Source organism: Dermacentor andersoni, chromosome 6, assembly GCF_023375885.2.
Source record: "Dermacentor andersoni chromosome 6, qqDerAnde1_hic_scaffold, whole genome shotgun sequence".
In the NCBI taxonomy this organism is placed as follows: Eukaryota; Metazoa; Arthropoda; class Arachnida; order Ixodida; family Ixodidae; genus Dermacentor; species Dermacentor andersoni.
In genome coordinates this window covers 93,309,779-93,381,131 of record NC_092819.1, presented here as the reverse complement: position 1 = coordinate 93,381,131, position 71,353 = coordinate 93,309,779, and the positions used below count along the sequence as shown (strand labels likewise).

The following is a 71,353-nucleotide window of genomic DNA, read 5'->3' as shown; positions in this document are numbered from 1 at the left end:
AGTGCCTGAAGAGTTATGCGACGCGTGTCAGCTTCAGAAAAGGCTTCATTGCGAGCAGCTTAATCGCTAGGAGACTACCTGTGCAAATCAAGGCGATCCGACCCTTTTCTAGTGCTGCAGCGAGAGCGCGCAGTGATATATAGTGCCCCAAGAGTTATGCGACGCGTGTCAGTTTCAGAAAAGTCTTTATTGCGAGCAGCGTAATCGTCAGGAGACTGCCTGTGCAAATCAAGACGATTCATCCATATTGTAGTGCTGCAGCTAGAGCGCGCAGAGATATATCGCGCCCCAAATGTTATGCGACACGTGTCAGTTTCAGAAATGGCTTTATTGCGAGCAGCTTAATCGCTAGGAGACTACCTGTGCGAATCAAGGCGATCCAACCCTTTTCTAGTGCTGCAGCGAGAGCGCGCAGTGATATATAGTGCCCCAAGAGTTATGGGACGCGTGTAAGTTTCAGAAAAGGCTTTATAGCGAGCAGCGTAATTGTAAGGAGGCTGCCTGTGCAAATCAAGGCGATCAAACCCTTTTCTTTTGCTGCAGCGAGAGCGCGCAGGGATATATAGTGCCCCAAGTGTTATGCGACGCGTGTAAGTTTCAGAAAAGGCTTTATTGCGAGCAGCGTAAACGTCGGGAGACTGCCTGTGCAAATCAAGGCGATCCAACCCTTTTCTAGTGCTGCAGCGAGAGCGCGCAGCGATATATAGTGCCCCAAGAGTTATGAGACGCGTGTCAGTTTCAGGAAAGCCTTTATTGCGAGCAGCTTAATTGCTAGGAGACTGCCTGGGCAAATCGAGGCGATCGAACCCTTTATAATGCTGCAGCGAGAGCGCGTAGCCATATGTAGTGCCCCAAGAGTTATGCGACACGTGTCAGCTTCAGAAAAGGCTTTATTGCGAGCACCGTAAACGTCAGGAGACTGCCTGTGCAAATCAAGGCGATTCAACCCTTTTCTAGTGCTGCAGCGAGAGTGCGCAGTGATATATTGTGCCCCAAGACTTATGCAACGTGTGTAAGTTTCAGAAAACGCTTTATTGCGAGCAGCGTAAACGTCGGGAGACTGCCTGTGCAAATCAAGGCGATCCAACCCTTTTCTAGTGCTGCAGCGAGAGCGCGCAGCGATATATAGTGCCCCAAGAGGTATGAGACGCGTGTCAGTTTCACAAAAGTTTTTATTGCTAGCAGCGTAATTGTTAGGAGGCTGCCTGTGCAAATCGAGGTGATCCAACCCTTTTCTAACGTTGTAGCGAGAGCGAGCAGCGATATATCGCGCCCCAAATGTTATGCGAGCACGTGTCAGTTTCAGAAAAGTCTTTACTAAGAGCAGCGTAATCGTCAGGAGACTGCCTGTGCAAATAAAGGCGATCCAACCTCTTTCTAGTGCTGCAGCGAGAGCGCGCAGCCATATATAGCCCCCCGAGTGTTATGCGACGCGTGTCAGTTTCAGAAAAGTTTTTATTGCGAGAACCGTAATCGTCAGGAGACTACGTGTGCAAATCGAGGCGATCAAACCCTTTTCTTTTGCTGCAGCGAGAGCGCGCAGGGATATATAGTGCCCCTAGAGTTATGTGACGCGTGTAAGTTTCAGAAAAGGCTTTATTGCGAACAGCGTAAACGTCGGTAGACTGCCTGTGCAAATCAAGGCGATCCAACCCTTTTCTAGTGCTGCAGCGAGAGCGCGCAGCGATATATAGTGCCCCAAGAGTTATGAGACGCGTGTCAGTTTCAGAAAAGGCTTTATTGCGAGCAGCTTAATTGCTAGGAGACTGCCTGTGCAAATCGAGGCGATCGAACCCTTTTATAATGCTGCAGCGAGAGCGCGTAGCCATATGTAGTGCCCCAAGAGTTATGCGACGCGTGTCAGTTTCAGAAAAGTCTTTATTGCGAGCACCGTAATCGTCAAGAGACTGCCTGTGCAAATGAAGCGATCGAACACTTTTCTACTGCTGCAACGAGAGCGCGCAGCGATATATAGTGCCCCATAAGTTATGCTACGCGTGTCAGTTTCAGAAAAGGCTTTATTGCTAGCAGCTTAATCGCTAGGAGACTACTTGTGCAAATCAAGGCGATCCAACCCTTTTCTAGTGCTGCAGCGAGAGCGCGCAGTGATATATAGTGCCCCAAGAATTATGCGACGCGTGTCAGTTTCAGAAAAGTCTTTATTGCGAGCAGCGTAATCGTCAGGAGACTGCCTGTGCAAATCAAGGCGATCCAACCATTTTCTAGTGCTCCAGCTAGAGCGCGCAGAGATATATCGCGCCCCAAGAGTTATGTGACGCGTGTCAGTTTCAGAAAAGTCTTTACTAAGAACAGCGTAATCGTCAGGAGACGGCGTGTGCAAATAAAAGCGATCCAGCCTCTTTCTAGTGCTGCAGTGAGAGCGCGCAGCGATATATAGTGCCCCAAGAGTTATGTGACGCGTGTCAGTTTCAGAAAAGGCTTTATTGCGAGCAGCGTCAGCGCCAGGAGACTGCCTGTGCAAATCTAGGCGATCCAACCCTTTTCCAGTGCTGCAGCGAGAGCGCGCAGCGATATATAGTGCCCCAAGAGTTATGCGACGCGTGTCAGTTTCAGAAAACTCTTTATTGCGAGCAGCATAATCGTCAAGCGACTGCCTGTGCAAATCAAGGCGATCCAACCCTTTTCTAGTGCTGCAGCGAGAGCGCGCAGCGATATATAGTGCCCCAAGAGTTATGCGACGCGTGTAAGTTTCAGAAAAGGCTTTATAGCGAGCAGTGTAAACGTCAGGACACTGCCTGTGCAAATCAAGGCCATCGAACCCTTTTCTAGTGCTGCATCGAGAGCGCGCAGCGATATATAGTGCCCCAAGAGTTATGCGACGCGTGTAAGTTTCAGAAAAGGCTTTATTGCGAGCAGCGTAAACGTCAGGAGACTGCCTGTGCAAATCAAGGCGATCCAACCCTTTTCTAGTGCTGCAGCGAGAGCGCGCAGCGATATATAGTGCCCCAAGAGTTATGCGACGCGTGTCACCTTCAGAAAAGGCTTCATTGCGAGCAGCGTAATCGTCAGGAGACTGCCTGTGCAAATCGAGGCGATCGAACCCTTTTATAATGCTGCAGCGAGAGCGCGTAGCGATATATAGTGCCCCAGGAGTTATGCGACGCGTGTCAGCTTCAGAAAAGGCTTTATTGCGAGCACCGTAATCGTCAAGAGACTGCCTGTGCAAATGAAGCGATCTAACACTTTTCTACTGCTGCAACGAGAGCGCGCAGCGATATATAGTGCCCCATAAGTTATGCGACGCGTGTAAGTTTCAGAAAAGGCTTTATAGCGAGCAGCGTAAACGTCAGGACACTGCCTGTGCAAATCAAGGCGATCGAACCCTTTTATAATGCTGCAGCGAGAGCGCGTAGCGATATATAGTGCCCCAAGAGTTATGCGACGTGTGTCAGCTTCAGAAAAGGCTTTTTGCGAGCAGCGTAAACGTCAGGAGACTGCCTGTGCAAATCAAGGCGATCCAACCCTTTTCTTGTGCTGCAGCGAGAGCGCGCAGCAATATATAGTGCCCCATAAGTTATGCGACGCGTGTCAGTTTCAGAAAAGGCTTTATTGCGAGCAGCTTAATCGCTAGGACACTACCTGTGCAAATCAAGGCGATCCAACCCTTTTCTAGTGCTGCAGCTAGAGCGCGCAGAGATATATCGCGCCCCAAATGTTATGCGACGCGTTTCAGTTTCAGAAAAGGCTTTATTGCTAGCAGCGTATTCGCCAGGAGACTGCGTGTGCAAATCATGGCGATCCAACACTTTTCTAGTCCTGAAGTGAGAGCGCGCAGCGATATATTGTGCCCCAAGACTTATGCGACGCGTGTCAGTTTCAGAAAATGCTTCATTGCGAGCAGCGTAATCGCCAGGAGACTGTGCAAATCTTGGCGATCCAACCCTTTTCCAGCGCTGCAGCGAGAGCGCGCAGCGATATATAGCGCCCCAAGAGTTATGCAACGCGTGTCAATTTCAGAAAACTGTTTATTGCGAGCAGCATAATCGTCAGGAGACTGCCTGTGGAAATCAAGGCGATCCAACCCTTTTCTAGTGCTGCAGTGATATATAGTGCCCCAAGAGGTATGCGACGCGTGTAAGTTTCAGAAAAGGCTTTATTGCGAGCACCGTAAACGTCAGGAGACTGCCTGTGCAAATCAAGGCGATCCAACCCTTTTCTAGTGCTGCAGCGAGAGCGCGCAGCGATATATAGTGCCCCAAGATGTATGTGACGCGTGTCAGCTTCAGAAAAGGCTTTATTGCGAGCAGCGTAAACGTCAGCAGACTGCCTGTGCAAATCAAGGGGATCCAACCCTCTTCTAGTGATGCAGCGAGAGCGCGCAGTGATATATAGTGCCCCAAGAGTTATGCGACACGTGTCAGCTTCAGAAAAGGCTTTATTGCGAGCACCGTAAACGTCAGGAGACTGCCTGTGCAAATCAAGGCGATTCAACCCTTTTCTAGTGCTGCAGCGAGAGTGCGCAGTGATATATTGTGCCCCAAGACTTATGCAACGTGTGTAAGTTTCAGAAAACGCTTTATTGCGAGCAGCGTAAACGTCAGGAGACTGCCTGTGCAAATCAAGGCGATCCAACCCTTTTCTAGTGCTGCAGCGAGAGCGCGCAGCGATATATAGTGCCCCAAGAGGTATGAGACGCGTGTCAGTTTCAGAAAAGTTTTTATTGCTAGCAGCGTAATTGTTAGGAGGCTGCCTGTGCAAATCGAGGTGATCCAACCCTTTTCTAACGTTGTAGCGAGAGGGAGCAGCGATATATCGCGCCCCAAATGTTATGCGAGCGCGTGTCAGTTTCAGAAAAGTCTTTACTAAGAGCAGCGTAATCGTCAGGAGACTGCCTGTGCAAATAAAGGCGATCCAACCTCTTTCTAGTGCTGCAGCGAGAGCGCGCAGCCATATATAGCCCCCCGAGTGTTATGCGACGCGTGTCAGTTTCAGAAAAGTTTTTATTGCGAGAACCGTAATCGTCAGGAGACTACCTGTGCAAGTCGAGGCGATCGAACCCTTTTTTAATGCTGCAGCGAGAGCGCGTCGCGATATATAGTGCCCCAAGACTTATGCGACGCGTGTCAGTTTCAGAAAAGTTTTTACTGCGAGCAGCGTAATCGTCAGGAGACTGCCTTTCCAAATCGAGGTGATTGAACCCTTTTATAATGCTGCAGCGAGAGCGAGTAGCGATATATAGTGCCCCAAGAGCTATGCGACGCGTGTCAGTTTCAAAAAAGTCTTTATTGCGAGCAGCGTAATCGCCAGGAGAATGCCTGTGCAAATCTAGGCGATCCAACCATTTTCCAGTGCTGCAGCGAGAGCGCGCAGCGATATATAGTGCCCCAAGAGTTATGCGACGCGTGTCAATTTCAGAAAACTCTTTATTGCGAGCAGCATAATCGTCAGGAGACTGCCTGTCCAAATCAAGGCGATCCAACCCTTTTCTGGCGCTGCAGCGAGAGCGCGCAGCGATATATAGTGCCCCAAGGGTTATGCGACGCGTGTCAGCTTCAGAAAAGGCGTTATTGCGAGCAGCAATCGCCAGGAGACTGCCTGTGCAAATCTAGGAGATCCAACCCTTTTCCAGTGCTGCAGCGAAAGCGCGCAGCGATATATAGTGCCTCAAGAGTTATGCCACGCGTGTGAGTTTCAGAAAACTCTTTATTGCGAGCAGCATAATCGTCAGGAGACTGCCTGTGCAAATCAAGGCGATCCAACCCTTTTCTAGTGCTGCAGCGAGAGCGCGCAGCGATATATAGTGCCTGAAGAGTTATGCGACGCGTGTCAGCTTCAGAAAAGGCTTCATTGCGAGCAGCTTAATCGCTAGGAGACTACCTGTGCAAATCAAGGCGATCCGACCCTTTTCTAGTGCTGCAGCGAGAGCGCGCAGTGATATATAGTGCCCCAAGAGTTATGCGACGCGTGTCAGTTTCAGAAAAGTCTTTATTGCGAGCAGCGTAATCGTCAGGAGACTGCCTGTGCAAATCAAGACGATTCATCCATTTTGTAGTGCTGCAGCTAGAGCGCGCAGAGATATATCGCGCCCCAAATGTTATGCGACCCGTGTCAGTTTCAGAAAAGGCTTTATTGCGAGCAGCTTAATCGCTAGGAGACTACCTGTGCGAACCAAGGCGATCCAACCCTTTTCTAGTGCTGCAGCGAGAGCGCGCAGTGATATATAGTGCCCCAAGAGTTATGCGACGCATGTAAGTTTCAGAAAAGGCTTTATTGCGAGCAGCGTAAACGTCGGCAGACTGCCTGTGCAAATCAAGGCGATCCAACCCTTTTCTAGTGCTGCAGCGAGAGCGCGCAGCGATATATAGTGCCCCAAGAGTTATGAGACGCGTGTCAGTTTCAGAAAAGCCTTTATTGCGAGCAGCTTAATTGCTAGGAGACTGCCTGTGCAAATCAAGGCGATCCAACCCTTTTCTAGTGCTGCAGCGAGAGCGCGCAGCGATATATAGTGCCCCAAGAGTTATGCGACGCGTGTAAGTTTCAGAAAAGGCTTTATAGCGAGCAGTGTAAACGTCAGGACACTGCCTGTGCAAATCAAGGCCATCGAACCCTTTTCTAGTGCTGCATCGAGAGCGCGCAGCGATATATAGTGCCCCAAGAGTTATGCGACGCGTGTAAGTTTCAGAAAAGGCTTTATTGCGAGCAGCGTAAACGTCAGGAGACTGCCTGTGCAAATCAAGGCGATCCAACCCTTTTCTAGTGCTGCAGCGAGAGCGCGCAGCGATATATAGTGCCCCAAGAGTTATGCGACGCGTGTCACCTTCAGAAAAGGCTTCATTGCGAGCAGCGTAATCGTCAGGAGACTGCCTGTGCAAATCGAGGCGATCGAACCCTTTTATAATGCTGCAGCGAGAGCGCGTAGCGATATATAGTGCCCCAGGAGTTATGCGACGCGTGTCAGCTTCAGAAAAGGCTTTATTGCGAGCACCGTAATCGTCAAGAGACTGCCTGTGCAAATGAAGCGATCTAACACTTTTCTACTGCTGCAACGAGAGCGCGCAGCGATATATAGTGCCCCATAAGTTATGCGACGCGTGTAAGTTTCAGAAAAGGCTTTATAGCGAGCAGCGTAAACGTCAGGACACTGCCTGTGCAAATCAAGGCGATCGAACCCTTTTATAATGCTGCAGCGAGAGCGCGTAGCGATATATAGTGCCCCAAGAGTTATGCGACGTGTGTCAGCTTCAGAAAAGGCTTTTTGCGAGCAGCGTAAACGTCAGGAGACTGCCTGTGCAAATCAAGGCGATCCAACCCTTTTCTTGTGCTGCAGCGAGAGCGCGCAGCAATATATAGTGCCCCATAAGTTATGCGACGCGTGTCAGTTTCCGAAAAGGCTTTATTGCGAGCAGCTTAATCGCTAGGACACTACCTGTGCAAATCAAGGCGATCCAACCCTTTTCTAGTGCTGCAGCTAGAGCGCGCAGAGATATATCGCGCCCCAAATGTTATGCGACGCGTTTCAGTTTCAGAAAAGGCTTTATTGCTAGCAGCGTATTCGCCAGGAGACTGCGTGTGCAAATCATGGCGATCCAACACTTTTCTAGTCCTGAAGTGAGAGCGCGCAGCGATATATTGTGCCCCAAGACTTATGCGACGCGTGTCAGTTTCAGAAAATGCTTCATTGCGAGCAGCGTAATCGCCAGGAGACTGTGCAAATCTTGGCGATCCAACCCTTTTCCAGCGCTGCAGCGAGAGCGCGCAGCGATATATAGCGCCCCAAGAGTTATGCAACGCGTGTCAATTTCAGAAAACTGTTTATTGCGAGCAGCATAATCGTCAGGAGACTGCCTGTGGAAATCAAGGCGATCCAACCCTTTTCTAGTGCTGCAGTGATATATAGTGCCCCAAGAGGTATGCGACGCGTGTAAGTTTCAGAAAAGGCTTTATTGCGAGCACCGTAAACGTCAGGAGACTGCCTGTGCAAATCAAGGCGATCCAACCCTTTTCTAGTGCTGCAGCGAGAGCGCGCAGCGATATATAGTGCCCCAAGATGTATGTGACGCGTGTCAGCTTCAGAAAAGGCTTTATTGCGAGCAGCGTAAACGTCAGCAGACTGCCTGTGCAAATCAAGGGGATCCAACCCTCTTCTAGTGATGCAGCGAGAGCGCGCAGTGATATATAGTGCCCCAAGAGTTATGCGACACGTGTCAGCTTCACAAAAGGCTTTATTGCGAGCACCGTAAACGTCAGGAGACTGCCTGTGCAAATCAAGGCGATTCAACCCTTTTCTAGTGCTGCAGCGAGAGTGCGCAGTGATATATTGTGCCCCAAGACTTATGCAACGTGTGTAAGTTTCAGAAAACGCTTTATTGCGAGCAGCGTAAACGTCAGGAGACTGCCTGTGCAAATCAAGGCGATCCAACCCTTTTCTAGTGCTGCAGCGAGAGCGCGCAGCGATATATAGTGCCCCAAGAGGTATGAGACGCGTGTCAGTTTCAGAAAAGTTTTTATTGCTAGCAGCGTAATTGTTAGGAGGCTGCCTGTGCAAATCGAGGTGATCCAACCCTTTTCTAACGTTGTAGCGAGAGGGAGCAGCGATATATCGCGCCCCAAATGTTATGCGAGCGCGTGTCAGTTTCAGAAAAGTCTTTACTAAGAGCAGCGTAATCGTCAGGAGACTGCCTGTGCAAATAAAGGCGATCCAACCTCTTTCTAGTGCTGCAGCGAGAGCGCGCAGCCATATATAGCCCCCCGAGTGTTATGCGACGCGTGTCAGTTTCAGAAAAGTTTTTATTGCGAGAACCGTAATCGTCAGTAGACTACCTGTGCAAGTCGAGGCGATCGAACCCTTTTTTAATGCTGCAGCGAGAGCGCGTCGCGATATATAGTGCCCCAAGAGTTATGCGACGCGTGTCAGTTTCAGAAAAGTTTTTATTGCGAGCAGCGTAATCGTCAGGAGACTGCCTTTCCAAATCGAGGTGATTGAACCCTTTTATAATGCTGCAGCGAGAGCGAGTAGCGATATATAGTGCCCCAAGAGCTATGCGACGCGTGTCAGTTTCAAAAAAGTCTTTATTGCGAGCAGCGTAATCGCCAGGAGAATGCCTGTGCAAATCTAGGCGATCCAACCATTTTCCAGTGCTGCAGCGAGAGCGCGCAGCGATATATAGTGCCCCAAGAGTTATGCGACGCGTGTCAATTTCAGAAAACTCTTTATTGCGAGCAGCATAATCGTCAGGAGACTGCCTGTCCAAATCAAGGCGATCCAACCCTTTTCTGGCGCTGCAGCGAGAGCGCGCAGCGATATATAGTGCCCCAAGGGTTATGCGACGCGTGTCAGCTTCAGAAAAGGCGTTATTGCGAGCAGCAATCGCCAGGAGACTGCCTGTGCAAATCTAGGAGATCCAACCCTTTTCCAGTGCTGCAGCGAAAGCGCGCAGCGATATATAGTGCCTCAAGAGTTATGCCACGCGTGTGAGTTTCAGAAAACTCTTTATTGCGAGCAGCATAATCGTCAGGAGACTGCCTGTGCAAATCAAGGCGATCCAACCCTTTTCTAGTGCTGCAGCGAGAGCGCGCAGCGATATATAGTGCCTGAAGAGTTATGCGACGCGTGTCAGCTTCAGAAAAGGCTTCATTGCGAGCAGCTTAATCGCTAGGAGACTACCTGTGCAAATCAAGGCGATCCGACCCTTTTCTAGTGCTGCAGCGAGAGCGCGCAGTGATATATAGTGCCCCAAGAGTTATGCGACGCGTGTCAGTTTCAGAAAAGTCTTTATTGCGAGCAGCGTAATCGTCAGGAGACTGCCTGTGCAAATCAAGACGATTCATCCATTTTGTAGTGCTGCAGCTAGAGCGCGCAGAGATATATCGCGCCCCAAATGTTATGCGACCCGTGTCAGTTTCAGAAAAGGCTTTATTGCGAGCAGCTTAATCGCTAGGAGACTACCTGTGCGAACCAAGGCGATCCAACCCTTTTCTAGTGCTGCAGCGAGAGCGCGCAGTGATATATAGTGCCCCAAGAGTTATGCGACGCGTGTAAGTTTCAGAAAAGGCTTTATTGCGAGCAGCGTAAACGTCGGCAGACTGCCTGTGCAAATCAAGGCGATCCAACCCTTTTCTAGTGCTGCAGCGAGAGCGCGCAGCGATATATAGTGCCCCAAGAGTTATGAGACGCGTGTCAGTTTCAGAAAAGCCTTTATTGCGAGCAGCTTAATTGCTAGGAGACTGCCTGTGCAAATCAAGGCGATCCAACCCTTTTCTAGTGCTGCAGCGAGAGCGCGCAGCGATATATAGTGCCCCAAGAGTTATGCGACGCGTGTAAGTTTCAGAAAAGGCTTTATAGCGAGCAGTGTAAACGTCAGGACACTGCCTGTGCAAATCAAGGCCATCGAACCCTTTTCTAGTGCTGCATCGAGAGCGCGCAGCGATATATAGTGCCCCAAGAGTTATGCGACGCGTGTAAGTTTCAGAAAAGGCTTTATTGCGAGCAGCGTAAACGTCAGGAGACTGCCTGTGCAAATCAAGGCGATCCAACCCTTTTCTAGTGCTGCAGCGAGAGCGCGCAGCGATATATAGTGCCCCAAGAGTTATGCGACGCGTGTCACCTTCAGAAAAGGCTTCATTGCGAGCAGCGTAATCGTCAGGAGACTGCCTGTGCAAATCGAGGCGATCGAACCCTTTTATAATGCTGCAGCGAGAGCGCGTAGCGATATATAGTGCCCCAGGAGTTATGCGACGCGTGTCAGCTTCAGAAAAGGCTTTATTGCGAGCACCGTAATCGTCAAGAGACTGCCTGTGCAAATGAAGCGATCTAACACTTTTCTACTGCTGCAACGAGAGCGCGCAGCGATATATAGTGCCCCAAGAGGTATGAGACGCGTGTCAGTTTCAGAAAAGTTTTTATTGCTAGCAGCGTAATTGTTAGGAGGCTGCCTGTGCAAATCGAGGTGATCCAACCCTTTTCTAACGTTGTAGCGAGAGGGAGCAGCGATATATCGCGCCCCAAATGTTATGCGAGCGCGTGTCAGTTTCAGAAAAGTCTTTACTAAGAGCAGCGTAATCGTCAGGAGACTGCCTGTGCAAATAAAGGCGATCCAACCTCTTTCTAGTGCTGCAGCGAGAGCGCGCAGCCATATATAGCCCCCCGAGTGTTATGCGACGCGTGTCAGTTTCAGAAAAGTTTTTACTGCGAGAACCGTAATCGTCAGGAGACTACCTGTGCAAGTCGAGGCGATCGAACCCTTTTTTAATGCTGCAGCGAGAGCGCGTCGCGATATATAGTGCCCCAAGAGTTATGCGACGCGTGTCAGTTTCAGAAAAGTTTTTATTGCGAGCAGCGTAATCGTCAGGAGACTGCCTTTCCAAATCGAGGTGATTGAACCCTTTTATAATGCTGCAGCGAGAGCGAGTAGCGATATATAGTGCCCCAAGAGCTATGCGACGCGTGTCAGTTTCAAAAAAGTCTTTATTGCGAGCAGCGTAATCGCCAGGAGAATGCCTGTGCAAATCTAGGCGATCCAACCATTTTCCATAGCTGCAGCGAGAGCGCGCAGCGATATATAGTGCCCCAAGAGTTATGCGACGCGTGTCAATTTCAGAAAACTCTTTATTGCGAGCAGCATAATCGTCAGGAGACTGCCTGTCCAAATCAAGGCGATCCAACCCTTTTCTGGCGCTGCAGCGAGAGCGCGCAGCGATATATAGTGCCCCAAGGGTTATGCGACGCGTGTCAGCTTCAGAAAAGGCGTTATTGCGAGCAGCAATCGCCAGGAGACTGCCTGTGCAAATCTAGGAGATCCAACCCTTTTCCAGTGCTGCAGCGAAAGCGCGCAGCGATATATAGTGCCTCAAGAGTTATGCCACGCGTGTGAGTTTCAGAAAACTCTTTATTGCGAGCAGCATAATCGTCAGGAGACTGCCTGTGCAAATCAAGGCGATCCAACCCTTTTCTAGTGCTGCAGCGAGAGCGCGCAGCGATATATAGTGCCTGAAGAGTTATGCGACGCGTGTCAGCTTCAGAAAAGGCTTCATTGCGAGCAGCTTAATCGCTAGGAGACTACCTGTGCAAATCAAGGCGATCCGACCCTTTTCTAGTGCTGCAGCGAGAGCGCGCAGTGATATATAGTGCCCCAAGAGTTATGCGACGCGTGTCAGTTTCAGAAAAGTCTTTATTGCGAGCAGCGTAATCGTCAGGAGACTGCCTGTGCAAATCAAGACGATTCATCCATTTTGTAGTGCTGCAGCTAGAGCGCGCAGAGATATATCGCGCCCCAAATGTTATGCGACCCGTGTCAGTTTCAGAAAAGGCTTTATTGCGAGCAGCTTAATCGCTAGGAGACTACCTGTGCGAACCAAGGCGATCCAACCCTTTTCTAGTGCTGCAGCGAGAGCGCGCAGTGATATATAGTGCCCCAAGAGTTATGCGACGCGTGTAAGTTTCAGAAAAGGCTTTATTGCGAGCAGCGTAAACGTCGGCAGACTGCCTGTGCAAATCAAGGCGATCCAACCCTTTTCTAGTGCTGCAGCGAGAGCGCGCAGCGATATATAGTGCCCCAAGAGTTATGAGACGCGTGTCAGTTTCAGAAAAGCCTTTATTGCGAGCAGCTTAATTGCTAGGAGACTGCCTGTGCAAATCAAGGCGATCCAACCCTTTTCTAGTGCTGCAGCGAGAGCGCGCAGCGATATATAGTGCCCCAAGAGTTATGCGACGCGTGTAAGTTTCAGAAAAGGCTTTATAGCGAGCAGTGTAAACGTCAGGACACTGCCTGTGCAAATCAAGGCCATCGAACCCTTTTCTAGTGCTGCATCGAGAGCGCGCAGCGATATATAGTGCCCCAAGAGTTATGCGACGCGTGTAAGTTTCAGAAAAGGCTTTATTGCGAGCAGCGTAAACGTCAGGAGACTGCCTGTGCAAATCAAGGCGATCCAACCCTTTTCTAGTGCTGCAGCGAGAGCGCGCAGCGATATATAGTGCCCCAAGAGTTATGCGACGCGTGTCACCTTCAGAAAAGGCTTCATTGCGAGCAGCGTAATCGTCAGGAGACTGCCTGTGCAAATCGAGGCGATCGAACCCTTTTATAATGCTGCAGCGAGAGCGCGTAGCGATATATAGTGCCCCAGGAGTTATGCGACGCGTGTCAGCTTCAGAAAAGGCTTTATTGCGAGCACCGTAATCGTCAAGAGACTGCCTGTGCAAATGAAGCGATCTAACACTTTTCTACTGCTGCAACGAGAGCGCGCAGCGATATATAGTGCCCCAAGAGGTATGAGACGCGTGTCAGTTTCAGAAAAGTTTTTATTGCTAGCAGCGTAATTGTTAGGAGGCTGCCTGTGCAAATCGAGGTGATCCAACCCTTTTCTAACGTTGTAGCGAGAGGGAGCAGCGATATATCGCGCCCCAAATGTTATGCGAGCGCGTGTCAGTTTCAGAAAAGTCTTTACTAAGAGCAGCGTAATCGTCAGGAGACTGCCTGTGCAAATAAAGGCGATCCAACCTCTTTCTAGTGCTGCAGCGAGAGCGCGCAGCCATATATAGCCCCCCGAGTGTTATGCGACGCGTGTCAGTTTCAGAAAAGTTTTTACTGCGAGAACCGTAATCGTCAGGAGACTACCTGTGCAAGTCGAGGCGATCGAACCCTTTTTTAATGCTGCAGCGAGAGCGCGTCGCGATATATAGTGCCCCAAGAGTTATGCGACGCGTGTCAGTTTCAGAAAAGTTTTTATTGCGAGCAGCGTAATCGTCAGGAGACTGCCTTTCCAAATCGAGGTGATTGAACCCTTTTATAATGCTGCAGCGAGAGCGAGTAGCGATATATAGTGCCCCAAGAGCTATGCGACGCGTGTCAGTTTCAAAAAAGTCTTTATTGCGAGCAGCGTAATCGCCAGGAGAATGCCTGTGCAAATCTAGGCGATCCAACCATTTTCCATAGCTGCAGCGAGAGCGCGCAGCGATATATAGTGCCCCAAGAGTTATGCGACGCGTGTCAATTTCAGAAAACTCTTTATTGCGAGCAGCATAATCGTCAGGAGACTGCCTGTCCAAATCAAGGCGATCCAACCCTTTTCTGGCGCTGCAGCGAGAGCGCGCAGCGATATATAGTGCCCCAAGGGTTATGCGACGCGTGTCAGCTTCAGAAAAGGCGTTATTGCGAGCAGCAATCGCCAGGAGACTGCCTGTGCAAATCTAGGAGATCCAACCCTTTTCCAGTGCTGCAGCGAAAGCGCGCAGCGATATATAGTGCCTCAAGAGTTATGCCACGCGTGTGAGTTTCAGAAAACTCTTTATTGCGAGCAGCATAATCGTCAGGAGACTGCCTGTGCAAATCAAGGCGATCCAACCCTTTTCTAGTGCTGCAGCGAGAGCGCGCAGCGATATATAGTGCCTGAAGAGTTATGCGACGCGTGTCAGCTTCAGAAAAGGCTTCATTGCGAGCAGCTTAATCGCTAGGAGACTACCTGTGCAAATCAAGGCGATCCGACCCTTTTCTAGTGCTGCAGCGAGAGTGCGCAGTGATATATAGTGCCCCAAGAGTTATGCGACGCGTGTCAGTTTCAGAAAAGTCTTTATTGCGAGCAGCGTAATCGTCAGGAGACTGCCTGTGCAAATCAAGACGATTCATCCATTTTGTAGTGCTGCAGCTAGAGCGCGCAGAGATATATCGCGCCCCAAATGTTATGCGACCCGTGTCAGTTTCAGAAAAGGCTTTATTGCGAGCAGCTTAATCGCTAGGAGACTACCTGTGCGAACCAAGGCGATCCAACCCTTTTCTAGTGCTGCAGCGAGAGCGCGCAGTGATATATAGTGCCCCAAGAGTTATGCGACGCGTGTAAGTTTCAGAAAAGGCTTTATTGCGAGCAGCGTAAACGTCGGCAGACTGCCTATGCAAATCAAGGCGATCCAACCCTTTTCTAGTGCTGCAGCGAGAGCGCGCAGCGATATATAGTGCCCCAAGAGTTATGAGACGCGTGTCAGTTTCAGAAAAGCCTTTATTGCGAGCAGCTTAATTGCTAGGAGACTGCCTGTGCAAATCGAGGCGATCGAACCCTTTATAATGCTGCAGCGAGAGCGCGTAGCCATATGTAGTGCCCCAAGAGTTATGCGACACGTGTCAGCTTCAGAAAAGGCTTTATTGCGAGCACCGTAAACGTCAGGAGACTGGTTGTGCAAATCAAGGCGATTCAACCCTTTTCTAGTGCTGCAGCGAGAGTGCGCAGTGATATATTGTGCCCCAAGACTTATGCAACGTGTGTAAGTTTCACAAAACGCTTTATTGCGAGCAGCGTAAACGTCAGGAGACTGCCTGTGCAAATCAAGGCGATCCAACCCTTTTCTAGTGCTGCAGCGAGAGCGCGCAGCGATATATAGTGCCCCAAGAGGTATGAGACGCGTGTCAGTTTCAGAAAAGTTTTTATTGCTAGCACCGTAATTGTTAGGAGGCTGCCTGTGCAAATCGAGGTGATCCAGCCCTTTTCTAACGTTGTAGCGAGAGCGAGCAGCGATATATCGCGCCCCAAATGTTATGCGAGCGCGTGCCAGTTTCAGAAAAGTCTTTACTAAGAGCAGCGCAATCGTCAGGAGACTGCCTGTGCAAATAAAGGCGATCCAACCTCTTTCTAGTGCTGCAGCGAGAGCGCGCAGCCATATATAGCCCCCCGAGTGTTATGCGACGCGTGTCAGTTTCAGAAAAGTTTTTATTGCGAGAACCGTAATCGTCAGGAGACTACCTGTGCAAATCGAGGCGATCGAACCCTTTTTTAATGCTGCAGCGAAAGCGCGTCGCGATATATAGTGCCCCAAGAGTTATGCGACGCGTGTCAGTTTCAGAAAAGTTTTTATTGCGAGCAGCGTAATCGTCAGGAGACTGCCTTTCCAAATCGAGGTGATTGAACCCTTTTATAATGCTGCAGCGAGAGCGAGTAGCGATATATAGTGCCCCAAGAGCTATGCGACGCGTGTCAGTTTCAAAAAAGTCTTTATTGCGAGCAGCGTAATCGCCAGGAGAATGCCTGTGCAAATCTAGGCGATCCAACCATTTTCCAGTGCTGCAGCGAGAGCGCGCAGCGATATATAGTGCCCCAAGAGTTATGCGACGCGTGTCAATTTCAGAAAACTCTTTATTGCGAGCAGCATAATCGTCAGGAGACTGCCTGTGCAAATCAAGGCGATCCAACCCTTTTCTGGCGCTGCAGCGAGAGCGCGCAGCGGTATATAGTGCCCCAAGGGTTATGCGACGCGTGTCAGCTTCAGAAAAGGCTTCATTGCGAGCAGCGTAATCGTCAGGAGACTGCCTGTGCAAATCAAGGCGATCCAACCCTTTTCTAGTGTTGCAGCGAGAGCGTGCAGCGATATATAGTGCCCCAAGAGGTATGCGACGCGTGTAAGTTTCAGAAAAGGCTTTATTGCGAGCACCGTAAACGTCAGGAGACTGCCTGTGCAAATCAAGGCGATCCAACCCTTTTCTAGGGCTGCAGCGAGAGCGCGCAGCGATATATAGTGCCCCAAGAGTTATGCGACGCGTGTCAATTTCAGAAAAGGCTTTATTGCGAGCAGCTTAATCGCTAGGAGACTGCCTGTGCAAATCGAGGCGATCGAACCCTGTTATAATGCTGCAGCGAGAGGGAGTAGCGATATATAGTGCCCCAAGAGTTATGCGACGCGTGTCAGCTTCAGAAAAGGCGTTATTGCGAGCAGCAATCGCCAGGAGACTGCCTGTGCAAATCTAGGCGATCCAACCCTTTTCCAGTGCTGCAGCGAGAGCGCGCAGCGATATATAGTGCCCCAAGAGTTATGCGACGCGTGTCAGTTTCAGAAAACTCTTTATTGCGAGCAGCATAATCGTCAGGAGACTGCCTGTGCAAATCAAGGCGATCCAACCCTTTTCTAGTGCTGCAGCGAGAGCGCGCAGCGATATATAGTGCCTGAAGAGTTATGCGACGCGTGTCAGCTTCAGAAAAGGCTTCATTGCGAGCAGCTTAATCGCTATGAGACTACCTGTGCAAATCAAGGCGATCCGACCCTTTTCTAGTGCTGCAGCGAGAGCGCGCAGTGATATATAGAGCCCCAAGAGTAATGCGACGCGTGTCAGTTTCAGAAAAGTCTTTATTGCGAGCAGCGTAATCGTCAGGAGACTGCCTGTGCAAATCAAGACGATTCATCCATTTTGTAGTGCTGCAGCTAGAGCGCGCAGAGATATATCGCGCCCCAAATGTTATGCGACACGTGTCAGTTTCAGAAAAGGTTTTATTGCGAGCAGCTTAATCGCTAGGAGACTACCTGTGCGAATCAAGGCGATCCAACCCTTTTCTAGTGCTGCAGCGAGAGCGCGCAGTGATATATAGTGCCCCAAGAGTTATGCGACGCGTGTAAGTTTCAGAAAAGGCTTTATAGCGAGCAGCGTAATTGTAAGGAGGCTGCCTGTGCAAATCAAGGCGATCAAACCCTTTTCTTTTGCTGCAGCGAGAGCGCGCAGGGATATATAGTGCCCCAAGAGTTATGCGACGCGTGTAAGTTTCAGAAAAGGCTTTATTACGAGCAGCGTAAACGTCGGGAGACTGCCTGTGCAAATCAAGGCGATCCAACCCTTTTCTAGTGCTGCAGCGAGAGCGCGCAGCGATATATAGTGCCCCAAAAGTTATGAGACGCGTGTCAGTTTCAGAAAAGCCTTTATTGCGAGCAGCTTAATTGCTAGGAGACTGCCTGTGCAAATCGAGGCGATCGAACCCTTTATAATGCTGCAGCGAGAGCGCGTAGCCATATGTAGTGCCCCAAGAGTTATGCGACACGTGTCAGCTTCAAAAAAGGCTTTATTGCGAGCACCGTAAACGTCAGGAGACTGCCTGTGCAAATCAAGGCGATTCAACCCTTTTCTAGTGCTGCAGCGAGAGTGCGCAGTGATATATTGTGCCCCAAGACTTATGCAACGTGTGTAAGTTTCAGAAAACGCTTTATTGCGAGCAGCGTAAACGTCAGGAGACTGCCTGTGCAAATCAAGGCGATCCAACCCTTTTCTAGTGCTGCAGCGAGAGCGCGCAGCGATATATAGTGCCCCAAGAGGTATGAGACGCGTGTCAGTTTCACAAAAGTTTTTATTGCTAGCAGCGTAATTGTTAGGAGGCTGCCTGTGCAAATCGAGGTGATCCAACCCTTTTCTAACGTTGTAGCGAGAGCGAGCAGCGATATATCGCGCCCCAAATGTTATGCGAGCGCGTGTCAGTTTCAGAAAAGTCTTTACTAAGAGCGGCGTAATCGTCAGGAGACTGCCTGTGCAAATAAAGGCGATCCAACCATTTTCCAGTGCTGCAGCGAGAGCGCGCAGCGATATATAGTGCCCCAAGAGTTATGCGACGCGTGTCAATTTCAGAAAACTCTTTATTGCGAGCAGCATAATCGTCAGGAGACTGCCTGTGCAAATCAAGGCGATCCAACCCTTATCTGGCGCTGCAGCGAGAGCGCGCAGCGGTATATAGTGCCCCAAGGGTTATGCGACGCGTGTCAGCTTCAGAAAAGGCTTCATTGCGAGCAGCGTAATCGTCAGGAGACTGCCTGTGCAAATCAAGGCGATCCAACCCTTTTCTAGTGTTGCAGCGAGAGCGTGCAGCGATATATAGTGCCCCAAGAGGTATGCGACGCGTGTAAGTTTCAGAAAAGGCTTTATTGCGAGCACCGTAAACGTCAGGAGACTGCCTGTGCAAATCAAGGCAATCCAACCCTTTTCTAGGGCTGCAGCGAGAGCGCGCAGCGATATATAGTGCCCCAAGAGTTATGCGACGCGTGTCAATTTCAGAAAAGGCTTCATTGCGAGCAGCTTAATCGCTAGGAGACTGCCTGTGCAAATCGAGGCGATCGAACCCTTTTATAATGCTGCAGCGAGAGGGCGTAGCGATATATAGTGCCCCAAGAGTTATGCGACGCGTGTCAGCTTCAGAAAAGGCGTTATTGCGACCAGCAATCGCCAGGAGACTGCCTGTGCAAATCTAGGCGATCCAACCCTTTTCCGGTGCTGCAGCGAGAGCGCGCAGCGATATATAGTGCCCCAAGAGTTATGCGACGCGTGTCAGTTTCAGAAAACTCTTTATTGCGAGCAGCATAATCGTCAGGAGACTGCCTGTGCAAATCAAGGCGATCCAACCCTTTTCTAGTGCTGCAGCGAGAGCGCGCAGCGATATATAGTGCCTGCAGAGTTATGCGACGCGTGTCAGCTTCAGAAAAGGCTTCATTGCGAGCAGCTTAATCGCTAGGAGACTACCTGTGCAAATCAAGGCGATCCGACCCTTTTCTAGTGCTGCAGCGAGAGCGCGCAGTGATATATAGTGCCCCAAGAGTTATGCGACGCGTGTCAGTTTCAGAAAAGTCTTTATTGCGAGCAGCGTAATCGCCAGGAGACTGCCTGTGCAAATCAAGACGATTCATCCATTTTGTAGTGCTGCAGCTAGAGCGCGCAGAGATATATCGCGCCCCAAATGTTATGCGACGCGTGTCAGTTTCAGAAAAGGCTTTATTGCGAGCAGCTTAATCGCTAGGAGACTACCTGTGCGAATCAAGGCGATCCAACCCTTTTCTAGGGCTGCAGCGAGAGCGCGCAGTGATATATAGTGCCCCAAGAGTTATGCGACGCGTGTAAGCTTCAGAAAAGGCTTTATAGCGAGCACCGTAATCGTAAGCAGGCTGCCTTTGCAAATCAAGGCGATCAAACCCTTTTCTTTTGCTGCAGCGAGAGCGCGCAGGGATATATAGTGCCCCAAGGGTTATGTGACGCGTGTAAGTTTCAGAAAAGGCTTTATTGCGAACAGCGTAAACGTCGGGAGACTGCCTGTGCAAATCAAGGCGATCCAACCCTTTTCTAGTGCTGCAGCGAGAGCGCGCAGCGATATATAGTGCCCCATAAGTTATGCGACGCGTGTCAGTTTCAGAAAAGGCTTTATTGCGAGCAGCTTAATCGCTAGGACACTACCTGTGCAAATCAAGGCGATCCAACCCTTTTATAATGCTGCAGCGAGAGCGCGTAGCGATATATAGTGCCCCAGGAGTTATGCGACGCGTGTCAGCTTCAGAAAAGGCTTTATTGCGAGCACCGTAATCGTCAAGAGACTGCCTGTGCAAATGAAGCGATCTAACACTTTTCTACTGCTGCAACGAGAGCGCGCAGCGATATATAGTGCCCCATAAGTTATGCGACGCGTGTAAGTTTCAGAAAAGGCTTTATAGCGAGCAGCGTAAACGTCAGGACACTGCCTGTGCAAATCAAGGCGATCGAACCCTTTTCTTGTGCTGCAGCGAGAGCGCGCAGCGATATATAGTGCCCCATAAGTTATGCGACGCGTGTCAGTTTCAGAAAAGGCTTTATTGCGAGCAGCTTAATCGCTAGGACACTACCTGTGCAAATCAAGGCGATCCAACCCTTTTCTAGTGCTGCAGCTAGAGCGCGCAGAGATATATCGCGCCCCAAATGTTATGCGACGCGTTTCAGTTTCAGAAAAGGCTTTATTGCTAGCAGCGTATTCGCCAGGAGACTGCGTGTGCAAATCATGGCGATCCAACACTTTTCTAGTCCTGAAGTGAGAGCGCGCAGCGATATATTGTGCCCCAAGACTTATGCGACGCGTGTCAGTTTCAGAAAATGCTTCATTGCGAGCAGCGTAATCGCCAGGAGACTGCCTGTGCAAATCTAGGCGATCCAACCCTTTTCCAGCGCTGCAGCCAGAGCGCGCAGCGATATATAGCGCCCCAAGAGTTATGCAACGCGTGTCAGTTTCAGAAAACTGTTTATTGCGAGCAGCATAATCGTCAGGAGACTGCCTGTGGAAATCAAGGCGATCCAACCCTTTTCTAGTGCTGCAGTGATATATAGTGCCCCAAGAGGTATGCGACGCGTGTAAGTTTCAGAAAAGGCTATATTGCGAGCACCGTAAACGTCAGGAGACTGCCTGTGCAAATCAAGGCGATCCAACCCTTTTCTAGTGCTGCAGCGAGAGCGCGCAGCGATATATAGTGCCCCAAGAGGTATGTGACGCGTGTCAGCTTCAGAAAAGGCTTTATTGCGAGCAGCGTAAACGTCAGCAGACTGCCTGTGCAAATCAAGGCGATCCAACCCTCTTCTAGTGATGCAGCGAGAGCGCGCAGTGATATATAGTGCCCCAAGAGTTATGCGACACGTGTCAGCTTCAGAAAAGGCTTTATAGCGAGCAGCGTAATTGTAAGGAGGCTGCCTGTGCAAATCAAGGCGATCAAACCCTTTTCTTTTGCTGCAGCGAGAGCGCGCAGGGATATATAGTGCCCCAAGAGTTATGTGACGCGTGTAAGTTTCAGAAAAGGCTTTATTGCGAGCAGCATAATCGTCAGGAGACTGCCTGTCCAAATCAAGGCGATCCAACCCTTTTCTAGTGCTGCAGCGAGAGCGCGCAGCGATATATAGTGCCCCAAGAGGTATGTGACGCGTGTAAGTTTCAGAAAAGGCTTTATTGCGAGCAGCGTAAACGTCAGGAGACTGCCTGTGCAAATCAAGGCGATCCAACCCTTTTCTAGTGCTGCAGCGAGAGCGCGCAGCGATATATAGTGCCCCAAGAGGTATGAGACGCGTGTCAGTTTCAGAAAAGTTTTTATTGCTAGCAGCGTAATTGTTAGGAGGCTGCCTGTGCAAATCGAGGTGATCCAACCCTTTTCTAACGTTGTAGCGAGAGCGAGCAGCGATATATCGCGCCCCAAATGTTATCCGAGCGCGTGTCAGTTTCAGAAAAGTCTTTACTAAGAGCAGCGTAATCGTCAGGAGACTGCCTGTGCAAATAAAGGCGATCCAACCTCTTTCTAGTGCTGCAGCGAGAGCGCGCAGCCATATATAGCCCCCCGAGTGTTATGCGACGCGTGTCAGTTTCAGAAAAGTTTTTATTGCGAGAACCGTAATCGTCAGGAGACTACCTGTGCAAATCGAGGCGATCGAACCCTTTTTTAATGCTGCAGCGAGAGCGCGTCGCGATATATAGTGCCCCAAGAGTTATGCGACGCGTGTCAATTTCAGAAAACTCTTTATTGCGAGCAGCATAATCGTCAGGAGACTGCCTGTCCAAATCAAGGCGATCCAACCCTTTTCTGGCGCTGCAGCGAAAGCGCGCAGCGATATATAGTGCCCCAAGGGTTATGCGACGCGTGTCAGCTTCAGGAAAGGCTTCATTGCGAGCAGCGTAATCGTCAGGAGACTGCCTGTGCAAATCAAGGCGATCCAACCCTTTTCTACTGTTGCAGCGAGAGCGTGCAGCGATATATAGTGCCCCAAGAGGTATGCGACGCGTGTAAGTTTCAGAAAAGGCTTTATTGCGAGCACCGTAAACGTCAGGAGACTGCCTGTGCAAATCAAGGCGATCCAACCCTTTTCTAGGGCTGCAGCGAGAGCGCGCAGCGATATATGGTGCCCCAAGAGTTATGCGACGCGTGTCAATTTCAGAAAAGGCTTCATTGCGAGCAGCTTAATCGCTAGGAGACTGCCTGTGCAAATCGAGGCGATCGAACCCTTTTATAATGCTGCAGCGAGAGGGCGTAGCCATATATAGTGCCCCAAGAGTTATGCGACGCGTGTCAGCTTCAGAAAAGGCGTTATTGCGAGCAGCAATCGCCAGGAGACTGCCTGTGCAAATCTAGGCCATCCAACCCTTTTCCAGTGCTGCAGCGAGAGCGCGCAGCGATATATAGTGCCCCAAGAGTTATGCGACGCGTGTCAGTTTCAGAAAACTCTTTATTGCGAGCAGCATAATCGTACGGAGACTGCCTGTGCAAATCAAGGCGATCCAACCCTTTTCTAGTGCTGCAGCGAGAGCGCGCAGCGATATATAGTGCCTGAAGAGTTATGCGACGCGTGTCAGCTTCAGAAAAGGCTTCATTGCGAGCAGCTTAATCGCTAGGAGACTACCTGTGCAAATCAAGGCGATCCGACCCTTTTCTAGTGCTGCAGCGAGAGCGCGCAGTGATATATAGTACCCCAAGAGTTATGCGACGCGTGTCAGTTTCAGAAAAGTCTTTATTGCGAGCAGCGTAATCGTCAGGAGACTGCCTGTGAAAATCAAGACGATTCATCCATTTTGTAGTGCTGCAGCTAGAGCGCGCAGAGATATATCGCGCCCCAAATGTTATGCGACACGTGTCAGTTTGAGAAAAGGCTTTATTGCGAGCAGCTTAATCGCTAGGAGACTACCTGGGCGAATCAAGGCGATCCAACCCTTTTCTAGTGCTGCAGCGAGAGCGCGCAGTGATATATAGTGCCCCAAGAGTTATGCGACGCGTGTAAGTTTAAGAAAAGGCTTTATAGCGAGCAGCGTAATTGTAAGGAGGCTGCCTGTGCAAATCAAGGCGATCAAACCCTTTTCTTTTGCTGCAGCGAGAGCGCGCAGGGATATATAGTGCCCCAAGAGTTATGCGACGCGTGTCAGTTTCAGAAAAGTCTTTATTGCGAGCACCGTAATCGTCAAGAGACTGCCTGTGCAAATGAAGCGATCGAACACTTTTCTACTGCTGCAACGAGAGCGCGCAGCGATATATAGTGCCCCATAAGTTATGCTACGCGTGTCAGTTTCAGAAAAGGCTTTATTGCGAGCAGCTTAATCGCTAGGAGACTACTTGTGCAAATCAAGGCGATCCAACCCTTTTCTTGTGCTGCAGCGAGAGCGCGCAGTGATATATAGTGCCCCAAGAATTATGCGACGCGTGTCAGTTTCAGAAAAGTCTTTATTGCGAGCAGCGTAATCGTCAGGAGACTGCCTGTGCAAATCAAGGAGATCCAACCATTTTCTAGTGCTCCAGCTAGAGCACGCAGAGATATATCGCGCCCCAAGAGTTATGCGACGCGTGTCAGTTTCAGAAAAGTCTTTACTAAGAGCAGCGTAATCGTCAGGAGACTGCGTGTGCAAATAAAAGCGATCCAGCCTCTTTCTAGTGCTGCAGTGAGAGCGCGCAGCGATATATAGTGCCCCAAGAGTTATGTGACGCGTATCAGTTTCAGAAAAGGCTTCATTGCGAGCAGCGTCAGCGCCAGGAGACTGCCTGTGCAAATCTAGGCGATCCGACCCTTTTCCAGTGCTGCAGCGAGAGCGCGCAGCGATATATAGTGCCCCAAGAGTTATGCGACGCGTGTCAGTTTCAGAAAACTCTTTATTGCGAGCAGCATAATCGTCAGGCGACTGCCTGTGCAAATCAAGGCGATCCAACCCTTTTCTAGTGCTGCAGCGAGAGCGCGCAGCGATATATAGTGCCCCAAGAGTTATGCGACGCGTGTAAGTTTCAGAAAAGGCTTTATAGCGAGCAGTGTAAACGTCAGGACACTGCCTGTGCAAATCAAGGCCATCGAACCCTTTTCTAGTGCTGCAGCGAGAGCGCGCAGCGATATATAGTGCCCCAAGAGTTATGCGACGCGTGTAAGTTTCAGAAAAGGCTTTATTGCGAGCAGCGTAAACGTCAGGAGACTGCCTGTGCAAATCAAGGCGATCGAAGCCTTTTCTAGTGCTGCAACGAGAGCGCGCAGCGATATATAGTGCCCCAAGAGTTATGCGACGCGTGTCACCTTCAGAAAAGGCTTCATTGCGAGCAGCGTAATCGTCAGGAGACTGCCTGTGCAAATCGAGGCGATCGAACCCTTTTATAATGCTGCAGCGAGAGCGCGTAGCGATATATAGTGCCCCAGGAGTTATGCGACGCGTGTCAGCTTCAGAAAAGGCTTTATTGCGAGCACCGTAATCGTCAAGAGACTGCCTGTGCAAATGAAGCGATCTAACACTTTTCTACTGCTGCAACGAGAGCGCGCAGCGATATATAGTGCCCCATAAGTTATGCGACGCGTGTAAGTTTCAGAAAAGGCTTTATAGCGAGCAGCGTAAACGTCAGGACACTGCCTGTGCAAATCAAGGCGATCGAACCCTTTTATAATGCTGCAGCGAGAGCGCGTAGCGATATATAGTGCCCCAAGAGTTATGCGACGTGTGTCAGCTTCAGAAAAGGCTTTATTGCGAGCAGCGTAAACGTCAGGAGACTGCGTGTGCAAATCATGGCGATCCAACCCTTTTCTAGTGCTGCAGCGATAGCGCGCAGCGATATATAGTGCCCCAAGAGGTATGTGACGCGTGTCAGCTTCAGAAAAGGCTTTATTGCGAGCAGCGTAAACGTCAGCAGACTGCCTGTGCAAATCAAGGCGATCCAACCCTCTTCTAGTGATGCAGCGAGAGCGCGCAGTGATATATAGTGCCCCAAGAGTTATGCGACGCGTGTAAGTTTCAGAAAAGGCTTCATAGCGAGCAGCGTAATCGTCAGGAGGCTGCCTGTGCAAATCAAGGCGATCAAATCCTTTTCTTTTGCTGCAGCGAGAGCGCGCAGGGATATATAGTGCCCCAAGAGTTATGCGACGCATGTAAGTTTCAGAAAAGGCTTTATTGCGAGCAGCGTAAACGTCAGGAGACTGCCTGTGCAAATCAAGGCAATCCAACCCTTTTCTAGTGTTGCAGCGAGAGCACGCAGCGATATATAGTGCCCCAAGAGTTATGAGACGCGTGTCAGTTTCAGAAAAGGCTTTATTGCGAGCAGCTTACTCGCTAGGAGACTGCCTGTGCAAATCGAGGCGATCGAACCCTTTTATAATGCTGCAGCGAGAGCGCGTAGCCATATGTAGTGCCCCAAGAGCTATGCGACACGTGTCAGCTTCAGAAAAGGCTTTATTGCGAGCAGCGTAAACGTCAGGAGACTGCCTGTGCAAATCAAGGCGATTCAACCCTTTTCTAGTGCTGCAGCGAGAGTGCGCAGTGATATATAGTGCACCGAGAGTTATGCGACGCGTGTCAGTTTCAGAAAAGTTTTTGTTGCGAGCAGCGTAATCGTCAGGAGGCTGCCTTTGCAAATCGAGGCGATCGAACCCTTTTATAATGCTGCAGCGAGAGGGCGCAGCGATATATAGTGCCCCAAGAGTTATGCGACGCGTGTCAGCTTCAGAAAAGGCGTTATTGCGAGCAGCAATCGCCAGGAGACTGCCTGTGCAAATCTAGGCGATCCAACCCTTTTCCAGTGCTGCAGCGAGAGCGCGCAGCGATATATAGTGCCCCAAGAGTTATGCGACGCGTGTCAGTTTCAGAAAACGCTTTATTGCGAGCAGCATACTCGTCAGGAGACTGCCTGTGCAAATCAAGGCGATCCAACCCTTTTCTAGTGCTGCAGCGAGAGCGCGCAGCGATATATAGTGCCTGAAGAGTTATGCGACGCGTGTCAGCTTCAGAAAAGGCTTCATTGCGAGCAGCTTAATCGCTAGGAGACTACCTGTGCAAATCAAGGCGATCCGACCCTTTTCTAGTGCTGCAGCGAGAGCGCGCAGTGATATATAGTGCCCCAAGAGTTATGCGGCGCGTGTCAGTTTCAGAAAAGTCTTTATTGCGAGCAGCGTAATCGTCAGGAGACTGCCTGTGCAAATCAAGACGATTAATCCATTTTGTAGTGCTGCAGCTAGAGCGCGCAGAGATATATCGCGCCCCAAATGTTATGCGACGCGTGTCAGTTTCAGAAAAGGCTTTATTGCGAGCAGCTTAATCGCTAGGAGACTACCTGTGCGAATCAAGGCGATCCAACCCTTTTCTAGTGCTGCAGCGAGAGCGCGCAGTGATATATAGTGCCCCAAGAGTTATGCGACGCGTGTAAGTTTCAGAAAAGGCTTTATAGCGAGCAGCGTAATTGTAAGGAGGCTGCCTGTGCAAATCAAGGCGATAAAACCCTTTTCTTTTGCTGCAGCGAGAGCGCGCAGGGATATATAGTGCCCCAAGAGTTATGTGACGCGTGTAAGTTTCAGAAAAGGCTTTATTGCGAACAGCGTAAACGTCGGGAGACTGCCTATGCAAATCAAGGCGATCCAACCCTTTTCTAGTGCTGCAGCGAGAGCGCGCAGCGATATATAGTGCCCCAAGAGTTATGAGACGCGTGCCAGTTTCAGAAAAGGCTTTATTGCGAGCAGCTTAATTGCTAGGAGAGTGCCTGTGCAAATCGAGGCGATCGAACCCTTTTATAATGCTGCAGCGAGAGCGCGTAGCCATATGTAGTGCCCCAAGAGTTATGCGACACGTGTCAGCTTCAGAAAAGGCTTTATTGCGAGCAGCGTAAACGTCAGGAGACTGCCTGTGCAAATCAAGGCGATTCAACCCTTTTCTAGTGCTGCAGCGAGAGTGCGCAGTGATATATAGTGCCCCGAGAGTTATGCGACGCGTGTCAGTTTCAGAAAAGTTTTTGTTGCGAGCAGCGTAATCGTCAGGAGGCTGCCTTTGCAAATCGAGGCGATCGAACCCTTTTATAATGCTGCAGCGAGAGGGCGTAGCGATATATAGTGCCCCAAGAGTTATGCGACGCGTGTCAGCTTCAGAAAAGGCGTTATTGCGAGCAGCAATCGCCAGGAGACTGCCTGTGCAAATCTAGGCGATCCAACCCTTTTCCAGTGCTGCAGCGAGAGCGCGCAGCGATATATAGTGCCCCAAGAGTTATGCGACGCGTGTCAGTTTCAGAAAACTCTTTATTGCGAGCAGCATAATCGTCAGCAGACTGCCTGTGCAAATCAAGGCGATCCAACCCTTTTCTAGTGCTGCAGCGAGAGCGCGCAGCGATATATAGTGCCTGAAGAGTTATGCGACGCGTGTCAGCTTCAGAAAAGGCTTCACTGCGAGCAGCTTAATCGCTAGGAGACTACCTGTGCAAATCAAGGCGATCCGACCCTTTTCTAGTGCTGCAGCGAGAGCGCGCAGTGCTATATAGTGCCCCAAGAGTTATGCGACGCGTGTCAGTTTCAGAAAAGTCTTTATTGCGAGCAGCGTAATCGACAGGAGACTGCCTGTGCAAATCAAGACTATTCATCCATTTTGTAGTGCTGCAGCTGGAGCGCGCAGAGATATATCGCGCCCCAAATGTTATGCGACGCGTGTCAGTTTCAGAAAAGGCTCTATTGCGAGCAGCTTAATCGCTAGGAGACTACCTGTGCGAATCAAGGCGATCCAACCCTTTTCTAGTGCTGCAGCGAGAGCGCGCAGTGATATATAGTGCCCCAAGAGTTATGCGACGCGTGTAAGTTTCAGAAAAGGCTTTATAGCGAGCAGCGTAATTGTAAGGAGACTGCCTGTGCAAATCAAGGCGATCAAACCCTTTTCTTTTGCTGCAGCGAGAGCGCGCAGGGATATATAGTGCCCCAAGAGTTATGTGACGCGTGTAAGTTTCAGAAAAGGCTTTATTGCGAGCAGCGTAAACGTCGGGAGACTGCCTGTGCAAATCAAGGCGATCCAACCCTTTTCTAGTGCTGCAGCGAGAGCGCGCAGCGATATATAGTGCCCCAAGAGTTATGAGACGCGTGTCAGTTTCAGAAAAGGCTTTATTGCGAGCAGCTTAATTGCTAGGAGACTGCCTGTGCAAATCGAGGCGATCGAACCCTTTTATAATGCTGCAGCGAGAGCGCGTAGCCATATGTAGTGCCCCAAGAGTTATGCGACACGTGTCAGCTTCAGAAAAGGCTTTATTGCGAGCAGCGTAAACGTCAGGAGACTGCCTGTGCAAATCAAGGCGATTCAACCCTTTTCTAGTGCTGCAGCGAGAGTGCGCAGTGATATATCGCCCCAAGACTTATGCAACGTGTGTAAGTTTCAGAAAACGCTTTATTGCGAGCAGCGTAATCGTCAGGAGACTGCCTGTGCAAATAAAGGCGATCCAACCTCTTTCTAGTGCTGCAGCGAGAGCGCGCAGCCATATATAGCCCCCCGAGTGTTATGCGACGCGTGTCAGTTTCAGAAAAGTTTTTATTGCCAGATCCGTAATCGTCAGGAGACTACCTGTGCAAATCGAGGCGATCGAACCCTTCTGTAATGCTGCAGCGAGAGCGCGTCGCGATATATAGTGCCCCAAGAGTTATGCGACCCGTGTCAGTTTCAGAAAAGTTTTTATTGCGAGCAGCGTAATCGTCAGGAGACTGCCTTTCCAAATCGAGGTGATTGAACCCTTTTATAATGCTGCAGCGAGAGCGCGTAGCCATATATAGTGCCCCAAGAGCTATGCGACGCGTGTCAGTTTCAAAAAAGTCTTTATTGCGAGCAGCGTAATCGCCAGGAGACTGCCTGTGCAAATCTAGGCGATCCAACCATTTTCCAGTGCGGCAGCGAGAGTGCGCAGCGATATATAGTGCCCCAAGAGTTATGCGACGCGTGTCAATTTCAGAAAACTCTTTATTGCGAGCAGCATAATCGTCAGGAGGCTGCCTTTGCAAATCGAGGCGATCGAACCCTTTTATAATGCTGCAGCGAGAGGGCGCAGCGATATATAGTGCCCCAAGAGTTATGCGACGCGTGTCAGCTTCAGAAAAGGCGTTATTGCGAGCAGCAATCGCCAGGAGACTGCCTGTGCAAATCTAGGCGATCCAACCCTTTTCCAGTGCTGCAGCGAGAGCGCGCAGCGATATATAGTGCCCCAAGAGTTATGCGACGCGTGTCAGTTTCAGAAAACGCTTTATTGCGAGCAGCATACTCGTCAGGAGACTGCCTGTGCAAATCAAGGCGATCCAACCCTTTTCTAGTGCTGCAGCGAGAGCGCGCAGCGATATATAGTGCCTGAAGAGTTATGCGACGCGTGTCAGCTTCAGAAAAGGCTTCATTGCGAGCAGCTTAATCGCTAGGAGACTACCTGTGCAAATCAAGGCGATCCGACTCTTTTCTAGTGCTGCAGCGAGAGCGCGCAGTGATATATAGTGCCCCAAGAGTTATGCAGCGCGTGTCAGTTTCAGAAAAGTCTTTATTGCGAGCAGCGTAATCGTCAGGAGACTGCCTGTGCAAATCAAGACGATTCATCCATTTTGTAGTGCTGCAGCTAGAGCGCGCAGAGATATATCGCGCCCCAAATGTTATGCGACGCGTGTCAGTTTCAGAAAAGGCTTTATTGCGAGCAGCTTAATCGCTAGGAGACTACCTGTGCGAATCAAGGCGATCCAACCCTTTTCTAGTGCTGCAGCGAGAGCGCGCAGTGATATATAGTGCCCCAAGAGTTATGCGACGCGTGTAAGTTTCAGAAAAGGCTTTATAGCGAGCAGCGTAATTGTAAGGAGGCTGCCTGTGCAAATCAAGGCGATAAAACCCTTTTCTTTTGCTGCAGCGAGAGCGCGCAGGGATATATAGTGCCCCAAGAGTTATGTGACGCGTGTAAGTTTCAGAAAAGGCTTTATTGCGAACAGCGTAAACGTCGGGAGACTGCCTATGCAAATCAAGGCGATCCAACCCTTTTCTAGTGCTGCAGCGAGAGCGCGCAGCGATATATAGTGCCCCAAGAGTTATGAGACGCGTGCCAGTTTCAGAAAAGGCTTTATTGCGAGCAGCTTAATTGCTAGGAGAGTGCCTGTGCAAATCGAGGCGATCGAACCCTTTTATAATGCTGCAGCGAGAGCGCGTAGCCATATGTAGTGCCCCAAGAGTTATGCGACACGTGTCAGCTTCAGAAAAGGCTTTATTGCGAGCAGCGTAAACGTCAGGAGACTGCCTGTGCAAATCAAGGCGATTCAACCCTTTTCTAGTGCTGCAGCGAGAGTGCGCAGTGATATATCGCCCCAAGACTTATGCAACGTGTGTAAGTTTCAGAAAACGCTTTATTGCGAGCAGCGTAATCGTCAGGAGACTGCCTGTGCAAATAAAGGCGATCCAACCTCTTTCTAGTGCTGCAGCGAGAGCGCGCAGCCATATATAGCCCCCCGAGTGTTATGCGACGCGTGTCAGTTTCAGAAAAGTTTTTATTGCGAGATCCGTAATCGTCAGGAGACTACCTGTGCAAATCGAGGCGATCGAACCCTTCTGTAATGCTGCAGCGAGAGCGCGTCGCGATATATAGTGCCCCAAGAGTTATGCGACCCGTGTCAGTTTCAGAAAAGTTTTTATTGCGAGCAGCGTAATCGTCAGGAGACTGCCTTTCCAAATCGAGGTGATTGAACCCTTTTATAATGCTGCAGCGAGAGCGCGTAGCCATATATAGTGCCCCAAGAGCTATGCGACGCGTGTCAGTTTCAAAAAAGTCTTTATTGCGAGCAGCGTAATCGCCAGGAGACTGCCTGTGCAAATCTAGGCGATCCAACCATTTTCCAGTGCGGCAGCGAGAGTGCGCAGCGATATATAGTGCCCCAAGAGTTATGCGACGCGTGTCAATTTCAGAAAACTCTTTATTGCGAGCAGCATAATCGTCAGGAGGCTGCCTTTGCAAATCGAGGCGATCGAACCCTTTTATAATGCTGCAGCGAGAGGGCGCAGCGATATATAGTGCCCCAAGAGTTATGCGACGCGTGTCAGCTTCAGAAAAGGCGTTATTGCGAGCAGCAATCGCCAGGAGACTGCCTGTGCAAATCTAGGCGATCCAACCCTTTTCCAGTGCTGCAGCGAGAGCGCGCAGCGATATATAGTGCCCCAAGAGTTATGCGACGCGTGTCAGTTTCAGAAAACGCTTTATTGCGAGCAGCATACTCGTCAGGAGACTGCCTGTGCAAATCAAGGCGATCCAACCCTTTTCTAGTGCTGCAGCGAGAGCGCGCAGCGATATATAGTGCCCCAAGAGTTATGAGACGCGTGCCAGTTTCAGAAAAGGCTTTATTGCGAGCAGCTTAATTGCTAGGAGAGTGCCTGTGCAAATCGAGGCGATCGAACCCTTTTATAATGCTGCAGCGAGAGCGCGTAGCCATATGTAGTGCCCCAAGAGTTATGCGACACGTGTCAGCTTCAGAAAAGGCTTTATTGCGAGCAGCGTAAACGTCAGGAGACTGCCTGTGCAAATCAAGGCGATTCAACCCTTTTCTAGTGCTGCAGCGAGAGTGCGCAGTGATATATAGTGCCCCGAGAGTTATGCGACGCGTGTCAGTTTCAGAAAAGTTTTTGTTGCGAGCAGCGTAATCGTCAGGAGGCTGCCTTTGCAAATCGAGGCGATCGAACCCTTTTATAATGCTGCAGCGAGAGGGCGTAGCGATATATAGTGCCCCAAGAGTTATGCGACGCGTGTCAGCTTCAGAAAAGGCGTTATTGCGAGCAGCAATCGCCAGGAGACTGCCTGTGCAAATCTAGGCGATCCAACCCTTTTCCAGTGCTGCAGCGAGAGCGCGCAGCGATATATAGTGCCCCAAGAGTTATGCGACGCGTGTCAGTTTCAGAAAACTCTTTATTGCGAGCAGCATAATCGTCAGCAGACTGCCTGTGCAAATCAAGGCGATCCAACCCTTTTCTAGTGCTGCAGCGAGAGCGCGCAGCGATATATAGTGCCTGAAGAGTTATGCGACGCGTGTCAGCTTCAGAAAAGGCTTCACTGCGAGCAGCTTAATCGCTAGGAGACTACCTGTGCAAATCAAGGCGATCCGACCCTTTTCTAGTGCTGCAGCGAGAGCGCGCAGTGCTATATAGTGCCCCAAGAGTTATGCGACGCGTGTCAGTTTCAGAAAAGTCTTTATTGCGAGCAGCGTAATCGACAGGAGACTGCCTGTGCAAATCAAGACTATTCATCCATTTTGTAGTGCTGCAGCTGGAGCGCGCAGAGATATATCGCGCCCCAAATGTTATGCGACGCGTGTCAGTTTCAGAAAAGGCTCTATTGCGAGCAGCTTAATCGCTAGGAGACTACCTGTGCGAATCAAGGCGATCCAACCCTTTTCTAGTGCTGCAGCGAGAGCGCGCAGTGATATATAGTGCCCCAAGAGTTATGCGACGCGTGTAAGTTTCAGAAAAGGCTTTATAGCGAGCAGCGTAATTGTAAGGAGGCTGCCTGTGCAAATCAAGGCGATCAAACCCTTTTCTTTTGCTGCAGCGAGAGCGCGCAGGGATATATAGTGCCCCAAGAGTTATGTGACGCGTGTAAGTTTCAGAAAAGGCTTTATTGCGAGCAGCGTAAACGTCGGGAGACTGCCTGTGCAAATCAAGGCGATCCAACCCTTTTCTAGTGCTGCAGCGAGAGCGCGCAGCGATATATAGTGCCCCAAGAGTTATGAGACGCGTGTCAGTTTCAGAAAAGGCTTTATTGCGAGCAGCTTAATTGCTAGGAGACTGCCTGTGCAAATCGAGGCGATCGAACCCTTTTATAATGCTGCAGCGAGAGCGCGTAGCCATATGTAGTGCCCCAAGAGTTATGCGACACGTGTCAGCTTCAGAAAAGGCTTTATTGCGAGCAGCGTAAACGTCAGGAGACTGCCTGTGCAAATCAAGGCGATTCAACCCTTTTCTAGTGCTGCAGCGAGAGTGCGCAGTGATATATCGCCCCAAGACTTATGCAACGTGTGTAAGTTTCAGAAAACGCTTTATTGCGAGCAGCGTAATCGTCAGGAGACTGCCTGTGCAAATAAAGGCGATCCAACCTCTTTCTAGTGCTGCAGCGAGAGCGCGCAGCCATATATAGCCCCCCGAGTGTTATGCGACGCGTGTCAGTTTCAGAAAAGTTTTTATTGCCAGATCCGTAATCGTCAGGAGACTACCTGTGCAAATCGAGGCGATCGAACCCTTCTGTAATGCTGCAGCGAGAGCGCGTCGCGATATATAGTGCCCCAAGAGTTATGCGACCCGTGTCAGTTTCAGAAAAGTTTTTATTGCGAGCAGCGTAATCGTCAGGAGACTGCCTTTCCAAATCGAGGTGATTGAACCCTTTTATAATGCTGCAGCGAGAGCGCGTAGCCATATATAGTGCCCCAAGAGCTATGCGACGCGTGTCAGTTTCAAAAAAGTCTTTATTGCGAGCAGCGTAATCGCCAGGAGACTGCCTGTGCAAATCTAGGCGATCCAACCATTTTCCAGTGCGGCAGCGAGAGTGCGCAGCGATATATAGTGCCCCAAGAGTTATGCGACGCGTGTCAATTTCAGAAAACTCTTTATTGCGAGCAGCATAATCGTCAGGAGACTGCCTGTGCAAATCAAGGCGATCCAACCCTTTTCTGGCGCTGCAGCGAGAGCGCGCAGCGACATATAGTGCCCCAAGGGTTATGCGACGCGTGTCAGCTTCAGAAAAGGCTTCATTGCGAGCAGCGTAATCGTCAGGAGACTGCCTGTGCAAATCAAGGCGATCCAACCCTTTTCTAGTGTTGCAGCGAGAGCGTGCAGCGATATATAGTGCCCCAAGAGGTATGCGACGCGTGTAAGTTTCAGAAAAGGCTTTATTGCGAGCACCGTAAACGTCAGGAGACTGCCTGTGCAAATCAAGGCGATCCAACCCTTTTCTAGGGCTGCAGCGAGAGCGCGCAGCGATATATAGTGCCCCAAGAGTTATGAGACGCGTGTCAGTTTCAGAAAAGGCTTTATTGCGAGCAGCTTACTCGCTAGGAGACTGCCTGTGCAAATCGAGGCGATCGAACCCTTTTATAATGCTGCAGCGAGAGCGCGTAGCCATATGTAGTGCCCCAAGAGCTATGCGACACGTGTCAGCTTCAGAAAAGGCTTTATTGCGAGCAGCGTAAACGTCAGGAGACTGCCTGTGCAAATCAAGGCGATTCAACCCTTTTCTAGTGCTGCAGCGAGAATGCGCAGTGATATATAGTGCCCCGAGAGTTATGCGACGCGTGTCAGTTTCAGAAAAGTTTTTGTTGCGAGCAGCGTAATCGTCAGGAGGCTGCCTTTGCAAATCGAGGCGATCGAACCCTTTTATAATGCTGCAGCGAGAGGGCGTAGCGATATATAGTGCCCCAAGAGTTATGCGACGCGTGTCAGCTTCAGAAAAGGCGTTATTGCGAGCAGCAATCGCCAGGAGACTGCCTGTGCAAATCTAGGCGATCCAACCCTTTTCCAGTGCTGCAGCGAGAGCGCGCAGCGATATATAGTGCCCCAAGAGTTATGCGACGCGTGTCAGTTTCAGAAAACTCTTTATTGCGAGCAGCATAATCGTCAGCAGACTGCCTGTGCAAATCAAGGCGATCCAACCCTTTTCTAGTGCTGCAGCGAGAGCGCGCAGCGATATATAGTGCCTGAAGAGTTATGCGACGCGTGTCAGCTTCAGAAAAGGCTTCACCATAGAGAAAGGGATTGAACAAGAGCGGACACTCGGCGAAAATTGGAAACAGGAAACACGTCACGCTATAGTATTGACACCGACGAATTGAGGGCGCGAGCATCGAAAAAAAGAAGAATGTGAAATGAGATTAACAGAAATTGTGTTATTTTTTTTTTATTCTTTCTCGGAAAAATTAAAAATATCTGCGTATAAATTAAATTAATCTTTGCGGCTTACTTCCGTTGCCTAGCGACAGGCGAACCGACGAATGACGAGCCAGATGTTTGCGTCATTCGTCAGACACACCGCCGAAGCGAGAGAGACCGGCCGCGCATCTGAGCGTTGGACTGTTCGGGCACCCGTCTGCCTGTTTTTCTATTTTGGGATTTAGCCTGGTTTGGTGGCCTCCCGGCGAATTATTGCGTTCATTCGGAACTTCGATATGGCAGCACTGCACTATTGGACTACGGCAAGGTGAGAAACTTTGTTCGACAGTCTGCGACGCACTTCAAGCAATTAGGCTTACTGCCCGGCACCTAGGCTAGACTTGTGACGCAGTTAACGAAAAACAGCGTGGCCGTCGTGGAGCAGTTAATTTGAATTAATGAATCGTACTGGGAGATGTTTGCGACGCTTCCTATAAGCCCCAATATTACTTTAACAAATTTCGGTAGTTTTTGGGCACGCTAGTCGCACAGGGTGCTGTGACGCAGTTTCGCGTGTACTGAATTTTACTGCGACAAGTTTTGGCGCTTTCTCTGACTGCCAACATTATTGAAACTAATTTCATTACTTTTTGGGCTACCTTTCGAGCGCAGTGGGCGCGCCTGACGCTGCGACTCGGTTAGCGAAAATCAGCTCGGCCGTAGTGCGCGGTTTCGCGCTTTAATGCACTGACTAGTTCATGGCGCTTTTCTTTGACGCCCAACATTGTTGAAAATTATTTTCGATACTTTTATGTTGAGGCCCGCTCGCCGCGCCTGTTGTGACGCAGCGAAAAGCAGCTCGGCCGTGGTGACAGTTTGGCGCGTACTGAATCTTACTGCGACAAGATTGTGGCAATTTTTATGTCCCCGCAACAATTTAAGCCTTCTTTCGGTACCCACGCTTGTCGAAAACGCGACGAGCCATCGTCAAGAGTGATAACACGGTAGTGCGTTGCTTGCGCCTGCAGAACGCACAAGAGATAAGCCAAGGAGCTTAAACACCACGAACTAGCGACTCGAAAATTCTGTCTTCTGGACGGCACCCACGCATTTTGTCTTGAGTGCGAGTAGAAGGAATTCTGCGAGCGTCCAGCATGCTCTGGTTGAGAGCCTGTGTTGTGGCCACCTCTCTGTATTCGTAGCGTACTATCGCGTCGGTTGTAGCCAAGTTCGCGAAACGCGCCGTTGCCCGCGCATTGGTGCTATTAAAGTGCAGGAAATAAGTATTTGGAAGAGGGGAATACTTGGAATTAGAATGTGTTTTTGGTATGTACGGTATTGCTTGCATGAGTCGGGAATTTTCTACGCCGAGTGTGAAAATACGAACTGCATTTGTTTGTAATGCCGCCCACTCACCACTTTCGCACGCTTCGCCTCTACTAGCATTATTCTTGCATGTTAACACCAAAATAACACTTGTAATTTTTTTCAGCTCACGTCGTCTGGTGGATCTTCCTGCGGAAACTACTGCTGCTTACCTGGTGCCACAACGTTGGATGAATGCACAAAAAGCCCGCGACGAGCATTTACAAAGAATAAAATAAACGTAAATTTTTCCTCATTTCACAAGGTGTCTTGCGTCTTTATGAAATTGCACGTGGCACATATTCAATGGAGGCTTGTGAAGATCGTTCGCAATCAATTTTACTGAATAAAATGATTTCAAAATAAATGTTTAATAAATAAAAAATAAATATATAAATGAACATTTGCTGCAGAAGCAAAAAAAAAGGGGGGGGGGAGCCGGCGTGACGCGCACCAGCTAGTATGCAAAACGCGCGCGCACGAAACCGAAACCGGAAGTGTGCTTCAGGTTTTAACACCCACGGCTTGGTGCGCTGCAGTCAATTCGGCCGCTGGGCTCTATGGGAGTGTCCGCTCTTGTTGTATTCCTTTCTCTATGGCTTCACTGCGAGCAGCTTAATCGCTAGGAGACTACCTGTGCAAATCAAGGCGATCCGACCCTTTTCTAGTGCTGCAGCGAGAGCGCGCAGTGCTATATAGTGCCCCAAGAGTTATGCGACGCGTGTCAGTCTCAGAAAAGTCTTTATTGCGAGCAGCGTAATCGACAGGAGACTGCCTGTGCAAATCAAGACTATTCATCCATTTTGTAGTGCTGCAGCTGGAGCGCGCAGAGATATATCGCGCCCCAAATGTTATGCGACGCGTGTCAGTTTCAGAAAAGGCTTTATTGCGAGCAGCTTAATCGCTAGGAGACTACCTGTGCGAATCAAGGCTATCCAACCCTTTTCTAGTGCTGCAGCGAGAGCGCGCAGTGATATATAGTGCCCCAAGAGTTATGCGACGCGTGTAAGTTTCAGAAAAGGCTTTATAGCGAGCAGCGTAATTGTAAGGAGGCTGCCTGTGCAAATCAAGGCGATCAAACCCTTTTCTTTTGCTGCAGCGAGAGCGCGCAGGGATATATAGTGCCCCAAGAGTTATGTGACGCGTGTAAGTTTCAGAAAAGGCTTTATTGCGAGCAGCGTAAACGTCGGGAGACTGCCTGTGCAAATCAAGGCGATCCAACCCTTTTCTAGTGCTGCAGCGAGAGCGCGCAGCGATATATAGTGCCCCAAGAGTTATGAGACGCGTGTCAGTTTCAGAAAAGGCTTTATTGCGAGCAGCTTATTTGCTAGGAGACTGCCTGTGCAAATCGAGGCGATCGAACCCTTTTATAATGCTGCAGCGAGAGCGCGTAGCCATATGTAGTGCCCCAAGAGTTATGCGACACGTGTCAGCTTCAGAAAAGGCTTTATTGCGAGCAGCGTAAACGTCAGGAGACTGCCTGTGCAAATCAAGGCGATTCAACCCTTTTCTAGTGCTGCAGCGAGAGTGCGCAGTGATATATCGCCCCAAGACTTATGCAACGTGTGTAAGTTTCAGAAAACGCTTTATTGCGAGCAGCGTAATCGTCAGGAGAGTGCCTGTGCAAATAAAGGCGATCCAACCTCTTTCTAGTGCTGCAGCGAGAGCGCGCAGCCATATATAGCCCCCCGAGTGTTATGCGACGCGTGTCAGTTTCAGAAAAGTTTTTATTGCGAGAACCGTAATCGTCAGGAGACTACCTGTGCAAATCGAGGCGATCGAACCCTTCTTTAATGCTGCAGCGAGAGCGCGTCGCGATATATAGTGCCCCAAGAGTTATGCGACCCGTGTCAGTTTCAGAAAAGTTTTTATTGCGAGCAGCGTAATCGTCAGGAGACTGCCTTTCCAAATCGAGGTGATTGAACCCTTTTATAATGCTGCAGCGAGAGCGCGTAGCGATATATAGTGCCCCAAGAGCTATGCGACGCGTGTCAGTTTCAAAAAAGTCTTTATTGCGAGCAGCGTAATCGCCAGGAGACTGCCTGTGCAAATCTAGGCGATCCAACCATTTTCCAGTGCTGCAGCGAGAGCGCGCAGCGATATATAGTGCCCCAAGAGTTATGCGACGCGTGTCAATTTCAGAAAACTCTTTATTGCGAGCAGCATAATTGTCAGGAGACTGCCTGTGCAAATCAAGGCGATCCAACCCTTTTCTGGCGCTGCAGCGAGAGCGCGGAGCGACATATAGTGCCCCAAGGGTTATGCGACGCGTGTCAGCTTCAGAAAAGGCTTCATTGCGAGCAGCGTAATCGTCAGGAGACTGCCTGTGCAAATCAAGGCGATCCAACCCTTTTCTAGTGTTGCAGCGAGAGCGTGCAGCGATATATAGTGCCCCAAGAGGTATGCGACGCGTGTAAGTTTCAGAAAAGGCTTTATTGCGAGCACCGTAAACGTCAGGAGACTGCCTGTGCAAATCAAGGCGATCCAACCCTTTTCTAGGGCTGCAGCGAGAGCGCGCAGCGATAAATAGTGCCCCAAGAGTTATGCGCCGCGTGTCAGTTTCAGAAAAGGCTTCATTGCGAGCACCTTAACCGCTAGGAGACTGCCTGTGCAAATCGAGGCGATCGAACCCTTTTATAATGCCGCAGCGAGTGGGCGTAGCGATTTATAGAGCCCCAAGAGTTATGCGACGCGTGTCAGCTTCAGAAAAGGCTTTATTGCGAGCAGCGTAAACGTCAGGAGACTGCCTGTGCAAATCAAGGCGATCCAACCCTTTTCTAGTGCTGCAGCGAGAGCGCGCAGCGATAAATAGTGCCCCAAGAGTTATGCGACGCGTGTAAGTTTCAGAAAAGGCTTTATTGCGAGCAGCGTAAACGTCAGGAGACTGCCTGTGCAAATCAAGGCGATCCAACCCTTTTCTAGTGCTGCAGCGAGGGCGCGCAGCGATATATAGTGCCCCATAAGTTATGCTACGCGTGTCAGTTTCAGAAAAAGCTTTATTGCGAGCAGCTTAATCGCTAGGAGACTACCTGTGCAAATCAAGGCGATCCAACCCTTTTCTAGTGCTGCAGCGAGAGCGCGCAGTGATATATAGTGCCCCAAGAATTATGCGACGCGTGTCAGTTTCAGAAAAGTCTTTATTGCGAGCAGCGTAATCGTCAGGAGACTGCCTGTGCAAATCAAGGCGATCCAACCATTTTCTAGTGCTCCAGCTAGAGCGCGCAGAGATATATCGCGCCCCAAGAGTTATGCGACGCGTGTCAGTTTCAGAAAAGTCTTTACTAAGAGCAGCGTAATCGTCAGGAGACTGCGTGTGCAAATAAAAGCGATCCAGCCTCTTTCTAGTGCTGCAGTGAGAGCGCGCAGCGATATATAGTGCCCCAACAGTTATGTGACGCGTGTCAGTTTCAGAAAAGGCTTTATTGCGAGCAGCGTAAGCGCCAGGAGACTGCCTGTGCAAATCTAGGCGATCCAACCCTTTTCCAGTGCTGCAGCGAGAGCGCGCAGCGATATATAGTGCCCCAAGAGTTATGCGACGCGCGTCAGTTTCAGAAAAGTTTTTATTGCGAGCAGCGTAATTGTCAGGAGACTGCCTTTGCAAATCGAGGCGATTGAACCCTTTTATAAGGCTGCAGCGAGAGCGCGTAGCTATATATAGTGCCCCAAGAGCTATGCGACGCGTGTCAGTTTCAGAAAAGGCTTTATTGCTAGCAGCGTAATCGCCAGGAGACTGCCTGTGCAAATCTAGGCGATGCAACCCTTTTCTAGCGCTGCAGCGAGAGCGCGCAGCGATATATAGTGCCCCAAGGGTTATGCGACGCGTGTCAGCTCCAGAAAAGGCTTCAATACGAGCAGCGTAATCGTCAGGAGACTGCCTGTGCAAATCAAGGCGATCCAACCCTTTTCTAGTGTTGCAGTGAGAGCGTGCAGCGATATATAGTGCCCCAAGAGCTATGCGACGCGTGTCAGCTTCAGAAAAGGCTTTATTGCGAGCAGCGTAAACGTCAGGACACTGCCTGTGCAAATCATGGCGATCCAACCCTTTTCTAGTGCTGCAGCGAGAGCGCGCAGCGATATATAGTGCCCCAAGAGTTATGCGACGCGTGCCACCTTCAGAAAAGGCTTCATTGCGAGCAGCGTAATCGTCAGGAGACTGCGTGTGGAAATCAAAGCGATCCAAGCCTTTTCTAGTGCTGCACCGAGAGCGCGCAGTGATATATAGTGCCCCAAGAGTTATGCGACGCGTGTCAGTTTCAGAAAAGTCTTTATTGCGAGCACCGTAATCGTCAAGAGACTGCCTGTGCAAATGAAGCGATCTAACACTTTTCTACTGCTGCAACGAGAGAGCGCAGCGATATATAGTGCCCCATAAGTTCTGCGACGCGTGTCAGTTTCAGAAAAGGCTTTATTGCGAGCAGGTTAATCGCTAGGAGACTACCTGTGCAAATCAAGGCGATCCAACCCTTTTCTAGTGCTGCAGCGAGAGCGCGCAGTGATATATAGTGCCCCAAGAGTTATGCGACGCGTGTCAGTTTCAGAAAAGTCTTTATTGCGAGCAGCGTAATCGTCAGGAGACTGCCTGTGCAAATGAAGGCGATCCAACCATTTTCTAGTGCTGCAGCTAGAGCGCGCAGAGATATATCGCGCCCCAAGAGTTATGCGACGCGTTTCAGTTTCAGAAAAGTCTTTATTGCGAGCAGCGTAATCGTCAGGAGACTGCCTGTGCAAATCAAGGCGATCCAACCATTTTCTAGTGCTGCAGCTAGAGCGCGCAGAGATATATCGCGCCCCAAGAGTTATGCGACGCGTGTCAGTTTCAGAAAAGTCTTTACTAAGAGCAGCGTAATCGTCTGGAGACTGCGTGTGCAAATAAAGGCGATCCAACCCTTTTCCAGTGCTGCAGCGAGAGCGCGCAGCGATATATAGTGCCCCAAGAGTTATGCGACGCGTGTCAGTTTCAGAAAACTCTTTATTGCGAGCAGCATAATCGTCAGGAGACTGCCTGTGCGAATCAAGGCGATCCAACCCTTTTCTAGTGCTGCAGCGAGAGCGCGCAGCGATATATAGTGCCCCAAGAGTTATGCGACGCGTGTAAGTTTCAGAAAAGGCTTTATAGCGAGCAGTGTAAACGTCAGGACACTGCTTGTGCAAATCAAGGCGATCGAACCCTTTTATAATGCTGCAGCGAGAGCGCGTAGCGATATATCGCGCCCCAAGAGTTATGCGACGCGTGTCAGTTTCAGAAAAGTCTTTACTAAGAGCAGCGTAATCATCTGGAGACTGCGTGTGCAAATAAAGGCGATCCAACCTTTTTCCAGTGCTGCAGCGAGAGCGCGCAGCGATATATAGTGGCCCAAGAGTTATGCGACGCGTGTCAGTTTCAGAAAACTCTTTATTGCGAGCAGCATAATCGTCAGGAGACTGCCTGTGCGAATCAAGGCGATCCAACCCTTTTCTAGTGCTGCAGCGAGAGCGCGCAGCGATATATAGTGCCCCAAGAGTTATGCGACGCGTGTAAGTTTCAGAAAAGGCTTTATAGCGAGCAGTGTAAACGTCAGGACACTGCTTGTGCAAATCAAGGCGATCGAACCCTTTTATAATGCTGCAGCGAGAGCGCGTAGCGATATTTAGTGCCCCAGGAGTTATGCGACGCGTGTCAGCTTCAGAAAAGGCTTTATTGCGAGCAGCGTAAACGTCAGGAGACTGCCTGTGCAAATCAAGGCGATCCAACCCTTTTCTTGTGCTGCAGCGAAAGCGCGCAGCGATATATAGTGCCCCATAAGTTATGCGACGCGTGTCAGTTTCAGAAAAGGCTTTATTGCGAGCAGCTTAATCGCTAGGACACTACCTGTGCAAATCAAGGCGATCCAACCCTTTTCTAGTGCTGCAGCTAGAGCGCGCAGAGATATATCGCGCCCCAAATGTTATGCGACGCGTTTCAGTTTCAGAAAAGGCTTTATTGCTAGCAGCGTATTCGCCAGGAGACTGCGTGTGCAAATCATGGCGATCCAACACTTTTCTAGTCCTGAAGTGAGAGCGCGCAGCGATATATTGTGCCCCAAGACTTATGCGACGCGTGTCAGTTTCAGAAAATGCTTCATTGCGAGCAGCGTAATCGCCAGGAGACTGCCTGTGCAAATCTAGGCGATCCAACCCTTTTCCAGCGCTGCAGCGAGAGCGCGCAGCGATATATAGTGCCCCAAGATTTATGGGACGCGTGTCAGTTTCAGAAAAGGCTTTATTGCGAGCAGCGTAAACATCAGGAGAGTGCCTGTGCAAATCAAGGTGATCCAACCCCTTTCTAGTGCTGCAGCGAGAGCGCGCAGTGATATATAGTGCCCCAAGCGTTATGCGACGCGTGTCAGTTTCAGAAAAGTTTTTTTGCGAGCAGCGTGATCTTCAGGAGACTGCCTGTGAAAATCAAGGCGATCCAACCCTTTTCTAGTGCTGCAGCGATAGCGTGCAGCGATATATTGTGCCCCAAGAGGTATGCGACGCGTGTCAGTTTCAGAAAAATCTTTATTGCGACCAGCGTAATCGTCAAGAGACGGCCTGTGCAAATCAAGGCGATCCAACCATTTTCTAGTGCTGCAGCGAGAGCGCGCAGCGATATATAGCGCCCCAACTGTTATGCGACGCGTGTCAGTTTCGGAAAAGGCTTTTTTTGCTAGCAGCGTAATCGCCAGGAGACTGCCTGTGCAAATCAAGGCGGTCCAACCATTTTCTAGTGCTGCAGCGAGAGCGCGCAGCGATATATAGCGCCCCAACTGTTATGCGACGCGTGTCAGTTTCGGAAAAGGCTTTTTTTGCTAGCAGCGTAATCGCCAGGAGACTGCCTGTGCAAATCAAGGCGATCCAACCCTTTTCTAGTGCTGCAGCGAGAGCGCGCAGAGATATATCGCGCCCCAAATGTTATGCGACGCGTGTCAGTTTCAGAAAAGTCTTTATTGCGAGCAGCGTAATCGTCAGGAGACTGCCTGTGGAAATCGAGGCGATGCAACCCTTTTCTAATGCTGCAGCGAGAGCGCGCAGCGATATATAGTGCCCAAAGAGTTATGCGACGCGTGTCAGTTTCAGAAAAGGCTTTATTGTGAGCAGCGTAATCGCCAGGAGATTGCCTGTGCAAATCTAGGCGATCCAATCCTTTTCTAGTGCTGCAGCGAGAGCGCGCAGCGATATATAGGGCCCCAAGGGTTATGCGACGCGTGTCAGTTTCAGAAAAGTCTTTATTGCGAGCAGCGTAATCGTCAGGAGACTGCCTGCGCAAATCAAGGCGATCCAACCATTTTCTATTGTTGTAGCGAGAGCGAGCAGTGATATATCGCGCCCCAAATGTTATGCGACGCGTGTCAGTTTCAGAAAAGTCTTTATTAAGAGCAGCGTAATCGTCAGGAAACTGCCTGTGCAAATATAGGCGATCCAACCTTTTTCTAGTGCTGCAGCGAGAGCGCGCAGCCATATATAGCCTCCCAAGTGTTATGCGACGCATGTCAGTTTCAGAAAAGGCTTTATTGCGAGCAGCGTAATCGTCAGGAGACTGCCTGTGCAAATCGAGGCGATCGAACCCTTTTCTAGTGCTGCAGCGAGAGCGCGCAGCGATATATAGTGCCCTAAGAGTTATGCGACGCGTTTCAGTTTCAGAAAAGTTTTTATTGCGAGCAGCGTAATCGTCAGGAGACTGCCTGTGCAAATCGAGGCGATCGAACCCTTTTATCACGCTGCAGCGAGAGCGCGTAGCGATATATAGTGCCCCAAGAGTTATGCGACGCGTGTCAGCTTCAGAAAAGGCTTTATTGCGAGCAGCGTAAACGTCAGCAGACTGCCTGTGCAAATCAAGGCGATCCAACCCTTTTCTAGTGCTGCAGCGAGAGCGCGCAGTGATATATAGTGCCCCAAGAGTTATGCGACACGTTTCAGCTTCAGAAAAGGCTTTATTGCGAGCAGCGTAAACGTCAGCAGACTGCCTGTGCAAATCAAGGCGATCCAACCCTTTTCTAGTGCTGCAGCGAGAGCGCGCAGTGATATATACTGCCCCAAGAGTTATGCGACACGTGTAAGTTTCAGAAAAGGCTTTATTGCGAGCAGCGTAAACGTCAGGAGACTGCCTGTGCAAATCAATGCGATTTCCTCCTCCTCCATTAACCTCGATATGCCACGTGGTGGAGAAGGCATTGAAAGAAATGTCCCTAAGTACTGCATGTGTACAGGATGATGTGAATCTTTTCGCGGAGTCACAACCACGTTATTTCAGATTGCACCTCTAATGCTGTAGCTCGTCTTGTCACACAACAACATACACATACCTTGCAGTTCGAGAGGCTACCTTGGAGATAAGGTTGATACAAAAGCGCACACGTTTCCAAGTGCCGAAGTGTAGGAGCAGACCCAAGGCGCACTAATTTTTATTGGGCTTTCTTTAGTTGTGCGTCATGGAATACGTGAAGGGGCGAATTTAGAATTTATCAAGCTTGATATGCCACGTGCGGACGAAGAAAGGAAACTGTACGAAATGTCCCCGATTCCTGGTTGTGGACAGGATGACGTGCATTCTCTCAGGGTGTCACAACCACTGTTCTGGTACGCGAACAGTGTCAACAGTAGGGTTCTGCTTCCGTCGAACAGTCTTGCGTAATCCCAGCATATTACACGTGAATTCAGATTGCACCTTGTTGTAGCTTCGACGTGGGGCCGGACGCAGGATCTACGGCATGAGGCCTAAACGGCAGGGGCGCGCAGCGCCACAAGAAAAAAAGCCGGACTTCTTCAGTCGGGGTCCAGACCAAGGACGATTTTTATTTTTGGGAGGGGAAACAATGCAGGCTACTTACAACGTTTGGCGCTGAGTGGCGCCCTGACGTGAATGACCCAAAACCGAAACCAGAAGCAAACACAGGATACCACATCACCTCTCCCTTGAAAGGAAAGTGCGCTACTCGCTCTCCGCGTAACAAAAGTAGTCATGAGTTACAGCAGAACACATGTTAGCACTGTAACACGCGTTTAGTGATGACATCTTTATACAATGGAAAATGACATCTTTGTTTTCCCCATTTTAAGAAAGCACGCGACATGAAAACTGGCAATGGACACGATTGCACCAAAGTTCGGAAGAGTTTCAGTACCCGTCTTGCAAGACGATGAGATGCAGACTTGCACACACAGATAACACATGAAAAAGAGTTCACAGAGTACAAAAATAGACAGTGCAAATATCTGTGTGCCCCCTGGGACAGCAGTGACGGGTGGCTCATTCTTCCTGAGCCTGACTCGAGACAGTCTGAGTGGCTGTCGTTGATTGGAGATTGTGCGTACAAGCACTTTACACTCCCAAGAAGTTGGGACAGTAACGACCGTAAGGATGCTAACGACCTAAGTAATGTTCAAAACTTTTTGGCACAAAAGCAAATTCGTATGGTGGCTATTACCGTAGTGAAATGTGCATACTACATGTTTATGCTGCAAGAAACGTAATGTACATGAAATGTATGGTATCCCTTCTACGGGGATGCTAAGAAATGAAGAAAAGTGTTCCTGCCCCTAGGATCCACTGATAAATCTGCAGCACAGCAGTAAGTACAGCGTGCACATTGCTCCCTTTATGCTGTCAGAAATCCCCCATTTGAAGGATACTACTTATACCCTATTTATCTAAGAAACATGTAAGGAAAGACTTTTGGCGTTAAGAGCCGAGTTCGCATGGGAGGGTTGAAACATCTGTAGACAGTAACTCAAGGAAGAAAGTTACTTGGAAACATAATCCTTAAACCGTTCCGGAGGTTGTCTATGACGTGTATACCTACGGAGGACTGGTTCAGGTTGTAGAGGAGGAACAGTAGAAGGGTTATTCGTACAGGGACTGGGAGGTGTGTCAGTGTCCCGGGTGCCTTAAGGGGCAGTGCAGTGTCTTGGGGAGGAGTGTCGCACGGACGTTCAGGAGACTTTTCTGCTCGGGGTGAACCTGGTGGTGGTGGCGAGACAGGTGGTTGCAAAGAAGTGACTGCAGCAGGAAAATGGGTACCAGTAGGAAGTGGAAGAAAAGGTGAAAAACTATCGTCAAAGAATGTGTCGTCATTGAAATGACTCCTTTCATTTGTTGTGTCGCCTTGACGTACCGAGTACTTCACCAGTTTAGACGCATTCCAACGCTTGCCATTTTCAAACTGGAAGGTACTTCGACCTACGTTGCGATAAATCTTGAACGGACCGGAGTATTTAGTACCAGACTTCCGTGAATTGCTTACCCTAACCAGATCGCCTGGCTGAAATGAGGACATAATACCTTGCTGGTGAAGCAGCGCACTGACACGGACACAGTGAAGACACACAAAAAAGACGACACTCGCTGCTAGCCCAACTAGGTGGTGGCTCTGTGGTGTAATGGTTAGGATGTGTGCTTTAAATTGTATAGATGCGAGTGTACGCGGGCTCGAATCCACGTGATGTATAGAGCATTGTGGTTCTTCATAAGTATGTGATTCCCTTGACAATTGTGTTCTAAATGATTACTCACCAACTAGCCCAACTTTCCACTTTAAATGAGGACATTTGGTTGCGCGACAACGATCCACATACATTTTAGTATTTTCCTATTTTTCACGTACTCTACTCCGCACTTCCTCGCACAACTTTGGAGAAGCAAATTCAGGATGAATTGGATGCATGTTTCCAACGTCCAGCCGCGTTCGTGGTTGTCGACTATGGAGCAGCATAGCTGGAGACACACCGGTGGTCATACGTGGAGTCAAGTCAAGTCAAGTTTATTTCCAACATGTACAAGGTACAGTGTTGAAGGCCACCCTGGCAAGAAAGCTGTAAACATACAGCTTGACGAGGCCAGGGGGCCACCACCAGGCAACATCAGCATCGCACACATCCGCAGTGCAAACAATAAGCTTTCGTAAGTAGCTGCAGTAATACAACACGTGGTACATATCCACTTCCCTGAGCATGAATAGATCTTTACACATACATAATCATTAAGAGCGCATTCAAATTCGGGTGGATAATGTTAGCGCCACGGAAATATATACTGTTACACTTTAAAAAATGAACATTATTAAAAGCAATAATTAAAAGGAAGTTAAACAACAGTAAAGAATGTGCACGTGCAACTTAAAAGAAATGAAATGAATATACATGTGATGAGTACATTGTAAATAGGTATGAAAACCAACTAATTTACAAATTTTAAACAGTCAGGTGAAATTTATCAAAGACAAAGATATCGCAAAACCTGTAAATCGCCAAGTATTCTAAGACCACAAGCCTGAGGTCTCGCTGTTCCAAAATAGCAATCTGTATGAGTTCTTGAAGAACATGGTTAAATCTTTCTACCTGGCCATTGGCCTGTGAGTAGTAAAGAGGAGACAAGAAATGCCTCTTTCCTTCAGGAAGTTTTCGAACTGTGCAGACACAAACTGTGGTCCATTGTCGGACACTATAGCATCAGGACATCCTTCTCTACTGAATATGGACATGAGACTGTGCATGACGGCTTCCGATGTTACGAATAGCATAAAAGCAACTTCGGGCCACTTGGAATGATAGTCAACCACGACCAAAGCAAAACGTGCACACTGTAGAGCACGATCAAGAGGGCCGATTATGTCTATCGCTAACTTCTCCCATCGTCTTAACGGCCATTCGACAGGTTGTAATGGAGAAAAAGAGGGTTTGGCAGATTTATCTGCCTGTTGGCACACAAAGCAGCTTCCCACGAGTTCATCAACTTGCCTGCTCCCTCCCCCTTCACCTTACTAGGGCGGAGGAAGTTGTGCTTAGGAGGCTTCGGGCCGGGGTGGCCCTTACACCGGCTGTTGTCTCAAGGTGGAACTGGTCGCATTTACCACTGGGTGCTACGTGTCCATACTACTCCGTTCCTGTGGTGGAATCAGATGCACACCACCTAATATGGACATGTACGGGTTTACAATCGGAACGCTCGCGTCTCCTACTACAAGCCGGCCTCCGCTACAGTGTGACAACCAGCTATGACCGCTGGATACATGATAACAGATTCCACAAAACACTGCGTCAATTCATACACAACACAGGCCTCACAGCACACATATAATACACATACACGCTCCAAGAATTATGCCCTAAGGGCAAGCCTTTATCGCAATAAAAAAAAAAGAAAAAATCAACTTGCCTATCCATGTGAGGCCACCAGTAGATGCGGAAGCTCCGCAGCAGTTCTCCATCCTTTTACTATTTGGCCTTTTAATCCTTGGCACACTGGATCAGCTTGTGTGGCTAGTTGGAATTTCTCCTTTGTAATACAAGATGAAACTAAAGACACTATTTCCTCATCTAGAGCTGGTTCACATTCGGGAGGGACAGGTAGGCGTGACAATGCGTCCGCAATGACATTTTTGTCACTTTTACAGTACTCAATGGTGAAATTGTAATATAGCAATCTTGCATTCCACCTTGCGATTCTTAATGGTCGCTGTCCGTGACCCTTTGAACATAGCAATGCAACTAGAGCTTGGTGATCAGTTCGTAGAGTGAACTGTCAATCCCACAAGTAAACATGCCAGTGTTCACACGCAAACAGACATGCCAATGCTTCCCGTTCGCCTACTGAGTGCCGTCGTTCTGCGGAAGACAACGTACGAGAAGCAAAAGCTACTGTAACGAGCTCGTTTCCGCATTTTTGCTGCAGGACGGCGCCTATGCCAACGTCAGCAGCATGAACCATCACAACAATAGGAAGATGCGGTTGAAACATGCGCACTACCGGGCGTGATGCAAGTACGTCTTTAATCGCCTGAAAGCTGTATTCAGTATCCCGATCCCAGAAAAAGGATTGTCCTTGCCTTAGGAGTTTCCTAAGCGGTTCCACTACATCGGCATACTGCGGGATGAATTTAGCATAATATCCCGCCAGGCCCAGACATGAATGTAGAGTATTTTTGTTCTTAGGCTGTGGTGCCTCCACGATTGCCTGAATTTATCTATCCACCAGTGAAATGCCGTTTCCAGAAATTTGATGTCCTAGAAAAGTTAATTCTGGGACACTGAATACGCACTTGTGCATGCCTGCATTACTCATTCTAGACAGGATGGTTTGCAAATTTCTGTCGTGTTCACGTTGGGTGTGACCCCATACAAGAACATCATCAGGGTAGCACAAGGTGCCTGGGCAGTCTTTTAAAACAGATGACATGATGTGCTGGAAAGCGGATGGCGCAGCTGCCAAACAGAAACACACACGCTTGTAGCGAAAGAGACCGTTATGAGTGATAAAAGCAGTAAGCTCACGGCTTTTCTCGGACAATAAAACGTGATGATAAGCGGACTGCAAGTCAAACTTACTAAAGACAGTAGCACCAGCGAGTCGATGCAACAGTTCGTCAGCTCTCGGCAGCGGAAAGGCGTCGATGATGATAGCCTTGTTGGGGTCTCGAATATGGACGCAAAGTCGAATTGAATTGCCCTTCTTTCGAACGACGACGAGCGGAGAAATCCACTAGGACGCAATGACTCGTTCGATGGCACCCGCTGATTCGAGCCGTTGCAGCTCGGAGGATACTTGCTCACGGAGAAGCAGAGGTAAAAAAAATAAATTATGGGGTTTTAAGTGCCAAAAACACTTAACGATTATGAAGCACACCATAGTGGAGGACTCCGGAAATTGTGCCCACCTGGGGTTCCTCAACGTCCACCTAAATCTAAGTACACGGGTGTTTTCGCATTTCGCCCCCATCGAAATGCGGCCGCCATGGCTGGGATTCCATTCCGCGACCTCGTGCTCAGCAGCCCAGCACCATAGCCACTGAGCAACCACGGCGGGTGAACCACAGGTAGAGGACGCAGTTTCGCCGAGACTGGTTGCACTGAAGCTCGGAGACGAACGTCGTGGATGAAGCCCTTTTACAAGTCCCAGTTGTCCTGAGAACAGATGGGCGAACTTTGTTAAAGCGTTGTGCGGAAGAGACGGAGCCTGAACGCTTGGGTCAGCTGGAAGTCTTGATACTTGATGACATGTGAGCGAAGACCCTTGAATATCAATGCCTAACGCTTGAATTGCGTCTAAACCCAGAAGAGAAGTGCCTTGATTCGTGACGTGAAATGTCACTACTACAGCCTTGTTGCGGTACTTGCCGCGCACAGAGAAGCATCCTCAATACAGAATTTCCTGCTGCGAATAATTCTTGAGTCGAAGATTCGAAGGAAATAATAGAAAAACCTTGAAATGTTCTTAGTATAGGGAGCTGTTTATCAGCGACACCATAGCTCCTGTGTCCAGGAGCAACTTGAGTGTAGTATTCGCTATGAGGACTTCGGCGCGAATTGTTGCCGGACGGGAATTCGGTGCTTGAATTGTCAGCACAAACGGGACTGTAGTGGCCGATTCCGTATCAGCGGTAACGGAAACAAGCTGCGTTCGAGCAGGAGACTGTTGCTGCGTTCGGTTCCTCGAACGCAAACCGAACCGTAATGTCTCACTTTTCCGCACGCACGGTAGGTAATGTGCTTTGCCGGACAGGCTGGATCGCATGCGATATGGTGAGGTGAACCACATCGGTAACAATGGGGTGCGAAGTCTCGACTGGCTTCGTAGAGTTTGGGCCAGGCGTCACGTTGGCCGGCCTCTCGAGGATGCGACTGTCCGCCATGCCGTTGATCGCCATCTTGAAGGCAGCGGGTTGATGGAGAAGGGGGGTGGGGACCGCCATCTTGCGCGCCCGGACGAGCAAGGAGATGGCTGGCGACGTCATCTTGACGTTGCATCGAGACGCGCTGAACAGACGAGCTGTTGAAGACTTGAAGTTCCCTGTCAACTTGCTCCACGCTTCGTCCGATTTGCTCGGCTTTCTTGAGCGTGAGGGACGATCCTTCGTAGAGTACCCTTTCTCGTATTCTTGTTGATGCGACGCTTTGGAGGATTTGGTCGCGAAGGGACTCGTCGTGCCGAGCGCCGAACGCACAAGCAGGCACTAGCGTTTGTAGCGCGATGACGAAGCCCTGAAAGGTTTCCCCAGGTAGTTGCTTCCTGTCCAGGAAGATAATGCGGTGCATCAGGGGATTGGTGCTTTCTGCGAAGGGCTGGTCGAAGATGCGAAGAATGTCTTCGAACATAGTAGCCATCGGGTCCGTTTGCGACGCATGGTCGTAGCAGAGCCGCTGCCCTTCGAAGCCTAAGTTATTCAGTAAAATCTCTTTCTTCCTCTCGTCTTGTAGTGCCTCGCATCCGTTCGCCTGGAGAAACGTGCAAAAAGAACGTTTCCGTGTGAGCCACGGTACCGAAGGAGTACCGGGTAATGCCAGGAAAGGCGGCATCGGGGGTACGAACGCCATGCTGGGCACCGAGAACAAAGGTGAGGGAGTTGAGGTGGACGACGTCGAAGTAGACGTAGCGTCTTGCATGCCGGAAGCAGAACAGCAGAAGTAGAACGGCAAGGGGTAGTAGTAAGTAAAGTAAGCGGTTTATCTCGACGCCGGTATGTTGTAGATTCGATGGGGCGGCCGGACGGAGAATCTACGGCTTGAGACCTAAACGGCAGGGACGCGCAGCGCCGCCAGGAAAAGCCGGACTGCTTCTGTCGGGGACCAGACAAAGAATGATTTTTATTTCCGTAGGGAGAAACGCTGCAGGCAAGTTACAGCGTTTGGCGCTGAGTGGCGCCCTGACATAAACGACCCAAAACCGAAACCAGTAGCCAACATAGGATACCACACACCTCTAACAATATAACACGCCTTTTTACACAACAAAACACCTCACGTTAGGACCTTATTATCTTCAGTTGTTGTACTGCCTCTCTATTTGACTTTTGTATAATTTATTTGAATTTTTGGTTGGATATTGTACCACTATCCTCTCAGTTTTAACTGTTCTGTCTTTCTTCTTTCTCTACTGCAAAGGCGAGAGCTGTTCTTGAGCATTTTCTGAAATAAATGAAATGAAAAAGATTGTAAAGCGGGTTAGCTAAGAGCTGATATATCTAAATATAACCTCATCTTGTTGCCATCGAACGTAGGAACATGTTGCCCGGTGTGGTAGGGCCTCGATCGGTGAACAAACTTGAAGCCGCCATTGACGACGGCTGACCTCGCTTTTATGGTGAATATCCGTTTCGTAATGTTTGTTCTTCCATCGTTCCATAGATAACCCTTACTAGGGGGAAATTATGCACAAGATAAATAAATAAAAAATAGATAGATAAATAAATACATAAATATAGCTGAAAGCTATGCAACGCCGACCATCAGCCACATTCGAGAGAGTAAAACACTCGGCTGGCTTGTGGGAGACATCAACCACGGAGGTAGTTGTTGTTGAGATACGCGGCCCCGGTTGATAAATATCATAGAGCACAAGCAATCGCCGGTAAGTCTACTTGCCCTGTACGATTGTCCGCAGTCTCAGTGGGGATGGACACTAATTACACCAGTTCCCGTTTCGCCGACATATAGCATCGGGCGGTGGTGTTGTTGCGAATGTAACTATCGGGCATACGAGCCTACATGAGATGTACGAGTGCGTACATCGGGATGTACGAGTGGGAACATGCCTTGTAAACGGTTCGTATACGAGCTGGTAGCCGGAAAAAATCGTTCGTGTCACATGAGTGCCAAAAGGGAGCATACTGGTGTGTAGATAGCCCTCCTACTCCGAAACAAAATCTGCAGCGATGACAGTGCTGCTGTGTCAACGTAAGCGCACGATTGACATTCAAATAAGCTTCCTTCTTAGAAGCTTGTCGAAGTAATGTAACATTCTAGCCCCGAAGCAGCAGCAAGCGAAGTAATCTTTGTGCTATCGCTCCAACTGAAACTCAGCAGCGAAAACACAGCACGGTGAGGTATGTGTAGGCTTGCTCACCAGATCGCTTTCCAGATTCTAGCGTTCGTCAGTTCCTCTTTTGCCACGCTTTGCGGAAACCGGTGTCTTTCGTCTATTAGCGTGCTCTTTCTGGGAATCAAGACAGCTCCTAGGCATACCTGATTTTACGTTCTCAAGCCGTGAAATCCTGTATTCCTTGCCTCCGCTAAACTGCTCTCGCAACGAGTACGGACACTAGCCATGGACGACGCTTACCTTCCTTCTGCTGAAAGAGACGACATCGCCACAGAGCTTCAGCTTCCCAGCTTTTCCCCCAGAGTTCTCGAGTGATGATTACGCAAGTAGAGGCACGTTTTTAACTCCAACTCAGCACTTCACAGGCATTAAAGTACCTGCATGTTGTAGCCGGGCTAAACTCCGGCATCGCACTGTCCTACAGCACCACGAGCCATCGCAACAGAGCATGGGCCAGCAGCTCCTCTCCGAGCAATTCGGCGACCACTGACCGTCACAACTGCTGCAATGTTTGCGTCAGTCCCTTAGTGAGCACTGCGCAAACTAAAGGCAGCTTCCAATTTTGTGTGAGCTGCTCTTGCAACGGCTCCCACAGTCCGCACGCATGGTACTAGCGCGTTTCGATGATATGAGCCTTGATCGACTAGCTGCCCTCTGCTACTGCTCGTATTCGGCCCAACTACCTATCGCCGTTGTGAGAGTCTCAGAGCCTGCAGACCGATTCTCGCGCCTAGAGGAAACAGTGGACAGCCTCACCAGTGCACTGCAGAAGCTGACGCATGGCGGCAATGCTGACGACTAAGTTTGGCGCCACTATTTAGTTGAAGACAGTGACGCAGTGCACCTAAAGACTTTCACGGCCGTAACCCTGCTGCCCATCACGAGTTGTAAGAAAAGAAAGAGCCGCACTGAGAATAACAATAAGCCATAAAATAAGCTTCAAGATGAATACACACTTCGTCGATATTTGATGCAGGTCGTTAGTGGTTATCAAGATGTGCAGGGGATAACAGCGAAACTATGGTAACCGACTGATTGACGTAAGTAAGGCCCACAGGATCAGTTTGTCTTATCTACACCGATAATGCAGCAGTTATTGCGCAATTAAATCGCCCGCCATACGCAACAACCGCCCTCCACTGAAGTCGCCAACGCAGCGACGCGCCATTTGTTGTTTCAGGGCCATGAAAAACAAGGTATTCGCCTAAGAATAGCGGTGATTTACCTCTCGGCAAGCCGTTCATTCACATATGGCAAAAGCAAATGTCACGGAGCCGAAGCCCACGATTGCGCAAGTCAAACTGCGCTTGCATGAATATCAGTCACGTCTGGGCCCTTTCGGCACTTACTAAAGTGCGCACAAAACGTCTTGAAGCCGACACGACGGCAGTGGCTAATCAACGTTCGAGAGTAGGTGTTTCAAAAAAGCAAAAACAAGCAGCAATGCAACGTCACATCCTGTGAAAAGGAGTCTTTCTCCATTCTCACCTTCGCTGAGCCCACACTGAGACCACGGAGCCCTCAGGCGCGACGTTCAAGTGCTACCATTGGTGCTACAGTGTACTAGAAGTCTTTGTACTTTGTGTGGGCTCACTTGCCTATACTTTCCATGCTCTCCAATGACGCGGACGCTGTCGCCTGGCAGGGCGCCCGCTAGAGCCGCTGCAGCAGCTTGGTCCTGAACTCGCCAGTCCTCCCATATGGCCTGCCCGCCAGTTTGCGTCTCGGGTGAGTGGGATTCTTTCTGCTATGCTGCAGTGACGGTCGGATGTCTGCGACTTCGTTCGTTGCTGCCGGCATGTTTTTCGTGTAGTGCCTGTCTCTGCGTATTGCCCACGTTACAGACGTGTGTCTCAGGTAGGTGAAAATGCCTAACCGTCACCGCAACTATTGATCCGCGCCCGGGTGCCGCACAGGGTACAGCCGCGTGAAACCCGCACCGAAGCCGGCGTTATTCAATGTTCCGGGAGACGAAGAACGAAGAAAGCAGTTGGAATGGAATTTTCACCTTGTAGATAAAGTATTGTACGATACATGTGGCGCTCTGCGAGCTACATTTCGAGCCGCGATACATTATCAGATAACATGTACATAATCAGACACTATGTGCATGTAGTTGATGGCAAGGAAACACGTACTCCACGTGGAAAGCGTCTGCTATCGGAAGACGCCATCCCCATGATTCTCCCGAACCTGCCTGACGTCTTCCCATGACCACAACCAGCACATAGAGAAAAGCGACTCGCGGTTGACGTATGCCGCTGGTTATGTCGCGCGAAAATTTTTAATAAAGACTAAGTGTGAAGTTTGCAAGCAAACTTTGACAGTGCCAGCCAGTGAGGTGTGCTTAGAAGTCGCCGACTTCACGCGGCGCAGGGATAAGGGAGGGCTATTGTATCCACGTGGGGCACCGTCTGCTTTATTGAAGCACTTAAGAAATTCTTCACGAAATGCTTTAGCAAAAGCAAGCATGCACTCTGAAAGCATCCTGGATGTACTGAGTTTGGGAAAGGCCAAGTGCTCAAACCCGATTGGTTGCAGCGTCACACGCGGCTGAACTAACTTCAAGGAAGGAGGTCAGTTTCCGCTCCGCTGCACTTCTTCGTGAAACAAGAATGCAGAGAAGCGAGGCAACAAGGAGACAGCGAAACTCCGAAAGATGAGTAGGTAGGTGCGCCTAAGCTATATATGCCACATGGGAGGGGAGGGGGAGGAGACACGGTGGTTTGGGATGCTGCTTGACTTCAGCAAGCTGTTGTGCTATGTTTTTACTCATACTTTGTATTTTAAGGAAATGGCCTTGTAAAGGCGATCATGCAGGAATGCCGTAGACAAACCATTTCAGATTGCTTATCCATAATTACTGAACAAATTAGTCTCCGATCCTATCCGAGCGCTTGACAAGTTTACTTTCCTGCAGCCGCGTAATGTTCCACGGCAGTTTAACAATCAAACTCGATGCCCAATAAAAAAAAATGAGCTGGGCAAAAGATTGAACCAACGCCCATGGCCAGTTAAATGTAGATGGCCCGATCTCGGCCATCTGGGTCGGACCGAGCGTGGTTGTTGCACGAGGCCAGCCGCTCGCCGACCGCCGGAAGTCGGTCGGCAGACGACACCGCGCCGGCGTCATCCCCGGCGGTCAAATCATCGTGACCGTGTTCTGCCGAAGCACGGGCCGGCGAATTCCGCACGACCACAACAGCATGGCTTGCCCGCGGCAAGAGTTCTTTTGACGGCATTCATTTTTAGGGTTCCTTCTTTTTTCTTTTTTAAGTCACGTATACGGAGTGATTTTACTTATGCAAATTTTGAAGGCTTTTTGTCGCAGAGGCAAGGTTGTTCCGCTTCTTAAACAGGGCTACCTGAAGTGGTGGACATTACATTATTAATCGGTCGCAAATGTAGAAACATCTCATTAAAAAAAAATCGCGCTGGCTATATTTTTATTAAACCACTTTAGGACCCATGCTGTAATGGCGGGCTTAGAGCTAGTGAAGGTGCAGGACCTATTAAATCGGAACCAATTTGGTAACTAGCACCAATTTCGAAATATACCAAGTCAGAGTCAGCGAAATGAGTTAGGGTCCTAATTACTTCCAATGACCACTGCATACATTCGCAGTGCAACAAGAAAATAGCTATGACACCAATGCATCTTTTGCCGTATACTTCGACGTATATATTGAAACTGGTCGGTTCCAACTGAAGAGGCCCTGCACGCATGTTAAAGACTCTTTTCCACCATTGCAACATGTGCACTAAAGTTATTAATTAATAACATAGTTGGCACAATTTTGTCAATTAGCAGCTTATGACCAACGGAATTTTCCTTCTATGCCGCTACCCGAACGAAAACATTTTCCGAATCCTCAACCACGACTCGGACCTTACCCCCACCAGTGGCACACCTTCGATGGCCGCCCAATATGTTTTGGTTGCGGTGGTGCTGGTCACGTGGCGCGCCACTGTCGTCGTTCCACGCTTCCTCTTCAGAACATCTGGTGAGCGCCACCTTTCCCCGCTCCGTTTTCCTCTTCGCCTTCCAGCTTTCCTACCTCTTCCTTTTCCCCTGACCGCCCAACCACCTCTACCAGCCGCTCACCATCTCCCCATCATCGCTCGATTTCTCCGGTGCGGCGCCGTCCCGTGTCCACTCAGCAGGAAAACTGATGGCTGCAGTTCCCGAGGCACGAACTGCGCCCACGTCGCAATACCCAAGTCATCGTCCCTCTCCAGCCAACGTAATTGAAGTCTCTGTCGAAGGAATCGCCATCCTGGCCCTTGTAGATACAGGAGCCGCCGTATCAGTAATTTCCGCCGCACTCTGCCGCACACTACGAAAGGTTTTGACGCCTCTCTCCAACTTCTCCCTTCGAACCGCGAACGCTCAAAATATAACGCCTCTGGCTGCCTGTACTGCTCGCTTCTTCATTCAAGGTCTACTGTATACCGTCCTATTCGTCGTGCTGCCCTCGTGTTCCCATGACAATATATTATGCTGGGAGTTCCTTGCAAATAATAACGCCGTTATTGACTGTTGTCACGACGAACTCGAACTTTCTGCCCTTCCCGACCTTGAGACAATCGAAAACGGCCCTTCTAGTGTTAAACTGCTTGTGTCCGAAGACAATGCCGTGCCTCCACGCTCTTCCCTGCTTGTGTCTGTGTCGTGCGCCGCTATTTCTGATGGCATTGTTCTCTTTACGCCCTCTGAGGTGTTCATTCGCCGCCGATGTTCTCCGCTGCCCTTTGCTCTCATTACTCTTCGCAGTGGCGTCACGAAAATGGTCGTCGACAATCCCAAGGCCTTCCCTTTAACTTTATTTCATGGTGAATGCCTAGGCCTTATTCAACCGGTCGACACCTTTTGCATCTTTGATGCTCCTGCCGTTTCTACGTCTGCGGACCTTGGCGCACGTACTTGCGTCCCTGCGATTGATCAGTCACTATATCGACGCTTTCCACTGCTCCATCGACGATGGCACGTCATCTTCAGAACGAAGCCAGCTCATTGCTCTCCTGCAGAGGTTCAGCGCTTCTTTCGACAGCCATGCTTCCGGTTTGGGCCGCACATCGACCGTTTTTCACCAGTTAGATATCGGCAGTCATGCACCTTTACGGCAGCGCCCTTACCGAGTATCCGCCTCTGCGTGCAGTGTCATTGACAACCAAGTTGCTGACATGCTCAAGCGTGGCGTTGTGCAGCCTTCCAACAGTCTCTGGGCATCACCGGTCGTCCTCGTTAAGAAAAAGGATGGCTCTATTCGATGTCGACTACCGACGTCTGAACAAGATAACGCGCAAGGACGTTTACCCATTACCGCGCATCGACGACGCCCTCGACTGTTTGCAGGGAGCTGAGTTCCTTTCTTCGCTGGACTTACGTTCCGGATACTGGCAAGTCCCTTTGGCACCATCTGATCGACCTAAAACAGCATTTGTAACTGCGGACGGATCATACGGATTCATCATAATGCCTTTCGGCCTGTGTACCGCTCTAGCCACTTTCGAGAGAATGATGGATAATATTTTACGCGGCCTCAAACGGAACACATGTTTATGCTACCGGGATGACGTAGTTGTCTTTACCGCTGATTTCCGAACACATCTCAGCCGTCTCGAGCAAGTTCTGAAATGCCTTACTGACGCGGGACTTCAACTTAACTTAAAAAAATGTCGTTTCGGCGCCCGAAAGCTCACTATACTTGGCCATGTTGTATCGCGAGACGGCGCCCTTCCGGATCCAGCCATGCTCCGCGCTGTCACCGACTTTCCGCCACCAAAGATGTTAAAGGAACTTCAATGTTTCCAAGGTTTATGCTCATACTTCCGATGTTTCATTCGAAATTTCGCTTCCATAAGTGCACCCCTGACAGCCCTTTCTAAGTGGCGACAAAGAACTTTCCGCTTGGTCGCCCGCCTGTGATGACGCCTTCACGAAATTACGCCACCCGCTAACCTCGACACCTATCCTCCGCCACTTCGATCCTGCAGCCCCCACAGAGGTCCACACCGATGCCAGCGGCGTCGGACTTGGCGCCGTACTCACGCAACGAAAAGCGGGGTTTGGTGAATATGTCGTTGCCTACGCGAGCCGAACTCGGACAAAGGCCGAGGCTAATTACTTTGTTACAGAGAGAGAGTGTTTAGCCATATTTGGGCCCTTGGAAAATTCCGTCCTTATTTGTATGGTCACCCTTTCGATGTCGTCACTGACCATCACGCCCTTTGTTGGCTGTCTACTCTTAAGGACCCATCTGGCCGACTTGTTCGCTGGGCCCTTAAGCTACAGGAGTACGACATCCGCGTTCTCTACCGTTCCGGCCGCAAACACACGGACACTGACGCCATTTCTCATTCGCCTTTATCGAATCATTTCATCGTTCACTTTCCCGGACCCCTCCTAATTTTTTCTACAATCATACCTTTTTTCTTCATCGGTTTCCTTTCCCTCTTCTCTTTCCCTGTTCCCACTCTATATCCCTCACACCTTGCCCTTCGCCTTTTGCTTTATAGTGTCCTTGGTTATGCCAACTAAGGTGGAGCTTGTCTCCGGGGACACTATAGACGGAATGGCCGCTTTCTTGATTTGGCCCTTTAGCTTCTCCTCCATTCCCTATCGGTGCCCTAGCTACACCTACTGAACCTGCTTGCCATCATTTTCAGCTCTTTTGCAGATCTTCAGTCGAGCTGCAGACCAGTAGAGTACACTATCCTACTGATACCTGATGTAAAGTCACCCCTACCGGAGCCCTCCGGTCATGTCAATACGTCTCCAGGCCTGTGCAGTCTGGTCTACCGGAAGCTCTGCTCCACTCGTCCGGAATCCTGCTGGACCTGCAGGCCTTCTCTGACCCTGCCCTCTTCTGCCGTCCTAATTCTTCTTTATTTTCCTTTTTTTTCCTCCTAGGTGGGATAGGTGGGCTGTGCTCTTGGGCAGCCCCGAACTCAACGACCAAACCCTGGCCGTCCAGAGTGCCCGCGATCCGGCCGTCAAGCTAGCCGGGTGGCGCGGGGTCTCCCCTGCGTCTTCTCTGGACCTATTAAAGTTATTTCACTCAATCACTTACTTCGAGAATGTGTGAGGACGAGGCAAGCTTCTCGAACCTGAGGGCGTGGCGTTGGTCACTCACCCGATTGAGAGAAAGAGCCCCTCGGTTGACAGCGAACGAGCGTTGACCGGTGCAGCCGCTTTATCGGCGACGGCAGCGAGGCTACATTGCAGGCAACAGACAGTGAAACGGTACCGGGTCAATATCGGTGCGAGTCCTCCAATGTGAAGCACTGATCGCACTGTTGTTGGCCAACCTCGGCAACGATCGAGTTGCTCGAGGCGACGCTCAGTTTCGAGTTCCCCAGGAACCAGTGCAGGCGAAGTGAGGCGCCACCCTTGACGACGAGTTTCCAGTGGTTGTCGCGCACTCGGCGGAACGCGGGTTCCTATCGTCTCAGAGATGCCCGATACGACGCGCTAATCGCGCGCTGCAGCAGCCTTCGTCCCCAGCAGAGCCCGTGCCATGGACGCAGGCAGGTCAAGGCTCGCACCAGCAAGCTCTGTTGCCGACAAGGTTGTGAAGCAGGCGACGTGTTTCTCACATTGAACTGAAGCCACCGGAAATGCGCGCACAATGGAAATTTAACGCATGTCATCTTCAGCATGACGGCTGTCGGCGAGTGAATAACGGTTATGTGGCACTCAGCTCTGACGCAGCGTTCTCCAAGAGTCCATCGGCCTGTCGCGTGGCGAGGCAATATTGTCACGTGGTAGTGACGTTAAAGAACATAGTAGCAGTACTGTGAAAGACAAAAGTAGCTTTTATTGGGCGAACCTGTGCCCACAAAACAGGCTACACTTAAAGCACAACGATAGCGGCGAACACAGTCGGCGATCGTCGAAAATCTAATCAGCGGGTCAAGCGCGTCGGCTTTTATAGAGCAGTCGTCGAATGTTCCAGACTAATCGTTCGGACCCGCGTGCCTTCCACAAAGTTCTACACCATTCGCGTCACGCGATGAGATCAGATAACATAAGATTCGGCGACAACAGACAGCGGATAGAAGCATCGATAACTTTCCAGAAACTTCGGATACACGCAGGCGCGTCCCACGCTGTGCGATTACATTTGTTACGCGGGGAAACGTGGTTGCCCGATACAGATAAGTACACGTGTCAATACCCCCCTCTTAAAAAGCATCGTCCCGATGCTATAAATATAAGAGAGTGAAACACAAAAGGACACCTATTAAACATAAGTAACAAAACAATGAAAAGAAACAAAGTCCAAAGGTCAGTTACGCGAAGCCCCAAAGTTCATTAACGCTGGTAGTACGGCTTGAGTCGCACAACGTGGATTATTTCAGGTCGTGACCGGCGCCGCTGTGATAGCGAAATGCCGTCTGGCACGACCTCATAGTCCAGTGCGCCAATACGTCGGATAACCTTGTAGGGTCCGAAATAGCGTCGCAGTAGCTTCTCACTTAGTCCTCGTCGGCGTATCGGGGTCCATACCCAAACACGGTCGCCGGGTTGGTACTCGACGAAGCGTCGTCGCAGGTTGTACTGTCGGCTGTCGGTACGCTGCTGGTTCTTGATCCGTAAGCGGGCGAGCTGTCGAGCTTCTTCGGCGCGCTGGAGATAGGAAGCGACGTCAAGATTTTCCTCGTCAGTGACGTGCGGCAGCATAGCGTCCAGCGTCGTCGTCGGGTTCCTGCCGTAAACCAGCTTAAATGGCGTGATCTGTGTTGTTTCTTGTACCGCCGTGTTATAAGCGAATGTTACGTACGGCAGGACCGCATCCCACGTCTTGTGCTCGACGTCGACGTACATTGCTAGCATGTCGGCGAGGGTCTTGTTCAGGCGCTCCGTGAGACCATTCGTCTGCGGATGGTAGGCAGTTGTCCTCCTGTGACTTGTCTGGCTGTATCGCAGAATGGCTTGCGTGAGCTCTGCTGTAAAAGCCGTTCCTCTGTCGGTGATGAGGACTTCTGGAGCACCATGTCGCAGCAGGATGTTCTCGACGAAAAATTTCGCCACTTCGGCTGCGCTGCCTTTCCGTAGAGCTTTAGTTTCAGCGAAGCGGGTGAGATAGTCCGTCGCTACTACGATCCACTTATTTCCGGAAGTTGATGTCGGAAACGGTCCCAACAAGTCCATCCCGATCTGCTGAAAAGGTCGGTGAGGAGGCTTGATCGGCTGTAGTAATCCTGCTGGCCTTGTCGGTGGTGTCTTGCGTCGCTGACAGTCTCGGCATGTCTTGACGTAACGGGCGACATCGGCGGTTAGGTGCGGCCAGTAATACTTTTCTTGTATCCTCGATAGCGTTCGGGAGAAACCGAGGTGCCCAGCGGTCGGATCGTCATGTAGGGCTTGCAGTACTTCTGGACGCAGCGCCGACGGAACAACAAGAAGGTAGTTGGCGCGGACTGGTGAGAAGTTCTTCTTCACGAGTAGGTTGTTTTGAAGCGTGAACGAAGATAATCCACGCTTAAATGCCCTAGGGACAACGTCGGTGTGCCCTTCCAAATACTCGACTAGGGCTTTTAGCTCCGGGTCCCCTCGTTGTTGTTCGGCGAAATCTTCCGTGCTTATTATGCCAAGGAAGACGTCGTCATCCTCGTCATCTTGCGGCGGCGGGTCAATGGGGGCGCGTGATAGGCAATCGGCATCTGAGTGTTTTCGTCCGGACTTGTATGTTACAGTGATGTCATATTCTTGTAGTCGGAGGCTCCACCGTGCCAGCCGTCCTGAAGGGTCATTTAAGTTAGCTAGCCAACACAACGCGTGATGGTCGCTGACCACTTTGAATGGCCTGCCATATAGGTAAGGGCGAAATTTCGCTGTAGCCCAAACGATGGCGAGGCATTCCTTTTCGGTTGTAGAATAATTGCCTTCCGCTTTTGACAACGATCGGCTAGCGTAAGCTATCACGTGTTCATGTCCATCTTTTCTCTGGACTAGGACGGCACCGAGGCCTAGGCTACTGGCGTCAGTGTGAATTTCGGTATCGGCGTGCTCGTCGAAGTGCGCAAGTACGGGCGGCGACTGCATGCGTCGTTTGAGTTCTTGAAATGCGTCGGCCTGCGGCGTTTCCCACTTGAACTCGACATCACATTTGGTTAGATGGGTTAGCGGCTCCGCGATGCGTGAAAAGTCCTTGACAAAGCGCCTGTAGTAGGCACACATGCCAAGGAATCTACGCACGGCCTTCTTGTCGATGGGCTGCGGGAACTTTGCGATGGCAGCTGTCTTCTGCGGGTCGGGGCGGACTCCAGATTTGCTGATGACGTGGCCTAAAAATAGAAGCTCCTGGTAAGCGAAGTGGCACTTTTCCGGCTTCAGAGTAAGTCCTGATGACATGATGGCCTCTAGTACTGTTGCAAGCCGCCTAAGGTGATCGTCGAAATTGCCGGCGAAGACAACGACGTCATCCAAGTAAACGAGACAGGTCTGCCACTTCAATCCTGCTAAAACCGTGTCCATCACCCGTTGGAACGTTGCGGGCGCCGAGCACAGTCCAAATGGCATAACCTTGAACTCGTAGAGGCCGTCCGGGGTGATGAAGGCGGTCTTTTCGCGATCTCTTTCGTCGACTTCTATTTGCCAATAGCCAGACTTGAGGTCCATCGACGAGAAGTATTTAGCGTTGCAGAGCCGATCCAATGCGTCGTCTATCCGTGGGAGGGGGTATACGTCCTTCTTCGTGATCTTGTTCAGACGACGATAATCGACGCAGAAACGTAGGGTTCCGTCCTTTTTCTTCACCAGGACAACAGGGGACGCCCACGGACTTTTCGACGGCTGGATGATGTCGTCGCGCAGCATTTCGTCGACTTGTTCTCTTATAGCTTCACGTTCTCGCGGCGAAACTCGGTAAGGGCTCTGGCGGAGTGGTCGAGTGCACTCCTCGGTGATTATGCGATGCTTGGCGACTGGTGTTTGTCGAATCCTCGATGATGTCGAAAAGCAGGCTTTGTATCGTCGGAGCAGACTTCTGAGCTGTTGCTGCTTGCCCATGGGGAGACTTGGATTAATGTCGTAGTTTGGTTCGGGAATCATGGTCGTCGGGGCAGATGCGGCGGAATCCGAGAGGACAAACGCATTACTGGTTTCCAGAATTTCCTCAATGTACCCGATCGTCGTGCCCTTGTTGATGTGCTTGAACTCCTGGCTGAAGTTTGTCAGCAACACTTCAGTTTTCCCTCCATGCAGTCGAGCGATCCCTCTTGCGACGCAAATTTCACGGTCTAGCAATAGACGTTGGTCGCCTTCGATGACGCCTTCTACGTCAGCGGGTGTTTCTGTGCCGACCGAAATAACAATGCTGGAGCGAGGCGGGATGCTCACTTGATCTTCGAGCACACTCAAGGCGTGGCGACTACGAGGGCTCTCCGGCGGTGTCGCTCTATCTTCCGACAGCGTTATAGACTTCGACTTCAGGTCGATGATTGCGCCGTGTTGGTTCAGGAAGTCCATACCGAGAATGACGTCTCGTGAACACTGTTGGAGGATAACGAAGGTGGCAGGGTAAGTCCGGTCATGAATGGTAATTCTTGCCGTGCAGATTCCAGTCGGCGTAATGAGGTGTCCTCCAGCGGTCCGAATTTGGGGGCCCTCCCATGCAGTCTTAACCTTCCTCAACTGGGCGGCGATGTGTCCACTCATTACGGAGTAATCGGCCCCTGTGTCGACTAAGGCAGTGACTGCGTGGCCGTCGAGAAGTACGTCGAGGTCGGTGGTTCTTCGTCTGGCGTTGCAGTTGGGTCTTGGCGTCGGATCACGGCTGCGTCGTGTTAAACTGAAGCTGGAACGTCGCGTCGTCACGTAGTCATTTGTCGGTGTAGTCTTGGCTTTCTGACTTCGTCGGGACGGCGGCGTGTCATTATTACGTCGTGGAGATGGTCTCTTCGGCGTCTCCGTCGGCGTCGGAGGATATTCGTCAGTTCGACGAACAGCAACCGCACCTCCATCGGTTGCTGCTTTTAGTTTTCCGGATATGGGCTCGCAGACCGGCCCCGGGCTGGGCCAGTGTATGGTCGGCGCTGCGGCGACAGGTAACGGCCTGGTGACGGCGAACGGGACGGTCGTCGAGGGCTCCACTGAGTGGCGGCGAGGTAGTCGGCGATATCGCGAGGTCGTTCGCCAATCTGTGGTCGCGGCGCGTTCACGGCGAACCCTCGGAGTCCCATCTCCCGGTACGGGCATCGGCGGTAGATGTGCCCGGCTTCTCCGCAGTGATAGCAAAGCGGGCGATGGTCAGGGGCGCGCCAAACGTCAGTCTTCCTTGGAATGCCGCGTGGGGTGACGGGTTGGCGTGCTGGCGGCGGGGTTGGTGGTGGACGACGGAACTGTGTCGTCACTGGGCCCTGCCGTGGGCGCGGAGGGGGAACGTGACGGCGGGCTACAGCGGCGTATGTCATGGCTTGCGGCTGAGGCTGCGGCGATTCAGGGGCTACTCCGAGTTGTTGTTGGAGCTCCTCACGTACGGCGTCGGCAATCGAAGCCACTTGAGTCTGCGGTGACGGGAACAGCTTTTGTAGTTCCTCCCGCACGACCGCTCGGATAGTCTCGCGCAGGTCGTCGGTGGCCAGTGACTGAATTCCTGTGTAGTTGGTAGAGTTCGTGCGGCGGTTGAATTGCCGGTTCCGCATTTCGAGTGTCTTCTCGATGCTGGTGGCCTCGTGAAGAAACTCTTCTACGGTCTTCGGTGGACTTCGTATCATTGCGCCGAAAAGTTCTTCCTTCACGCCACGCATGAGAAGGCGGACTTTCTTCTCTTCGGGCATATCCGGGTCGGCGTGACGGAACAGGCGGTTCATTTCTTCCGTGAATATGGCGACGTTCTCGTTAGGTAGCTGCACTCGGGCGTCCAGCATAGCTTCGGCCCTTTCCTTGCGCACGACGCTTGAAAAGGTGCGCAGGAAGCCGGTACGGAACAGGTCCCATGTTGTCAATGTCGACTCCCTGTTCTCGAACCACGTTCTGGCGGCGTCTTCTAGGGCGAAGTATACATGCCGCAACTTGTCGTCGGAGTCCCAGTTGTTGAAAGTCGCGATTCGCTCGTACGTCTCCAGCCAGGATTCCGGGTCTTCAGTTGCTGCTCCATGGAAGGTCGGTGGGTCCCGAGGTTGTTGCAGGACAACGGGGGTCGCTGGGGCAGCCATTGGGGTTGTGTTGGCCACGATCTTCTTGGTCTTCTCAGGTAGAAGTCCGTGTTCCGGGGGCAGCTGTTGTAGACGACGGCTTACTCGATGGTCCGTGACTACGTTGGTGCTCTCTTTACGGTCCGGGCTTGGATCACGGCTTGTCGGGGGCGTCCGGTACATGGACCAAAAGCACCTCCACCAGATGTCACGTGGTAGTGACGTTAAAGAACATAGTAGCAGTACTGTGAAAGACAAAAGTAGCTTTTATTGGGCGAACCTGTGCCCACAAAACAGGCTACACTTAAAGCACAACGATAGCGGCGAACACAGTCGGCGATCGTCGAAAATCTGATCAGCGGGTCAAGCGCGTCGGCTTTTAGAGAGGAGTCGTCGAATGTTCCAGACTAATCGTTCGGACCCGCGTGCCTTCCACAAAGTTCTACACCATTCGCGTCACGCGATGAGATCAGATAACATAAGGTTCGGCGACAACAGACAGCGGATAGAAGCATCGATAACTTTCCAGAAACTTCGGATACACGCAGGCGCGTCCCACGCTGTGCGATTACATTTGTTACGCGGGGAAACGTGGTTGCCCGATACAGATAAGTACACGTGTCAATATGAACACGTCCCGTACGGTGCACGGCACGTATAAAGCGTCTCATGGTCTCGTATAGGCGGAAACCACATGCAACGGATTCCCGCATTATTTTCGGCGTCGGAGAGTTTATTTTAGGTGCGCAGCGAACGCGTTTTAACCGAGGGCGACGTGTCACTGACTGAAACTCATAATAAAAGCTAAGCCTGTCTAGGAGCTGAAACTTCATGTAGAACTTTATTCACTATAGGCTTTTAAGTCCTCACTTGTGCTTTTAACTTGTCGGCGCGTGTTTCAGCGCCGATAAGTTAAACGCGCAAGTGAGGACTTAAATGCCTTTAGTGAATGAAGTTCCACATGCAGTTTGAGCTCTTGACAGCGATTGAATATCGCACCGCACTCGATAGGGAGGAAACTCGTGATTCTCGTACAATGCCCGAGCTCACGACGGCCAGCTCCGACTAATGAAGGAGCACAGCAGAAACAGTCATCAACCTCAGCAACCAAATCCAGTTGGCAAAACGACATTCATTGCACATTGTATTCAGGGAATAGGACTTCTTCTCAACACAAACCACAGAGAAATTGCACATAACTGAAACTAAATATCACTGATGATAACAAAGGTGTGTAGCAAGATTATCAAGGCACAATTCAGAGCGGTCGACACATTACTTAAATGATATTGCGCGACAAAAACGACACAGTTTGAGCACCTTCATTCGCATTAGCGGTCGATACATTAGCATTAGCATTTAGCATTAGCGGTCGACACGGCTTTAGCACCTTCATTCGCTCCCGCATTTCGTCCCGTTTCGCTTTCTGAGACTTGACGTAGAAGGGGAGCCTAGTGAGCCCATAGAAGTTTGTGATTCTATGCGTAAGTGCTGTTTTATGTTCAGGGCAGCCAACGAGGTTCAACTTGGTAAACTGGAGAAAAGATGCCAGATCCATAAAGCTGTCGCTTCTTAATTGCTTCACATTGAAGCAGGGGGTGAAAATGTTTTCCAATGATGCCACCAGTGCATCCAGCTGATCTGGCGGATGTCAACAGCAGTGGTGAGCGCTGCTTTCTTAGAGAGGTGGGATGGAGCATTTGGGTAAATTGTTGGCACGGCGTCAATTGTAAGCACGGGTTCATCACGGGGAATCTTGACTGCTTCGCCGTTGACCACGTGCGTGAAGTACCGCAAAATCGTGAAAGTGTGTTTCGTGAAAGTGTAGCTGACAGAGGGGTGATTTCTCGTCGAGAAATTTGTCAGCCCGGGTGACAGCACGCCGCCACGTTTCAAAACGTTCGGGGTCCTTTGGCGCAGAAAACAAAGTGACATGCTTCCTGCCTTTCTTGAGGATACGTAACCGGGCGTGCGGTCAGGTGCAACACAGTGTGTTTGCTTCGCTTTCTTTACGCGAGGAACCGTCTAGCTGGAACAGGACACGGAACTCAAGCCTACATTCTAACGAGCAATCTTTCACCACGAAGAAAACACCGCGACAATCACGTGCGCGCAACCTCGAACCGAGAAGACGACAATCACACGTGCTCGTGCACAGATTACACTATAGCACAGAGAGCGAGTGAAAGACGCGGAGAGATCAGGAGAGCCATCGCAATGCTGACCGCAGCGCCACCACGGCCATTATGGAGGCGGTGGTGGCGCGAACGAGCGCGCTTTTGCCCGAATATACGGGCGTTGGCGGCCCCTCTACCTCCAGCCACCATAGAGGAGCTCAGCTGCAAACGAGCGTATTTATACAGGATGCGTTTCGGCAGTGCGGCGTGTCGCTACCCTGCTTGAGTGCTAATCGCATTAATGTAGACGTACATCGTGACATGGGTTCTGCCGTAATTTTTACAGCGCAATATTCTTTTTAAATATTAATTTGCAATGTCGCAAAGCCGCTTGAAGCCAGAAGGACTATGTTCAGCTAAATCCTTGAACTAACCATCATTCCCACGCTGACTGAACCACCATACTTGCACTTCCGGTAGATTTCAGCGCCATAGTACCCTCTATATTCGAACACGACTTAAGTACAGCATAGAGAAAGAAGAAACGAGTACAGTGAACTAGCTTAAGTCTGCAGTGAAGCCCCGCCCACGCTGTCATAACCACCAGCCTCTGTTCGCGAGGTGGCAAATAGTTCGTATTTCAAACTTTCCCTGTAACCTAAATAAGGCGCTAATCACAAAAATAAATTACAAGCGCGTAATTTTATGCGTTTTCACTCGTCTATTATAGTGGAATGGCGGAAGCTTAATTCTTAATTAAATAGAAATAAAATGCTTGCTCACTGCTACTATTTACTGTCAAGTTTCACTTCAGTTGGCATTGAAGCTTCAATTGTAAAACGGCCTGAATTGTACCGCGGACTTTTCATGACTGAAATGCTGACTCCATACACGTCGTCCATGCCTGTTGCAAACCTCATCGCTTCCCCCGATGAAAAGGCTCATCAAAAACAGAAGACGCGCCGGACATAGGCGGCGACTCGGGCCCCGGAGACCCGGGGGCTCTCCGGGGCCCGAGCTCCATCCGGAGTAGTCCGGAGGGGTGGGGAGGACCGCCCCCCCCCCCCGGATAATGCTGAAGCCTCTACCCCCCCCCCCCCCACACACACACACGGAGAGAGTGCCATTACCAGAGCTTTCCCACCCAGATCATTTGAGGTTTCTTCTGACTTTCCTCGACCTTTTCACTTGAAATTTTCCTGGGGCAAGCATAGCTTACCGCATCATTGTTGGCGCGGACGTGCACGGCTTTTAATTCACACTTTCGCTTTCTTTCTGCAGATCTTGACAATAGGAGGACACGCGAATTCGAAGCACTAGTGGCGGCTGTCTCATCCGTATTTTCTCACTTCAACATTGCTTTAAATTTCCACTGTAAACACCATGCACCCACACGACATATATATATATACACACAGGACAAAGTTTATTACATTTTTGAAGGAGATGGAGGCAGCCAATTAAAACTTATTTCTAGAGGTATGAACAGTTTAGGCTTATTTCCGTTATGATTACTAACGTTGCTGAAAACCACCTGCGCTCTTAGCAATACTGCTAGTTCTGGGCCCATGCAAATGAATACAAAACACCATTGCCACTCAGGTTAGCAGGCAGATCCAGTCGGAAAAAATTATAAGCAATTAGTACATCGCTGAAAACACCGCAATTAGATGTCTTTTTGGGGTGCCTACAAATGCCTCACTGATACTTTGATGATTAGGAGAGTGCTTCTCGAGTTGGATAATTAAATGTAATTACCAAATCTCAGTAACGAAATAATTACTGGCGGCTACTCCACTGTTCTGGAAACGATATGCACTAGGTTTTCTTCGAATAACGTAACTGCTCTTCTTTTTTTGTAACTCTTGGTGCATGATAGATGGGGAACACTGTATAAATAATTCACTCAGTAACTGAAATGAGGTCAAGCCCGATTCCCTCGAAATCAGAATCGATAGCAGACACGCGCAGCAGCGCTTATACTTAGAAAAGAGAGAGAGAGACTTTCGCCGGAAAGGCGAAGCAGCATTAGTGATAGCCAAGTATGCGACAATTACATGAAGGAAGATTACACCCCCGAGAGGACTCAGGTTGTGAAATTGAACTGTCTGCCATTATGAGGTCTTGTAAATACTCAAGTAACAGTGACTTCAGCGCTCAATTTTTTGAGGTCACGCGAAGTGTTAAGCGCAACTGTTATTAAAGCTTATATATATATATGTGTATATATATATATATATATATATATATATATATATATATATATATATATATATATATATATATATATATATATATATATCATGGGCATGTGTTGTGCACTTCATCATGTGTATATTCTCATCCTCATGTGTGTGCCCTTCTTCATCGCGCGAGTAGTCGCATTATCATAGTGGACTCTGCCGAGGGTCCTTCGCCGCGTTTTTCAGGCTCAATAAAGGTCGGCCCTCACTGTGATGTAACAAGTGGCGGAGGAGCTTCTTGATTCCCCATCCTCTGCACGCCTGGCACACTCCCTGGAGCTTCGTTCAGGTTGCCGCTTGTATCGTCTGTCCGCCAGCATATCGAAGGACGAGCAGCCTGGAGCTTCTACCGTAACCATCTCGACACCGTAAGCCGCACCTTCTTTGATCATCAGTGGCCAGCAGCGTGATCCCCATGAGTTCGCTGGTCTTCGCGGCGAAGATGTTGAGGACTGGCTAGACGATTACGAGCACGTAAGTCCTGCTAATCGGTGCGATGACCTACTCAAGCTCCACCATGTCTCGTTCTATCTAACGGGTGCGGCGAGGACTTGGTTTTTCAACCATGAGATTGATCTCTCCGATTGGACCACCTTCAAGCGGCAGCTTAGACA

General features: G+C 50.1%; 1 long non-coding RNA gene across 1 annotated transcript; it reads left to right on the top strand.

The window, feature by feature from the left end:
* Positions 1 to 35,138: 35,138 nt before the first annotated feature.
* On the top strand, positions 35,139 to 36,690 carry LOC126530773 (uncharacterized). Its single transcript, XR_007599507.3, has 2 exons — positions 35,139 to 35,389; positions 36,554 to 36,690. It is a non-coding gene; the product is annotated as an uncharacterized lncRNA (long non-coding RNA).
* Positions 36,691 to 71,353: the final 34,663 nt, after the last annotated feature.